We start from the raw sequence: 72,089 nt of genomic DNA on the forward strand, positions 1-72,089 counted from the left end.
TACGAACGTGTAATGGGAGAAAGCAGGCATTCAAGGAGACCGATTTTCATAAACAAAGAGTGCTGGAGAGTTGGGGGGAGGTGGAAGGGAGATGGAGAGAGAAATAGTCCCTCATATGCACTCCAATGTCAGCAAGGGAAGGATACATGCCATCCAATGAAAACAGGGTGAGACCAAAATGCTGCTTTGGTTTTACAGACGCACGCATGGGGATTTAAGCTATCGAATCAGGAGCTGAGAACCGAGACAGAAAAGGAAGCGATCCAATCATGTGCGCGGGCTGACCGAAGCCCACTCTACCCTTTATATTGTTTAAAATAGGTCTTTGGCTGCAACAGGCAGCTAAAGAAAAGCAAGAGCATCAGGAGGCCAGCCTCTGGCATTTCAGTGCTAAGATCCCAGTGGCATTGAGGCATATGTGCCATTTGTGTGCCATTTTCAACAGTGTAGGCAGCTTTCAGGCACAAAGATGTTCCTTCACCTGAATTTTTTTTGGCTGATTCCACACATCTCACAACATCTAAATTACCACCTGCAACCAGGAAAAGGGGCTATTTTATTTCCGATAATATAGAAAGAATGATTCATTTTCTTGATAAAATTAAAACAGATGTAACTGGGCCTATTTCTTTATTTGATTAGGTCTGTATGTATTTAGTAGTAGTATTTATATATTGCAGACGTAGCCAGAGGGCATCAGAAAACCTTGCATGCAACTGGAAAGGAAACATGTAAGATGCATTGATGGAAAGGATAAAAGTGGGGGTACATGGCTCTGTTAGGGAGATGCATTTTGAAGAGAGTTGTTTCAGGTTCTTGTGGAGGAGTAAGACTTTTGTGCATAGTCTTGCATGACCAAAGATAGAATTGCACGGTATGGGGGTCAGGAGCGGCTCCTCCATTAGGGTGGAGGAGCGCCCCCCCCCCCCACCATGCCAGCAGCGGCAGCTGCAAAACCTTTACAAGAAAATAATAATAAACAGTGTTTATTATTGTTTCCTTGTAAAGGGGTGGGGCCATGGGGTGACGAGTGTGAGTGCTGTGCGCATGATGGCCGGCCAAATACACATGCACAGTATGCTCTCTCCAGCCCAGCAACATAGGCTCCCGGTCTGCCTGGGAGATCTCTGGCTGGGCACTCCCAGCCAATCCTGACGCTGATCTGAGCAGCATCAGGACTGGCCGCAGGGCAGGCTGGGATCCTGTGCCTGCAGCATGCTAAGGAGACGGAGGAGCGGCGTCGGAGCACGGCGTTCAGGTAAGTTTATTATTTTTATTTTATTAATATTTCCACCCCCGCCTTCCACCCTGCTCCCCTCCCACGCACGTGCTGCCCTGACTCCTTTAACACCCACGAGCTGTAACTGATGAAGGCTAGGAAAGAGAAGGACTGTTTGGATTTTTTTTCTCATTTGAAGGCATGGATTTCCAGGATTACTTTTTTTTTCAGGTGTTTCTGTGGCCTCAAGGAGTTGACATTTATCATTCAGGTAGAGTTGTTGACCAACATATAATGTTTTATAGGTTAAGCAATCAATCATCAAGCCCATTCTAACTTCCAGGGGGAGCCAATGAAGTTGTCTTGGGTGGGAGTTATGTGATCAGATTTTCTGGATGTACAATGACTGTGGCTGTTTAATGCAGACTGCAAATGTTGCTAGTGCAGCACAGAAACTCGGGTGTAGAAATCTCAGCCGCACAACTGTATTTAGAAAAAGCAGATGGGGAGGTATCATTTGTGCTGTGAAGCGAAAGGTGCTTCATATTTCCAGAAGAAAAGTGCATCAGGTTTCACGGAAGTGCATCTATGGGCTGTCAAGTCATGAAGATGGCAATCATGGTGATTCAAATCTAGGACCCCTCTGAAATATTAATTAGTGGGGTTGTATATAAAGGGGATTGTTCTGGACAGCTTGTAATGAGCCCCCTAGGTAATAGAGACAGAGAGTATGTAAATAAGTAAAATAATATGTAACACAGTCAATTTAGTATAAATTGAACATCTCCAAATTATTTGCTTTCAGACCCTGTTCCCACTTTTTTTGTTGACACATGTTAAAGGATGGCAGCGGTCGTAGCAGTTCTTCCTGAAGCAAGGCCCTGTGAGAACTAAGCGAAGGTGCATGCATATTTAAGAAAAAGTCCTACAGTGTCAGTGGCTGCTTTCCTGCAAATGGCCATCTCTGACAATGAACATAACAATAGGTCAGGCACCTCTGGTATAGGCTAGATCTGTACCACCCCTGGCCAACAGGGGATAAAGGAGATGCAGAGAAATATTTGGGGAATGAAAAGACACCTGTGCTAGGTGATGGCTGTGTCTTTTTACTACAGGTGGGCATGGTCACTGGTTGCACACCCTGTGTGTACACGTTGAGTGCTTGTGAGATAAGCATGCTCAGATCTTGAGTGAACTACATCTTAAGGGTTTGATCTCCCTCCTACAAGAGCAGCCCAGTGGTTCAATTTCCAATGCATTAAGTCGGATTCACTAAGATTTGCTGTGACTCTTCGACTGCTCCTGATTTCCAGGAGTAAGCCAAGAGTACTACAAGAGATAGTCACACCTACTCATAGCATATCGTTTGTGAATTGGGGCCAATGTGACCTGATCATCCCACCTACAACACCTGCCATTACCCTTCCTATTTTTCTCACTGCCACAAAGTTACTGTGAACATTGGGTTACTGGTTGAGGAGTGGTGAAACCCTATTCAAGCAGCAACCACAATCCTTGTCAGGGTGTGGCACGAGCAAATCCCACATTAACCTGTGCGCGACCCTTTGGTAGCTTGGCACAGAGCAGCCAGGCTTAACTTAAAGGCAATGCGTAAAGTATTAATGCAGCAGTTCCAACAGTAAAAAAGGTGAAAGCACCACACAAGAAAAATCCCATACCAATTTAGAAAACTACAGTACATTTAAAATAAACAAACTAGTCAAAAACTACAAAAACCCAACCAGTATAACTGGAGATATGCAATTTTAAAGATTTCAGGAAATATAGCGCCACAAATTACAAAGGGCCATCTGTGGATATCTGGTCATGTGATACCGGAACAAAGTCAGAGGTTCATGCCAACCGTCATGGAGAGCAGGCTGACTACAAGGATCCAGTAAAGCCCGCTGCACAAGAGCACCTTAAATTCTGGTTGGGAAGCATTATGAGGTCCAGTGTTGGGAACATGACACGCAGTCATGGTGATGCATCGGTTCCCAGGAGCCCCGAAGCTGCCATGCAAGCTCCTGGGTCATCATTGGGGATCCAGTTGCTGAAGGCTTGTGATGTGAAGGTCTGCATCAAGGATGCATTGTGCGGTCAAAGTGATGCGTCAATTCTAAAGAACTGTGAGTCAAGAACCTGCGTTGTCATAGAGGCTGCGCTCAACAAGAGATTTGTGATGTGAGGGCCTGCATCAGTGAAACTTTGCATGGGGGCGGTTCCAATGTGGGCTGCGAGGTCGATGCAGAGTCCTTGCACTGGGAGAAGCCTAACAGCAGAGGCAAAGCATGGGTTCTAAAAGCAATGCATTGAGCAGCAAAATTGATGGCAGGTTCTGCAGGAGATGCACCACATCACGTATGAGGTGCATCAGTTCTGCTAAATCCACAGATAAGCTGACAGAGAACCATCAGGCCCACTTTGAAGGGTCCAGCGGTAAGATGGCTCTACTTGGTCAGGTAGGACCCAAAGATAGCAGAGACCAGGTGCTGGGTTCAAGCTGATTGGAGTCTTCTGTCCCTGAGGCTCTAGTCAAAGAGCCAGCCAACTAGAGTCACTCTGGTGTCCTGGGTTCAATAGATGCAGGTCCAGTCCTTCCCACCCAGGCAAAAGGCCAGCAGGTCAGCCCAGCATTCCTTCAGAGCAACAATACAACAGTCCTTCTTCCTGGCAGAGTATCCACAGGATCAGAAGTGTACTGAAGAGTTGATGTCTGGGGTCCAATATTTATACCTGGGACCTTCCTTGGAAGTGGGAGAAACTTCTAGAAGTTTCCCTTTGAAGTCTCAAGGCATTTTCTGGCTCCAGACTAACTACAAGGTGTATGTAGCCTTTTGTATGGAGACAGAACACAACCTACTCAAGTGTAAGTAGAGCTGTGCCTAGCTCCGCTCTCCCATCCTGCCAGTGATCACCCATCCAGGCACACCGAAGCTCTCTACTGTGTGTTGATGTCTTGGAGGAATACGCAAAGTCCAACCGTCAGCTACACCCAGCTACCGTCAGCTACACTCAGTCTTGTGACCCAGACAGACCCAGACAGACGTCCATCACTTGTTCGTTTTGCATTTGTCGCGCTAAGTGGGAAGGGTATGCCCATATGTGGGTCCCGTGCTCCCCAATTCAAGCTAGCCTGGCTGAGGAGGGTGGATACCCCAAAACCGGTCCCATGATGCTTGTTTCCAGTCCAGGGAAGACCTGGCCTGGCAGTTCGGGCTGAACTGTTCCAAGGGGGAACAGGGTCAAGACTGATTTGCATATGGCTGGGTCCAAACTGGAATGGCATGGGCTGGAAAAAGCGATGGATTTAGGCCAAGATCTCTGTACTGGGGGCGAATGTTTGACATTGTTCAGCATTCTGTCCATCACTTGTTCTTTTTGCACCAGTCAGACTGCAGACATTAAATAGCTAAGGCAGGAAAATGCCACTTTCTAAAAGTGGCATTTAAAAAATGTAATTTAAAATCTGACTTCAGTATATAAGGGATGATTTTTCATTACATTTCCATAGACACCAAACATTAAGTGAGTACCTGCTCCCATTTGGAAATTATCACTTAATAATGTGATATAGTAACTCTAATATTATCCTATGGAACAGGAAAACCTTGCACTAGTGAAAAATGAATTTAAGAGTTTTTTCTATACTAGGAGATGTAGAACTATCCCTCTGGGATGTGCACGGCCTGCCGTAACGATGACTTATATGTATCAAAAAGGAAGGCTTGGGCCTGGCAAAATGTTTATTGGCAATTTAAACTGTACACACAGGTTGAAATGGCAGGCTTGTAACATGTTTGAAAGAGATATTTAATTGGGTGGCATAATCAGTGCTGCAGGCCCACTAGTAACATTTGATTTGTAAGCCCTGGGCACAGGTAGTGCCAATTTATTAGGGAATCATCAATAAATGAAATGTGTCAATTGGGTATAACACAATTCTACCATGTTTTAAGGAGAGAGCACAAGTACTTTAGCACTGGTTAGCAGTGTGCATTTCATATGATTAAGTTCCCACCACCTTGCCTTTACTAATCCACATTCCAAAGAAAAAAGCATAGACAAAGCCCATAGGTCTGGATTAATGTGCTGATACCTGCACTGTTAGCTTATTAACCGGTTAAGTGCGGGAGTCAAATAAAAAAAAACTGTAACATTTAAAAAAAAAGAAAAATGGCGGGGTCGGCCCTCCGAACACGAGCCGACCTCTGAGGGATCAAAAAAGAATCTAGTTTTCCCTGGGGGGGGGGCGATCGGGCCCCCCCAGGTAATATAAATAAAAAAATAGAAAATGTTGGGGGTCAACCCCCATTGAAATGACTCCTGTCTTAGCAAAGACAGGAGTCATGCCCCCTTGCCCAATGGCCATGCCCAGGGGACTTCTGTCCCCTGGGCATGGCCATTGGGCATAGTGGCATGTAGGGGGGCACAAATCAGGCCCCCCTATGCCACAAAAAAAAAAAATACTTACCTGAACTTACCTTAAGTTCCCTGGGATGGGTCCCTCCATCCTTGGGCGTCCTCCTGGGGTGGGCAAGGGTGACAGGGGGGGTCCCTGGGGGCATGGGAGGGCACCTCTGGGCTCCTTCCGAGCCCACAGGTCCCTTAACGCCTGCCCTGACCAGGCACTAAAAAACGACGCAAAAGCGGCTGGACGTCATTTTTTTTGACCCGCCCACTCCCGTGCGTCATTTTTGCCCGGGAGTGTAAATACGGCGCACATGCCTCGGAGTCATTTTTTAGACGGGAACGCCCACCTTGCATATCATTAACGCAAAGTAGGTGTCCACGCAAAAAAATGACGCAAACTCCATGAACTTTTGGCGCTAGACGCTTCTAACGCCAGAGTATAAATATGGAGTTCGTTTTGCGTCGAATTTGCATTAAAAAAAACGACGCAATTCCGGCGCAAACAGAGTATAAATATGCCCCTTAGTGTCTCTCTCTCTATATCTATATATATACATATATATATATATATAGACACTAACTCTCTCTCTATGTAGATATATACATATATATTTATACATACATATATATATATATATATATATACATATATATATATGTATGTATAAATATATATGTATATATATATATATATGTTTATATATATATGTGTGTGTGTGTATATATATATATATATATATATACATATATATATATATATATATATATATATATATATATATATATATATTTATATATTTTTTTTCCTTTCTTTTTTTTTTTCCTTTCATGTGTTGTTTTCCGGGAGCCACAATTCGCCCCCCAGGGAATCCACACATATATACAAGTGAGATATATATATATATATATGTATGTCTTTTGTCTAGTGGCAGTTGCAATAAAATGGTTTATTGTCCTGCTGCAAAGGATATACATTTACATGTATTTAGCTGAGTGGATTAGTAAAGACAAGCGTTATCTGCGCTTTAAAACCAATTGTTATGCGAGGGGGTCTATGGAGATATGAGCAGCACTTTTGCTGGGTGGTACTGAGGGAATTAGAAGAGGAGGTAATGGGAGGCAGAGCACTAAAAATGACTGTTGCACTGGGTGCCACCAGCGCTAAAGGCTGTGATGAGGGGTATATGGTAAGGTGAAGTAATACATAATTTTTTGTTTTTTTCAGTGTTTTCAGAGAATCTGCTGAATTGGAGAAGAAGCGAAGGTAAGGTGATGACATTTCCTATTGGACACATCAAACATACCCACGAGCAATTTTGTGACTATCTGCCTTCTACTTAGGCTAGTAATTTAGAGGGACAGTTTAGCCAGTAGTAGAGATGGCGACTCGTTGGATGACTGCTGATCAAGCCCTAACTCGGGTTACGGAGGACAGTTCTGATGTAGGCTCAGAGACTGTGACAGCAGACTCTGAGACATCATCTGAGGGAGAGGACAATGGGGCAGAATCTGGGAGTGATTTTACAGTCGGCGGACACCCATCCAACAACACCTCTTCCAGTGAGTCTGAAGGAGACAATGACGACAGCCGTGCTGTCCCTTCGCAAGCACATTCTGTGCAGCGGGACAACATTGGGTTAGCTGAACCTAGAGAGCAGGTGTATGCGGCCGCCCCCCTGTTTAGTTCATCCCCAAATTCCACCTTTTACTGGTGACGCTGGATGTAAAGTCGATACAGCTAACTTTTTGCCAGTCGACTACATCCATCTGTTTTTGGATGTTGACTTCCTTCAGGAAATTGTGCAGCAAACAAATTTGCGAGCAGACCAATTTCTGAGGGAGCGTAGAGGCACTCTAGAGCCCCGTTCTAGGGCACGTCAGTGGACTCCCAGTTCGCTGGCGGAGTTGAAGATATTTTTGGGCCTTACGCTCAAAATGGGGTTAGTGTAGAAACCCTGTTAGGAAACTATTTTTCAACCCTCCCCAGAGTGGCACAAAGAAAACACAAACACCAGGCAAGGCTCCGGAACAGATGAAATGTGTCTTGAGGTACCAAGGTTTATTGGCATGCCAAGGCAGAAGGCAGATGCACATCCCTGTGTTACATCTTACAAGCTGGCATCTTCTGCCCTGAAGCATATAAGTCAGGCACTTATATATGTTAATAAGTGCTGTCACAGCACAACCCCAAAAGGGGACACAGTGCAAACATGGGCACGCACATACAGAAGAAATGCTGCACATACAAAACTAGAAGTCCATAGTGTAAAAATATACACAATGCACTGTGAGCATGAACACGTGAACAGACAACAGGTGGTCCCTAAAGGAAAGGGGGCAGGGTTGCTGACTGGCTGAACTAAAAGTGCGAGACCGAGCTAAACTTAACAACGTGGCTTGGAGAGGTTTGTTTGTACAACTGGCATAGGTGTCAGAGAGGTCAGTAGGGAAGTCTTACTGGGATTCAGATAATGGAGGAGAGAATTGGAACTAAAGTATCATATCTATAGGTACATACATGTGAATATATATTTTTCCCGACAATCTCTCTTTTTTGATAGTAATATCATACTTGATTGCAAAAATATATATATACATTGCAGAAGCATAGTAATAATGTATCAATAAAATACATATCTTCGGATGGCATTACACATTTTGTTTAAATGAAACACATATATTGTCATCTAGGTATACACCTATGAGGTATTTATTATTTAAACATAGACAAAATGATATGCTAGTATCCAATCTAAAGCATTCATGTGTTATGGGTCGATAGCCATTAAATCAAACATTTCTTTGTGTGCTTCCTCTACATCTTGTTGTATTGTAAGATATCTGTGGGCTAGCTCCTGCTCTGTAGGAGGAATAACTTTAACTGCAGAAATCGAATAGCTCCTTTTACTACAGAATTGCTGGAGCACAGCAAAAGTTATAGATATAGATATGAAGTCTTTCTGTTACTCAGTTCTAAGCTAATTTCTCTAATTGTCAGTGAAGCAATGGCACGCAGTGTGCTGTCCTCTGTTTCTCCTACTAGTCTGTAGTAGTCTTATTCAAGGGCGGTTTCACGGACCTGCCCTGCAGTGTCCTCTTCAGTCTATTTTTCTGCAGGTGTGACTATCACCTTTCTTCGAGACTACGTTGTGTGCTTCACTCAACTGCTTCAGTTGGTGTCACCTGACACTTGATGACGGACCCTCAGCGTGGCTCTTGGGAATGGTCTGGTCTGTCTCCCCTTTTTCTGGTATGCTGTGCTGCTCCACGGGTTGCATGTGCTCATCCGTTGTAGGCACGTCGGTCTTTGTTGTTGATGGTGCGAATCTGCACCTAGTGCCGTGAATCCACTCAGGACGTCCCTGTACCTTCACTGCCATCCGCGTCACCAGGAGTACGAGGTGTGGTCCAGTCCACCTAGAACTAAGAGAAACATCTTTTATTTTTCTCACCATGACTATGTCTCCAGCTTTAAAAGGATGTGTGGCTCTGAGGACGGATGGGGCAAGGCTTCCTTCACCTGGAGATGGTGATGCCTCAAGACTGATGACAATTTTATAGCATAGTCAGAAATGTTTTCATCTGTCCACAGCAGTGCTGCTTGAGATGCTGGGAGAGGCAACCTGAACCCCACAGACATAGGCCGCCCCATCAGTACGTCATGGGGGGACAAAAGGGTTGTCCTAGATGGAGTTGCCCTTATGGCATGCAGCACTAAAGGTAGAGCATCAGGCCATTTCAGGCCTGTTGCATCAGTTGTTTTTGCTAATCTATTTTTTTATAGTGGAGTTCATCCTCTCCACCTGTCCTGAACTTTGGGGGTGGTAAGGGGCATGCAGTTTCCACTCTATTCCCAAACATTCACACATCTTTTGCACCACTGCAGCCACAAATTCATCCCCTCTGTCGCTATTAATGCCTTGGGGGACCCCAAATCGGGGTATGATATCTTTCATCAAGCATCGCACCACAGTTGCCGCATCATTCTTCCTTCTGGGAAACGCCTCCACCCATTTTGAAAATTGATCCACACACACCAGCAAATATTTGAATCCATTCACTGGGGGCATATAGGCAAAGTCTATTTGGACATTGGTAAATGGCCCCTATGGTACTGGTAAGTGATCATGTGTAGCAGGGCACCGGCCTTTAGTATGTTGGGCACAGACAAGACATTGGGAGCAGAATTGTGCAGTAAAGGCTGTTATCCCTGGTGCAAACCATTCCTGTCTAATTAGCTCATTCATCCCCCCTTGTGCCATGTGAGTGGGTCCATGAGCAAGCCTTGCAAGGGGAAGGAACATACTACGTGGAGCCACAGGTCTCCCATCCTGGTGGACCCACAATCCCTCATCATTTTGCAAACACCCAGCATCAGTCCACACTCTTTCCTCAGCTAGTGCTGCAGACCATTGTGCTTCATTTACATCAGCTAGTAACAACTGTCTCTGAATAAGCTGAATTTTAGGAATGCTTTTTGCCATTAGGGGCACCATTTGTATTGGCTGTAACATGCTTTCTCTTGCTGCTGTGTCAGCCTTGGCGTTTCCTCTGGCTATCTTGGTGTTAGCCCCTGTATGTGCCTCGCATTTTATGACTGCTATGCTGTTGGGTAGTAGTATTGCTTTTAACAAGTTCTTTACCAAAAGGCCATTTTGAATGGGGTGCCCTACTACTGTTATGAAACCCCGATACTGCCACAGCTGGCCAAAATCGTGGACAACTCCAAAGGCATAACGTGAGTCAGTATAAATGTTAACAGTTTTCCCGTTGGCTAGGATGCATGCTCTTGTTACAGCATACAGCTCAGCTTGCTGGGCAGATGTGCCAGGTGGCAGAGCTGCAGTTTCAATTATGATGTCTACTGTTGTTATCGCATACCCTGCTCTGTAATAGGTGTCTGTTAGTCTGCTGGAGGAACCATCAGTGTACCACTCATACTCAGCCTTTTCTAAAAGTGTCTGTTGTAAATCTTGTCTGGGGGTGGTGCATGTTTCTACAACCTCAACACAATTATGGTCAGGGGTCTCATCAGAATCACCTATGGCAGGTAATAATGTTGCCAAATTAACAGGAGGCATTTTTTTAATGATAATATTAGTGTTAGACAACAACGTGACCTCATAACCTGTGTGCCTGGCTGCCGAAAAATGCTGTGTTGCTGCTGATGACAACAACAACTGTACCGAATGTGGCACATAAACAATACAAGGGTAGTCCATCACAATGGGAGCCGCCCTCTCCACCATCACAGAGGCTGCCGCCACTGCTCTCACAGGCTGGATGCCCAGTCACTGCCAAAGGCAAAGTCACAGAGTAATATGCCACAGGTCTTTTTCCAGAGCCATGCTGCTGTGTCAGTACACCATTTGCAAAACCATTTTGCTCTGACACATAGTGATGGAAGGGTAGTTTGTAATCAGGGAGCCCCAATGCTGGCGCAGTACACAATGTCCCTTTCAGTTTCTTGAAACATTCTGCAAGTTCATTAGTCCATACAATGTTGTTGGGTGCATCCTGTAGTGTGCATTTCCTCACGGAAGCATCATAGGATCTGTACTCAGGGATCCACTGGCGGCAGTAGTTCATTATCCCCAGGAAGGACATCATTCCTTTCTTGGTGGACGGTGCCTGCATGCTTTGAATCATTTTTATTCTGTCAGGTGATATGCAGCGTGTACCTTTGGATACCACATAACCAAGGTAAGTCACTTCTTTTTGGCAGCACTGAAATTTTGACAATGAGGCTTTGTGTCCTCTCTTCTGGAGGTGGTTCAGCAGAGCTACAGTGTCTTTTTCACAAGCCTCTAGTGATGGGGATGCCACAAGCAGATCATCAGCGTACTGCAAGATGACACTGTTGCCTTCCAGGTGTAGGCTGTCCAGGTCTCTCTTTACTGCCTGTGCATAGACTCTCTGTGAAGCCTTAGGCCAGTCTTGTGAAAGTGCACTGGGTATCATTTACTGTGAAGGTAAAGAGGTACTCACTCTCTGGATGGACCGTAATACTGAAAAACACACTTGCAAGACTTAACTGAAATGTACTCTGCTTCTGCAAGTATAGAAGATAATATAGTATTGGTGGCAGGCACAACAAATGCTAAGGGAACCACGTTGTAGTTTATCTGGTGTAAATCCTGTATGAATCTATATTGCCCAGTGTTGCCCTTGGGCAATGGAATTATTGGACTATTACAGGGGCTATTGGTCTTTTTAATGATACCCTCTTGTAAGACAGACTCAATCACAAGTTTTATTGACTCCTCTGCCTGAGGTGACAGTCTATACTGACGCACATACGGTAGTTCCGCATTTTCCCTAAGCGTTACTTTATGGGGAGGGTGTGTTTTTAATTATCCTGCCTAATTTTTGTGTTTGCCCAAACCTCTGAGTTCAGTTGTTCTAGGACCTTGTTTTCAGTCAGCTGTAAAGTCATAATCCTTTCAAGCTTGTCAAAAACTACAGCCCTGTCATTTCTGAGCTTACGTAACATTCAACACCATCCTTCTCCATCTCCCAACACTGTCACAACTCCCAAAGGGAATGTAAAATTCTTAGTTACCATGGGGCCCAAATTTGTAGGGTAGAATCCTGGTGCTACAGCTATAGACGTGTTGTTCTGAAGCTGGCCCTATAGGAATTTCTGTTCCTGTGGTCCTAGGTCAATGCTCACTGCTGCAGTTTGCGCTCTGTTAATCAATTCTAACCTGCGCTAGGTGCTTGTAAGTAAATCCCATTTCTTGAAAGCATATACTGTTGCAGAAAGTGTGGCAGATGAGGTATACCCCCAGCTAATTGGTGGGGCACATCTATATTGCAATTAAGAAATCAACCATTTTATCTCCTACCTTAGTTGGAAACATTGTATTCTCTTCAGATGTGTCAGATACCTCCATCATAAAGCACCGGGCTCATCGGTTTTCCACTGCATGGGTCATGTCTCTCTCTGCGTCATCCTATGTTCCTACTTGTTTTCTCTGGAAAGCGTTCCTCATGCAGTGCTGTTTGTTCTGTAAGCCTCTTGGCATGGGCAAGAGTAACACTGATCCCTACTCTAGTCTCCTTGCTGGTATCCTTGCCCTCCATCTTATCTATGCTTTGTCCCTTGGTAATGTTATTCAATTATGTAAGTCCTACCTTGCATATCTCCTACAAAGGTACTATTCCTCAAGAAAACAGCAAAAACTCTGCCCTGTCCTTAATAGAATCTGCAATTCTTCCTTTATTCAGTCTTGTTAGTTGCATAGTGATGGTCCCTCAAGGAAGTTACAATCCAGTGAGACACCGGCTCCTTCTTTCAGTTACGTTTTATTGACACTGAAAAATGCATCATAAGGGGGTCAATCAGTTTCATTCTTGGACCTAGAATGAACCTATGGTGTTTAATTTAGTTTCAAGAGGGCTGAATCAAAGCCAGAAATGTATTGCTACCACTCTGCAAATTCTTCCATTTATTAAATGTATTTAAATTACTAACGATGATATTCTAAAAACAGTTTACATGTATTCAGCATCAATTTGACCCTCTTTTTACTAAGCAGAAGGACTTTCTTTCATATATTAGCTCTTTTTACCTAGTATGTTCCTGGTTTGTATATTACTCGAAGTGGGTTCTCCTACCATGGAATAGTTAGAAAATGTAGGAAATTAAGTTATTCTTAACCTACTCTTCAAAATTAAAAGCATACATTATATATTTTTTCTTTGGTCTGTAGTACCTATTTAGAACAAGTTGCACTCCACCTCCCTACACAAAGCATCTGTTGCAAACCATAAGAAATAGAAGCAAAACTGCTGAAAAGAAGTAGCCAGTCCTCCAAACTAGCTCACCCTTTTCATTTTCTTTAATATTATTACAAGCGGTATATACTAAATGTACAAATTGCAATTAAAAATGTATATATACATATGTATCTCATATTTAAAATATAGTGATGACCTGCAGTCATGCTTTCACAGTCTAATGTAGACCCTTCAGCAGTTTGCCAAGCTATGCATGTGCATTTGTCCCTTTCAAATCATTTAGATAAAACCAGTTTAATCAGTGTAATGCTAAAAATCTGGTGTAAAATAGGACTGCCACAGTTGCCATTACTTATTTGCATAACTTTGAGGAAATAAAGCTACCCTTGAGTTTTTTTTGTTTTGTTTTGTTGGTAACAGCAGTGCAAGTCAGGGCTAATTACAGAAGCTTAGCATCTGACACTTAAACCTGCTGTCGTAAATTCACACCCCCTGTCCCTGCAGAGTTAACAACTGCTGTTTAGTGTTTTAGTGTTTGTCCTATGTGAGAGTCCCCTCAGAGCTCTGCACGGCCAGAAGCAGGACTGCTTAACATCCACATTTTCAGTCTTTGGAAAGGTAAGATTTAAACTATGCTGTTTTTGTATTTCTGTGCCATGCACTCTCTACCACCAATTAACATTAGTAGGGAAAAGTAACCTTCCAAATAAATGGCTCAAGAAAATTTAGAATGCCAGTATGCACATAGAAATCCTGTGCAAAAAGCAGTCCAGGAGCTGGGGTACTTGAAAAACAGTGCAGCCAGGAGGCCACGTTGAAACTAAAAGCTCACATTTTAATTTTGTCTCTAAGATACAGAAATATTGGCATTGTTAGAGTTCACAATTATCCTATTTTGTACTCAAGAAATTTACCTATTTAGACCCAGAAATCTGAGTGTATAATGTGAGAAAAATGACACAGAAAAGTAGCAGCACCTTAAAAGTGTGCTTGAAGCCATAGAAATGCAAAACATTAACTGCTTCTTAATAAGAGGTTATAACAGAATACTTACGAAAAAGATGATTTAAAATCATTATGTGGACAGAATAATGCAATTCTAATGATGTGCCTTAGCCTTTCTGTTGCCTTACATTGTAGTACACCATGAGAAGAAAGGGGTGCAAACATTTATGGGAATTAGTTACATAGCTCATATTTACAGTAGTGATATTATTCATAATAAACATCATGAAAATGCAAAAACGATTTTAGTAAAATTAATTTTAAGAATAATTTACATGTGTGTATGTTGAGCAAACATTGTGGTAGTTGGCCATATTCAGCCTTGGTCATTACTGAATAATGTTTTAAGGTCTTCAAGCTGTAGCTTCACACTGTAATAAGTGTTTATTCAGAATTTACATTTGAGGTTGATCTCTTTATTGCTGCAAACATGATCCCTTACTGAATCCTAGAAATGTTTATTTTATCCTTTAGAAATAAGTAATTATTTCCTATCCAACCACAAATATATTTGAAAGGTCTTTTTTTTTTTTTAAAGTAGTTTACCAAGTACTCAGTGCCAGTAAATTAAGTGCTACTAGTGGGCGGTAGTACTGGTTGTGCCACCCACAGATGTAGCCTTTCAAAACCTGTCTCAGGCCTGCCACTGCAGCCTGTAGGTGCAGTTTACTGCTACTTTGGCCTAGCATTTAAAACTTTTTGCCAATCCGTAAAAATCCCTTTTTGCTGCATATAAGTCTCCCCTAAGGTAGGCGCTAGGTTGGTGGGGCATGTACTTTTAAGTTTACATGTCCTGGTGGTGTCACGCACAAATTCGTTTTTTTTTTTTTTTTCTTTCTTTCACTACTGTGAGGTTTATTCCTCTTAAATTGAGTGCTCTTTTACTATTAAAGTTAGTTTTATCATCACTATGTTCTTAATGTCACTCCTAAAATGTAGATATTTGTCTGCTGTTACAGTTTTGTGTGCATGCAGCCTGTGTTTAATACCCAGGCTTTGTTACAGCTACACTCTGCTTTCCCTCTCTCTGTCCATATTAGCAAGCAAACTACTTTACATTTGTTAGACAGTCTGTGTCCTTCTTACCTTGCTCTATGGGGCTATCTGGTTAAAACATTTCTCGCCTGTCATCTTTTTAAACGTTGTAGTCTTTTTCAGCATCCTAGGGCTTACCACCATTATGTTTCCTTTAGACTTGCCGCAACCCATTGTGCCCTTCCCTCTCAATTTTACAATCTGGAAAAAATAAACACAATGGTTGTATCCTGCAAAAAAATTGTTAAACAGGGAAAAAAATTGTTATGCAGTGGTGGATAGACAGATAGATAGAGAAAACAGGAGCTTTTGACAATTTAGAGGCACAACATAAAACATTTTTCTTGTCTAATGCAGTGCTGCACTACTTTACATGGAATTCAAAAACATTGCAATGAAACATAGAGGCACATTTACACTTAAACAACACATAATTCAAATACAGCCATTGATCAATGACAGACTATTTGTTTGTGCACATTTCAAAATCATTTCCTGTGTTCCTGTGCCAGCTGATCAAATGCTTCCCAAGCTACACTCCAGGAGGGGTTTAATTAATTAATTTATTTATTTTCTCTCTGGGATTCCCGTTAAACAAAAACAAAATTCTCTTCTTTCTGTTCAGGATCTCCTGCGTGGAATTACAATTCGCCATACAAATTTGCCACTATCATTCAACGCAATGATACGGATAACTTTGTTACTCCTCAATCACCTATTTAGGAAAAAAATTATCTTCAGTCTGGCCAGGTTCTCCTGCGTGGAATTACAATTCGCCGTACGAATTTGCCACTATCATTTAACATAATGATACGGGTAACTTAGTTACTCCTCAGTCACCTATTAAATAGCCAGCTATATTTTTATTTACATAAATCCCCAGTTTAACTCTTAGCTAAGCGTTGAAAGGCCACAACAACAGGCATTTAATTAACTTACCGGTGGTGGCATTTCACACGTCCCACTTCTGACGCCATTTGTTAGGAAACTATTTTTCAACCCTCCCCAGAGTGGCACAAAGAAAACACAAACACCAGGCAAGGCTCCAGAACAGATGAAATGTGTCTTGAGGTACCAAGGTTTATTGGCATGCCAAGGCAGAAGGCAGATGCACATCCCTGTGTTACATCTTGCAAGCTGGCATCTTCTGCCCTGAAGCATATAAGTCAGGCACTTATATATGTTAATAAGTGTTGTTACAGCACAACCCCAAAAGGGGACACAGTGCAAACATGGGCACGCACATACAGAAGAAATGCTGCACATACAAAACTAGAAGTCCATAGTGTAAAAATATACATAATGCACTGTGAGCATGAACACGTGAACAGACAACAGGTGGTCCCTAAAGGAAAGGGGGCAGGGTTGCTGACTGGCTGAACTAAAAGTGCGAGACCGAGCTAAACCTAACAACGTGGCTTGGAGAGGTTTGTTTGTGCAACTGGCATAGGTGTCAGAGAGGTCAGTAGGGAAGTCTTTTTGGGCCAACTTTTGAGGTTTGCGAAGGATTCTGGGTAACAGAACCTGGAGCGAGCCCCACAAGTCACCCGATCTTAGATTCCCCTAGGTGTCTAGTTTTTAAAAATGCACAGGTTTGGTAGGTTTCCCTAGGTGGTGGCTGAGCTACAGGCCAAAATCCACAGCTAGGCATTTTGTAAAAAACAGCTCTGATTTCTTTTGGAAAATGTGATGTGTCCACGTTGTGTTTTGGGGCATTTCCTGTCGCAGGCACTAGGCCTATCCACACAAGTGAGGTACCATTTTTATCAGGAGACTTGGGGGAACACGGAATAGCAAAACAAGTGTTATTGCCCCTTTTCTTTCTCTACCTTTTTTACTTCCAAATGTAAAACAGTGGGTAAAAAAAGACGTCTATTTGAAAAGTGCCCTGTAATTCACATGCTAGGGTGGGGAGCCCAGAGTTCAGAGATGTGCAAATAACCACTGCTTCTCAACACCTTATCTTCTGCCCATTTTGGAAATACAAAGGTTTTCTTGATACCTATTTTTCACTCTTTATATTCCAGCACATTAATTGATGTATACCCAGTATAGAATGAAAACCCACTGCAGGGTGCAGCTCATTTATTGGCTCTGGGTACCTAGGGATCTTGATGAGTAAAACATAAAGACAAATGGCTGTTGTTTTCAGCTCAATTTCAATATGTTTTTATTTCAGCTTTTATTTTCTGTAGGAAAACCTTGTAGGATCTACACAAATGAACCCTTTCTGAATTCAGAATTTGTTTATTTTTCAAAAATATTCAGCTTTCCGGGATCCGGCATTGGTTTCACACCCATTTCTGGCACTAACTGAAGGAGGCTGAAAGCACAAAAAATAGTAAAAATGGGGTATGTCTCAGAAAAATGCCAAAATTGTGTTGAAAAATGAGGGTAAAAACCACAAGCCTTCTTCAACAGCCCTTGTTTCTTTTTTTTGTTTAAAAAACGAACTTTTTGCTCTATTTTGGCTAATTTCTTGGTCTCCTCCAGGGGAAACCACAAACTCTGGGTACCTTTAGAATCCCTAGGATGTTGGAAAAAAAGGACACATATTTGGTATGGATAGCTTATGCGCACAAAACGTTATGAAGGCCTAAGCGCGAACTACCCCAAATAGCCAAAAAAGGGCTCAGCACTGGGGGGGGTGGGGGGAAGGCCCAGCAGCTAAGAGGTTAAAGTAAAGGAGAATGCAGATAGATGTATAGTTGTAAAGTAGTTCCTCTACACTTCAATAAGATCCCCAGTGAACGCAGAAGGATGTACCCCAAGAGCCAATAGTACTAGTTGACACATGATTAATTCACTGGGCTGAGCCAAGAAGCGACTGACAAAATCTCAAGCTAATGTCTGAAAGCGGATGGTTGAAGTAAGTGAATCATTGAAAGACGTAGTTCCAAAGGCAACTCTACACATTTAAGCAATAGACATGTTTGACAGCTTTCCTGTCAATCCAGACATAAAAAAGAGGTGAGATTCATGTTCGGAAGGTTATCTTTGGCTAGCTATTAATATCAAAAAAGTGCATTTAATTGTACCAGAAGCATAAGGAAATGCATTGAACTAGCCCATGGTCTATGAAAGTACCTGATCACTTGAACCCCTACTAGGAACAGTTGACAAAAACTGCTGCTGAGTCTACCAGATATTTAGCTTGAATAGTAGAAGACCGCCAATCACTGATACTGGCGTTTGCAAAGTTACAGCAAGGACCATTGAGATGATGTGATTCTGTTGCCAAGGTGTTTTCTGCATTGTTAAGGAGCTGTTAAACTTCCCACATAATCCATCATCTGCTGCATAGTTATCAGATTTTAAAAAATCTAGTTATTAACGATCAAAGGTTACTAAACACTGCTACAGATGTTGTTGCTTAAGAGTAGCAGATCTTTTCGAAAAGTTAATTAGTCACCTTCCCATTTGCTGAATGCTGTATTTAGGTGGAACTGGTATTAATGGGGTATGTCCTTTGCCCACACATAGTTAACATTTGTAAATATGACAAAATAGTCAAAGTAATGCTGCCAAAAAATGTGCTGCATTATGCCACTTAATTAGCTTTTTCTTGTTGCATAATTTAGTCAACCCTGCCACATTATGTGGTCTTTAGCTGCAGCATAGTTCCAGTGACCCTGGTTATGGGCAACCTAAAATCTACTCACTGCAATGGTGAAAGAAACTGTTGCTGTGCAAGTCCCATCCCTACACGCCTCAAATGAATTTTTACTTGCCTGAACCTGAAGTGGATTTGCAGCTCCCTTTCCAATTACTAATTTAGGCAATGTGGTCAATGCACATTGGCTTGAACAACTTGAAATTTAAGGGCCGGATTTATCATTATTTAACGCAGCTCAATGGAGCAAGGGACATTGGATGGGATCTTCCACGCTCCACTCATGTAACACTTTCTGGGCGCAGAGTAATTGTTAATCTCCCCTTCTTGTTGTTGCCACTGGCACAGAGTGTCTGTGCATTGCAAAGACACTGGAAAAGAAAGCCTTCAGACCCCAAAAGTCAGACCTATCAGTATGTGCATTACACCCAAGGTAGTCAAACATCATCTTGACAGTACTAGTGTTAGAAATTTGATATTGTTGCTCCTTACAGACCTATAACCGTGCACAAAAAGCAGCAAAACCTTGCAGCAAGATAGCAAATAAACTTCACTTCCATACATTGAACATTGAATCATCATGCAGACATTTCTGACACTGACAGAGTAAGGACCAATAAAAGTGGTTGGTAGAACGTAAAGATCAGTTTATATGAAAATATATAAAAATGAAAGAAGAAATTAAGTTATAAAAACTTTCTTACACAATTCACCAAGATCAGGCTTTAAAAAGACATTTTGGGCAAGATGTATGAAAATGGAATTTTGCATTTCTTAAATAGCGACTTCTTAGAAATCCCTATTTAAGAAATGCCAAATGCAATGTACTAAAAGAACGATTTCAGTGGGGTGGAGTGATTCTCAGCATTACAGCATTACATAGATAGATGTGGTTGGGGGGGAGCTTGGACGTAGCGCGCCGGAGCTTGATGCGTTAGTATAGTGTTTGCTCCACTCTGCATCCTCGCTCCTGTACTGGCCTTGTTCTGACACAGGGGCCCTCTCAGGCCCTCCTAAGCCCCCCCAGGTCTCCATTGGACTTTTACCCCGTTCTGGAGTTTGCCGCCTGCCGATGCTCCTTGAGACGCTCACTTGGTAGCAGAGGGACTGTGGAGCGTGGAGCAGAGTGAAGCGGAGTGTGGCGTGAGCAGTGACGCAGCGGGGTACAATGAGGAAGACCCGAGCATTGAGCGTTTGAGCTATCAGAGTGGGCCTGGTGCTGGAGTTTTGTATCCTGTGGTGCCCTGGCTCCAACTCCTCTGCGTGTATGAAGTGGCATTATAGAACCCCAAGACAACACTCAGGCAAGTGGGGGCTGTGGGGCTGGCAGAAATCTTAGGCTGCAGGCAGCTCATGCTGGGCGAAGGCGGTTGGCATTAGGCCAGAGCGGCTTGCACAGGCTGAGCTGTCCTGCCCTGCCCCTATCCGCTCCCCATGACTCTTTAAGACTCTCTACTTCCCTTCATTCGCCTGACTTGCAGGTTGTGTTGGGGGACATCCTTTGGAGAGTTCTGCAGTGCGTTTGAGTCTCCTTCCCTCTTCGGCTAAGTCCATAGGGGGCTGGAGGGGTTGTAAGGCCTTTGAGGACCATGAGGTCTGGCAAAGCAAAAGGGAACTTGTTATTATTCAAAAACGCAAGAAGAGCCGACGGGGTGATATAGTGTACAATGCTATAGACCAGCTGTTGCTGGATCAAGGGGATGGGCTTCATCCTTCAAATTCAAGCCCCATTGCATGAGCGGCGTCCCAAACTTCTGCGCTCCATGTTTAACTGTTAAATACAGCGGCCTTGAAACCTTCGGGCCCTGTTGTAATTAAGGCCCAAGAGTCTGGCACTGCCCCGAGTTCGTCTATTTCCAGTGAGTCACCCTTGTTGGCATATTTTCAAAAACTCCTGTTGCTAAAAAGGTGGACACAGTGGCATTCAGTGCTCTGTGAGTCTGATTGCATCTCTGAAAACTGATGCACGGAGGCCACCGCAAAGGGGCCCAATCATTTGGAACACAAGCACAAGTACATTCCTCTATATTATGAACTAATTTTGTGGGTCTCCCTGGCCAGTAAGTAGGCCAGAGGTCGAGGAGATAACTATTGATGCATCGCCATCTATGGACAAAAATTAACTCCATTGGCGTTACAAGTGGTCAGCTGAAGCATGAAGGTTCACCAATAGTTATCTCAAGTGACCTTTCCTTTGATGCATTGAAGGTGGTTTCTTCCCCACTTGTGCCTTCGCGGCAGAATTCGGAAGTTTATCAAAGCCTTGTTCACCAGCAGGATAATAGTATGGACCTTATTACCAGCCCACCGGCTGCACAATGGACTCACACTGCGACTGGCAGCATATTACCCTTGCTTCCAACGAAATCACCGAGTGTGGCTGGTATGGGCAATTCTCGAATTGAATTTAATGGGAAAGAGCTGAATGATCAATTGCTTTTGGATTTTTCTTGCTTATGTACAGAATCTGTGGAGGGTTTAGAAACTCAGCCTAAGCCCTTGACCAGTGCTGTAGCAAATCCTTGTGGCCCGGTTTGGTCTCAGTTTTTGCAAACTTTATATTCCACTGTCTTGGCTTTAAACTATCACTCCAACAAACTGGATGTGCAAGTTGACCTGCTGAATACATTAGCCACCTATGTGGTGGGGATTGATTGCAAATTTGATCATTTAAAACAAATTAATCATCAGAGCGCAAGCAAGTGCTTATTTGGTCCAAGCGGCTTGTTGCTGCTCCCCGATTATAGAAAGTCCATCATCTCTTCCAACTTTTCTAAGTTCAGTCTAGTCTGAAATCAAGAGGTTTCCATCTCGTTTAGAGCTATTTGTCACCTCAGTGAATTTGGGGCAACATTCCAAATTTGCACAGAAAAAAATAAAAATATTGGACGATTACATCTTTCCTGTTAAGAGCTTAATAAATAACAAATGGAGCCAGCATGAAATTTTCGGAGTTCCTAAGCAAGGTACTATAGTCAGCTGAGACTGCCAAAAGGGTCATTCTTCTGGAGTTGAGCCTGTAGAGTCAGTTTGGTCCCCTTATCATCACTGTGTTCCACAGGCTGACTCATTAAAATGATCTTTTCAGTGCCTGATTCCCTGGCGCAGTCCACATTAAGTAAGAGGGAAAGGAAAAGGCTCCACAAACAGCGGAATAAAAGGTGGAGTCTCTCTTTAGCTGGAAATGTAAATAAATGTCAAACGTTAGTCCATCATGACTCACAAAAGCATAAGAAGTCGATAAATCTGATTTTTCCGACTGGTAAATTTCTGGCTTATCCGGGTGATCTGCAACCATCAAGTGAGTCTGTGCAAAGCTTACCGGCCAATACCCCAATCAGGGGAGATAGAATCACATCCAAAGAAGCATCTGGACCCTCCAAAAAAAGTCAAATTGATGGCTCTGCAATGTCAATTGCTTTAAGGGAGGGATAGTCATGTAAATACTCCAGAAACGGCAACAAACCACATCACGGCTAGTGAAATAATTAGTTGTGACATAGCAAGACTGAGAGTTAACATTTCTTCTGTGATGCCCCCTAAGATTAAAAACAGCTTGCCTCCCCCAGTAGATCCAATTTATCAAGATACTACCTCTTGTGTTGATTGCTTGGAATTGAGGCGAGAAGGATCTAGCGGTAATTCCAGGCCAGCGAGCCGGATTTATCCAAGGCCACCAACCTGTTATCTATTGCTTCTTCCTAAGTGCTTAACCACAAAGTTACTTTTTAATCCTGAATATCGTTTGACAGGCGCTTATGACATTTTAAATAGGGGGAACATTTTAGGACTATTCAAGTTTACTCTGGAGTTTGGTGGTATTGGATCTAGCGATATTGTCTGTATTGAATTCCTTCCTTTTAAGGGCTCCCAGACAGGGGAAGCCACTGTGGTGACACTAGTTTTAATTGCCCTTGCACAGTCAATTCTTGCTAGAGAAGATATATTTCATTCTTGGGGTATTACGATCAGCCCCTTCAAGAATCCTGGCTACCCTGTATTGCTGTCTGAATCATCAAGCCCAAAGGTCCTCCTTGAGTCGAAGCCATTTTCAATCTTGAAAGGTGCGCAGGGAAGTTCCATTACATACAGGTCCATAAGAAGGACCGAAGCTGACAACCCATTGGGGACAAACTGGAACAGGCTACCCATAGCCTTATTTTATGGACAGCCTGATTGAACTTCGCTGGAGGTGCTTTTTAAGCCAAAGTGCTAGTCTTTGACATTATGCTCTTGGAACATCAATGGGGTTGCTCAGAAGATTCAAACCGTGGATTTATTGTTGTTTTTAAACCGCCAAGAAATAATTGTTCTGCAGGAAACCTGGGCAGAGGCAAGCGGTCCACTCCCAGGGTTTTTGGAATTCTGGAAAGCTGCCTGCAGAGAGTATAAAAGTGGTTGTGCTAGGGGTGGGTTATCCATCAATGTTGCTGTCAAATTAAAAGGTCGTATCATGCCACTTATCCTGAAGGAGAACTGGGTACAGGCATTAAGATCAGTAATTGGCGACTACAGAGAACCCTCTTTTTGGTAAATGTCTGTATTAGTCCTGGAGCAAAGGAAAAAAGGGTAAGCTGAATCATTTGACACAGATCTTGGGTGACCTAGCTGGGGAATTTGTTTCAAGATACCTCTGAAGTTCTTGAGGGTCCCGATCTTTGTAATCATTTATTGGTACCTGAACAGTTGCAGCCAAGGAATTGCCCTTGCAGCTCCTTGGGTGCACGTGTGGTACTGCATTTAAACAGTATGGGATATAAAGTACTGCATGGCCGTTTGCCGCAAGACACTCCCCCAAGTTGCATGAGATCTGATGGGCAGATATGCTCTCTTTTGGATGATACCATCTGTAATGTGGAAATGTTTCCTTTCATTGAAAACTTTTTGATATCCACTCGGGCTGAGAGTGACCATTGCCCCCAGACCATGGTTATAAAATCCAGCTTTCATCACCATGCTGTGGCTTGGGTTGTTGGTGGTGGAGCGTGCATTGAGACTTTAAAGCGTATAAAGTGGAGCTCCACCATTAGTGGTGTAGTAATGGCTGAATGTGGCAACTACCTAGACGCTGAAGTGACTGGCAGTGTGTCTCCAACCAACTTATTGGCCAATTTTGTCTCCTCCTTATGGTTACGATTTCATCAACCTGCAAATAACTCTATTTCAATCGTGCAGCCTGCCACTGCGAGGGAGACTCAGAAGATAAAGAAACCCTGTAATAAAGCTGCTAGGGCATCCAGAAGGAGACTAGGCTTAAAGGTCTTATTGTCTATATTCAAGGAAATGCAGAAGGCTTATAGGAAGGCCATTTATGAGGAGAAACAGAGACGTTCTGACCTCTTTTGGGTAAAACTTGTAAGTGCCAATAAAGTCTCGAACTCAAGAAAATGTTGGTCCCTTATTAATAAATTGACAAATGCTCAAAGGGGGTTTCGCAGCTGTTAGAAATGGGGTCTTTAGTTGGCAGTCAGGTTGCCCCCTGTCCAAGCAAGGACCCTCACTCTAGTCAGGGTAAAGGAGAATCACCCTCAGTTAACCCCCCCTCATCCCCTTGGTAGCTTGACACAAGCAGGCAGGCTTAACTTCAGAAGCAATGTGTAAAGTATTTATACCAACATACACAGTTATTCAGTGAAAACACTACAAAATGACGCAACACAGGTTTAGAAAAATAGGGAATATTTATCTAAACAAAACAAGACCAAAGCGACAAAAATCCAACATACACAAGTTAAGTTATGAATTTTCAAAGAATAAGAGTCTTAAGTCCTTTAGAAAACAGTGAGAACTTTGTTAGCGTGCAAACGTACCTGGATAGCATCAAAATAACACTAGACGAGTGAGTGCGTCAGAAAAGGCCAGCGATGCGTCGATTTCTCACTCACAAACAAGACCGTGCGTCGTTCCTCCTCCGGTTGGGTCAGCGTGTGTCGTTTCTCCTCTCCCTCAAGAGAGCAATGCATCGGTCCAGACAGGCACCTGGGGTCCGGGCAGGCTTTGCGCTATTTTTCTGCACCCAGCGTTGAAAATCCGGTCGCACGGTGTCACAAGACCACGCTATGTGGGGTTTGCGTCTTTATCAGCCTCCGCTAGCGGGTGATGTGCGTCATTTCTCCCCCTGCGTTGTGTCGATCTTCCAGCCGCGATGCAGGTGGAGCTTTGATTTCAGCCTTGAAGCCGGCGACGTGTCGTTTATCAGCTGCGTCACGGAAGGTGAGTCAAAAAGTTTGCTGCACGGCGGTCTGTGCATGGATTGTCAGTCTTTGTCTGCCAGATTCACCTTTCAAGGGCCCAGGAACTGGATAGGGCACCACTTGGCAGGGCAGGAGTCTCAGCAGAGAGTCCAGGTGCTGGCAGGGGAAGTCTTTGATGGCCCTGAGACTTCAACAACAGGAGGCAAGCTCAGTTCAAGCCCTTGGAGATTCTTCAGAAGCAGAAATGCATGACAAAGTCCAGTCTTTGTCCCCTTTCACAGGCAGAAGCAGCAACTGCAGGATAGCTCCACAAAGCACAGTCACAGGCAGGGCAGCACTTCTCCTCAGCTCTTCTCCTTGGCAGAGGTTTCTCTTGATTCCAAAAGTGATCTAATTTTCAGGGGTTTTGGATGCTCTTCTTATACCCCTTTCTGCCTTTCAAGTATGCCTACTTCAAAGGAAAGTCTCTCTTGTTTGTGAGATCCTGCCTTGCCCAGGCCAGGCCAAAGACCCACAACAGGCGGTTGGAGACTGCATTGTGTGAGGGCCGGCATAGCCCTTTCAGGTGTAAGTGACCACTCCTCTCCTCCCTCCTAGCACAGATGGATCATCAGGATATGCAGGCTACACCCCAGCTCCCTTTGTGACACTGTCTAGTGTCAGGTGCAACCAGGCCAACTGTCAAACTGACCCAGACAGAGAATCCACAAACATGCAGAGTCACAGAATGGTTTAAGCAAGAAAATGCCTACTTTCAAAAAGTGGCATTTTCAAACACACAATCTCAAAACCAGCTTCACTAAAAGATGTATTTTTAAATTGTGAGTTCAGAGACCCCAAACTCCACATGTATATCTGCTCCCAAAGGGAATCTACACTTTAATCATATTTAAAGGAATCTCCTGTGTTAACCTATGAGAGAGATGGGCCTTGCAACAGTGAAAAACAAATTTGGCAGTATTTCACTGTCAGGACATATAAAACACATTAGTATATGTCCTACCTTAAACATACACTACACCCTGCCCATGGGGCTACCTAGGGCCTACCATAGGGGTGTCTTACATGTAAGAAAAGGAAAGGTTTAGGCCAGGCAAGTGGGTACAATTGCCAAGTCTTATTGGCAGTTAAAACTGCACACACAGACACTGCAGTGGCAGGTCTGAGCCATGTTTACAGGGCTACTTATGTGGGTGGCACAACCAGTGCTGCAGTACCACTAGTAGCATTTGATTTACACATTAAAGTTGGAGATGGCCTTTCCTTTTCAAGGAAAATCCCCACATCTCATGTTGTGAAGCAGGGGTGTGTACTTGTCCCCTTGCTATTCAATCTGTTCATTGCAGACGTGTCAATTCTCCTTGATGCTGTCAATTGTCACCCCCATAAGATTGGTGGCCTCCGGGTGAGTCATTTGCTTTAAGCTGATGATATGGCAATGTTTAGCTACACTACCGTAGGCTTGCAGAGGCTGCTTAACCAACTATTACTTTATACAGCTTTGAATAATTTGGAAGTAAATCTGTTAAAAACAAAGGTGGTTTCCTTTGCTAGGAAAAGGCTTTTGGGAAGCAGCTGGTACTATAACAGCAACAAACTCACTCCAGACTACCGTTATGAATATTTAGGGGTGCATCTTGATGCCAGGGGCAGCTTTTTTAAGCAGAGAAAGGAGGTTGAAGTAAAAGCAGTGACCCTGCAGGTGTCTCTTTCGAAATTAATTAAAACTCTCAGGGGGCCATATCTGTTACCATTGTTGGAAGTCATGAGAGCAAAGATTCGTCCCTCATTGACCTATGGCCAGAAAGTCATGCTGGGTAGAGACACTTGTTTGTTATATATGTTGGTCACTAAGGCCCATATTTATACTTTTTAGTGCCGCATTTGTGACGCTTTTTGTCGCAAAAGCGGCGCAAACTTACAAAATACATCTGTATTTTGTAAGTTTGTGCCGCATTTGCGTAAAAAAATGACGCAAATGCGCTGCTAAAAAAGTATAAATATGGAGCTAAGACTTATAAGAGGGTATTTCACTTGCCGAAGTCCCTGTGCAGGTTCGTCTTGAATTTGGCCTCTTAGACCAGCGGGCAGCATGTGTTGGCACCCTTCCGAAATTATGTCAGAAACTACGGAGGGCAAAAGCGGGCAGTCTGGAGTCATTTTTATGGCTCGAAATTAGTGCCACTGGGACAAAAAGGTCACACTCTCGCTTTTTGGATGAGTGCAAATGGTTATTGAGAGTAGAGGATCTTTGGGCTGATAATCCATCACAGTTGCTATTTAAAAGTGGTATTAAAAAGAGTGTTCAGCTATGGTCTTTCGACTCAGACAGAGCCCTTCTTGTTAAACGTAAACATGCTTGGGCAGTAATTAATACGTATCAGCCAGCTGCCCCAGTTTGATATCTCTCCCGCACTTATGGTATTTGTATGAAAAATAAATTTGTGGCCCTTAGGATGGGAGATTGGGCTTTTTTGAATCAGTTACCTAATTAGCTGCATCTCCTAGGGGATGGTGTAATGTGTAGGGTTGTGGCAGTTGGGCAGAATCTTTTGAGCAAGTGGTATGTTTGTGCCCAGCTTTGTGGAAGGAGCGTAGATCCTTGCTGCAGAATAACTGGAATGAACGAGGGGTCTGTTCCTGCAGGCCTTCATTGCATCTTTGGATCCAGAAAATATGATGTTGGATGTTTCGCTGACCAAATTTATTAATGTTGCTCAAATCAAGTTCACTAGGGGCACTGCGAGCAGTGACTAATGGCACACCAAAACTCTTTTCTGCTCTTGCTCCTTGGCTCCGTTTGAATTTTGCACATTTCTTGAGTTTTAGATTTTTATGGCTATTATCCTACTGATAGATTAATTAAAGTTTGCAAGCACTTGAAAGATTCATGTAGTTGCCTGCAGTACGTTTGTGTGCTTGAAAGTGAATGTGGTTACATCCCTTGGAGATGGTACATGGCAGGCATACTATCCCTTTAAGGACTCATGTAGTTGCTCTAGCAATTAAATGGGCAATATGTCCTTTTTCTCCTGATAACTGTAGTGTGGACTCTTCGTTATCATTGAAATTTATCTTTATGACACAAATGTTTTTTTTTTTTGCTGACGATCTTTCTGCTGCTCTTATGTGTGTAATTATCGCAATTGAGTATTTTATTGCATTCACTTTGTTTGGTATTAGTAGTGTGTTTTATTGGTAACTTTGGGTTCTTGATCTGTTTATGTGTCATGATGTGAGTGTTTTTTTCATACTTAGTGACCGATCGTCACTGGTTTTAAATTGTAATGGATTTTAATATCTGTACCATAAACTCTATTATTATTATTAAACTATCTTATTATTATTATTATTATTATTATTAATGCAATGTAATAAAAGAACGATTTCCTAATAGCAATTCTTACAAAGTAGGAATTGCTGTCAGGAAATCTCTATTAAGAAATCGCATTGCATTTCAGTCAATGGGCCAGGTTTGCATTCCAAAATAGCGATTTCTTTTTAAGAAATTGCTATTTCAGAAATGCAAAACCAAAGATTGCAAAGGGGAAAAGGCCCCCCTTGGTGCACCCCAAAAATAGGGGTGCATTTGTAGAGCACACATATGCCTAATGGGCATGTGTGTGGTCTATTGCAATTTAAAAAAGCACCTTGGGGTGCTTTTTAGGGTCGGGCCTGGGAGTGCATGCGCTTGTGCATGCGTCTCGTATGCAAGACGCTATTGTGTTCAGTAAAGAGCTCAGTGCCCGCCTGTCTCTCACCATTTGTTGGTTTGCGTGGCACTCTTCTTTACAGCCTCGTAATTCATCAAGGCATGTCTGGCATCATTTCCATTCCTCTGTGTGGAGCAGGGATCACGCACTAATTGATTTCAACTTAATTAGTGCCTGTCCGCTGCTCCCGATGTGATTGAGGTATTATTTTCCTCTAACTTCCAGTGCCCCACAAACATAAGGCTTGTGACTGGCAAAAACTTGCCCAGCAGGACAAACAAAATTGTAAAGTTTTATTTTTTAAAGTTAACTTTATTTTATTTTGTTAATTCGTCTTTTCTCAGTTTCCACTCATGTATTTTTTTTGTTTTTTGCTGGTGGGTGCTGTTGTCAAAAGATGACAATTAACTTGTTCGACCTATTGCATTGTAAATGCTTGTTTAAAATTGCACCTGGTTACCACCGACTTGAAGTCGATGGTAATCGCATCCCCTAAATGCCCAAGGCACATTTAGGAAATGCTTTGTACATCAGAATAGGAATCGCAAACAGGGAATCCCTATTTGCGATTTCCTATTCTGGGAATCGCAAATTACGATTTCTACAAGGTAGAAATCACAATTTACGATTTCTTAATGGCCTTTGTACAATAGAAAAGGCTTTTTGCATTTCGTAATGTCCTCAAATACTGATTTGGACTGTCAAAAAATGGAAAAGGGCTTTGTACATCTGGTCCATAACGTAATTCCTGTGGCTAAGCAACAGCAACTTGTTCAGATCAGCATTGGTGTGTGTACATTTCAAGAATATACCTTGGTATGGGACAGTACTACCTGAACCAAATACTCAGAATTCCCCCAGGTCATGTCTATGAAGCGGTCCAAAAGAAAACCCCATAGGATGTGGATAGAGCACACAAATGTGACACCACAGGAAGAACAGTGTTTAATTTGTGCTTGTTATTTCCGGTGCAGAGCACCAGCACTTATTTTTGAGGGCCGGCGCTTATATTTCTGCTTCAAGCATTTAGGGGCATATTTATACTCTGTTTGCGCCGAATGTGCGGCAAAAAGTTTGACGCACATTCGGCGCAAACCTTGCCCCAAAATTAAACTCTGACGCCCGACCCCGCAGACGTCAAAATTCCACTGTGTGCGTCATTTTTTGGATGCGGGAAACTGCCTTGCGTTAATGATATGCAAAGTAGGCAATCCCGCCCAAAAAATGACTTTAAGGCCTGTGCGCCTTATTTATACCCCAGTGTCATTTTGACGCACGGGGGTGGGCCTTAAAAAACGGCGCACAGCCTGATGTGCGCCGTTTTTTAACCCCTGGGTCAGGGCAGGCGTTAAGGGACCTGTGGGCTCGGAAGGAGTCCAGAGGTGCCCTTCCCTGCCCCCAGGGACACCCCCTGCCACCCTCACCCACCCCTGGAGGACACCCATGGATGGGGGGACCCATCCCAGGTAAGCACAGGTAAGTTGAGGTAAGTATTTTGTAATTTGGGCCCCCCTACATGCCACTGTGCCCAAGGATCATGCCCAGGGGACAGAAGTCCCCTGGGCATGGCCATTAGGCAAGGGGGCATAAGTCCTGTCTTTGCTAAGACAGGAGTCATTTCAATGGGGGTTGTGCATCAAAAAATGGCGCAAGTCCAGTTTGAGGCTTGATTTTTTACTCAGACCAGTACGCAGCGCCAGCTAACGTCATTCCTTAAATAAGGCGCCCGCATGGTGCATAGGAATGGCGTTAGCCGGCGGTAACATTTTGGCGGTAACATTTTTGACGCACAACTGCGTCGGCGCAGTTGTGCGTCAAAAAGTATAAATATGGCCCTTAGTGTGAGCGAAAGACACATATGGGAAAGGCGAAGGAAGTGTAAAATGAAAAAAGCGTCACAATGGGAGAAAGCAGAAAGCTGTAAGAGTGAGCTGAAAGGGCAGAGAGTGGCAGTAAATAGATTCAAGAGTCCCGCAATGGCTTCAGGATTACTCTGCCTCAGTATTCCGTGTTTGCACATTTAATTGTGGCAGCCATGTGTTTAAGACGAGTGCTTTGGGCACGGGCACGTTTTTATTTACAAATTAAGCACTGAGTAAGAATAATGCATGAGCTGCTGTTGTCTACCAAAAGGAAATCTTTTCAGCATCAGCCGAAATCACACAAGCACATGGCCACATGACATCAAGCATCCAGCACATTTTGGTGTCAAAATAGCACAGTTGAATTTTGGTTAAGAAAATACTCAATTTTGATATAAGCTTCTGTAGACAACCACACTTTTCACGGTTTTATGTTAACTCCGGTGTTCTACTTAGAGAAATCTACACTGATGCTGAAATTACTAGAATATTCATAATGATGAATTCAGGCTGCATTCTCTATGGTATGCCTAGAAACTCCCTGAAGGAAGCTAAACATTACAATAAATAAGTTAAATGTGGTCATTACGCTATGAGTAGGCTTGATTTACTCTTGCACTTCTCCTGGCTTACATTTTACCCCAACTGGCAATGGGGAGTGGCTAGTTTCCTCAGTTACATTAGAGCCCATTGCACCCTTGCACACTACTGCATATACTGTACGGCAAAGTAAAACAAGCATTTGCAATGTAATGGGTCTCACATTTGCTCGAGTTAGAGCTATTAACTTCGTAAATTTCTAACTGGACTTTTCTTGCCACATAAATTGAAAATGAAGAGTAAAACATTAGTTGACATTAGCAAGCTGATTCAAAGCGCCATGGCCGCCATAAGCATGAGCGTGGAGGAGAGACACAAAAAGAAAAAGAAGTTTGCTCGCGGTCAAACATATAGGCAATCGTGCAATTATCCATGTAACAGGGTCAGTCTGCAAGGCGTAACAAAACTGCCCCAAGGCGGGACAAACGTAAAGCATTTACCAATGATAACAAGAGATTTTTGAAAGGCGAGTCCACGAACGAGTGAAATCGCTGGGTGTGCGGTAGACGTGGTTAAAAGCCTACAATTCATGCAACTGGTCAAATCGCTTGAGCACTCGACCTATTTTTTTTTCAACAAACTAACAATTGTTGCTTGTTCTTCAGTTGTTATCAGTGACGCTTTCACACTTCACCACTCAGGGCCTCTGTACCCCAGCTGCTGCATCCTCACCCCGCTCTGTAGGGCTCTTTTTTCTAGAAATTTTTATTATTTCACAAACCAGGCCATGACAATAAGTACAAAATACACTTCTAATAAGAAAAATAATAAAACAGGGATTCAACAAAAAGGTTCACAAAAATCATCATGATAGTAGAAACAAAAACAATGCTTAGAATACATTTGATTAAACAAAATAAACAGATATGTAACACAAAAATAACTATTTCGTGGGTCCATATGTACCCAAGACAACAAATATCAAAACAGACGCTCCTGTAGGCTCTTACGTTTCCCAGTTCAGTGCATTTGTAACCCATCTGGGTTAGGTTTGTGGCTTGCATTTTTTGGACTTGTAGTCATTTTTAGGGGCGAGCGCAAAGCGCTCCATCCCTCTTTTAGTCTCTCTTTAGGGGGATTTTAACCACGCCCATGTTACATCAGTCACTTTCATTGGTTCGTGGACTTGCCATTTAAAATCCGCTTGTTTTCATCCGTGAAAGGCATGCATACGTCATGCCTGTTCCGGTGCTTAGCCCTCCTCGAGAGCACAGGTAAACTACTGGAAACATACGAGGCTCCATGTTTTCCGTATGGTTTCTGGACTACTTTTTCTCTTTATTTCGCAGCGCGACCGCACTCGTTTTTTCTTTTTTCTTCATTTAATGTGGCAAGAAAAGTCCGGTTAGGAGTTTACATCGCTAATAGCTCTAACTCGAGGTAATGCGAGACCCGTTGCCTTGCAAATGCTTGTTATCCTAATATAATGATAAGGACTACAGGCCCCAGAATGCTAAGCAAGGATCTGTACTGGATGGGTTACTCCTTTCTAGGTCACTTTCTTGTGTTCGTTAAACAAGACGGTGAGAGCTGAGCACATCGACTGAGTGCCAGAACTTCTTTGATTTGGGTTACAACCGAAGTAAGCAGCTGGTTTAGCTGAGAACAGAGTATGCATTGTTTTGATCGTGGAATGGAGCTTCGGTGCAATTGAGCCATCCTTGGTTTAATCGTTCTGAAATAACATTATTTCCGCTCAGGCTAGTCACAGTGCAATCCAAAGCCACGTGCTTTCCGTGTTTCAATGAACTGGTCTGTACTTCCATCTAGTGGTTGTTTATCCACTTCGCACTCACAGCCACTTCCAAGATGAAACGTATTAAGACAAAATATTAAATTAAACTACAGATAAGTGTTACACAAAGGTGGTGTTTTTCGGAAATATGCAGACGTAGGAATTAAAGTTTATAAAATAACTTCACAAAGTTTTTGCTAAACCTGTGCAATGCAAAAAGCGCGTGCAGCTATAGAAAATAAATTAATGATAGTGATTCGGTTGCACCATGTCCCTGCTCTGTCGACACCTGCACAACGTCTGCATGACGTGTCCGACTCCTACATTTTCATTGGCTGTTTAACCATTGGCTGTCAGTAAGTTCCGTGAACTTTGATATATTAGTAACAGTACAAGGTACGGTGGCCTTCTAAGAAAGTGCTCATGGACTGTCTTTGTGTGCCTGCGTTCCCTGCACAGTACCAGTCAGTGGTTAATTTGTGCCGGAGCATCTCATTAGGGTTGTGTAAACACCGCGAGATTCGTGCTTTCCGGTTTACACACAGAAGGTGCTGGCTATCCTTGCAGCAAGAACAATGGCGGGCGCCAGGCCGAGAGAATGGAAAAAGAGAGTATGAGGCTCATTTGCGAGCCCCTAGTGCCACCGTAGCGTCAATTTTTGTGACGCTCTGGTGGCGCTGTGCACTGCGCTATATGTACAATGCGGTGTTAAGCCTCTTTTTGTGGCTTAACGCCACTTTCTTAATACGGCCCCTTCACATGCAGCACTTTGCCTGGAAGGGGCGTGCAATGGGTGGTGCTGTGGGCGTTCCACCATGACACTCATTGCATTTTGTCGCTGCCCCAGATTTATGAGGTTTTGTAAACCTGAGGCAGCACCAAAATCTAACGCACCGCAGGGGTGGCGTTAGCATGGAACAACGAGGAGAAATGCTGTCATTTCTCCTTTTTTTTTGCTCTATCTATGTGTGCTGCAGGATGCAGCACACATAGAAATAGCAAACCACCATTGAAGATTGTTTTTGTGCAGGAAGGTGTCCCTTGCTGTACAAAAACTATTTCCCCCACAACGCAGCCATCCTTCCACCATAGAGCAAGGATGGCTGAGTTGGTGCTTGGCAGCAAATTTAGCGCTGGCACAGGGGGAAACACAGGGGTTCGCCGTATTCTTGTTAAAACAGAGCATCCCTGTGTTTTGAAAATGACAGAGCACAGCGCTGCCAATTTTTTATTTCGCAGTTTTGTTATTCATGTATCGTTTGAGTCTTGATGCGTGTACACTGAGAACTGAGTTGCCACTAGGTGTCGGTGTGAGTTTTCGAAGTAGATGGGCAATGCAGGTCGCTGCAGCCCTTGCAGTACAGGAGGCCCCCAATGTTCAGGGGGGGCCCTTTCAACTCAAGGCTATTAGCCTCTCTGAGATAAGGGAGTCTCAAGGGGTCCTCATCCTCTTTGAAGGCAGTGGGTGATACTACTGATGGAAGTGGGTGCTGCCTGGGGGAAGTGGGTGGTGATCTCCTAAGAATAAAGTTTGGCACCTGCACTTTTTTTTGTTTTTGAAAATTAAACTCTAGCAGGCATCCTAGCTGGGCTGGGACGTAACAGAGGATAACGAAGGCTGCCTGAGTCACTAATAGCCCGGAAATGTCCAATATGCTCCAAAACCTGTGCCTCCATCCAGGTTACCACCATTTGTGAAGCATCAATGCGGCGGTGTGGAGTTTACTCACTGCTTGGGAAGAAAGAGTCAGTCTTCCTTAAGCAATAGTCCATGTGTATCTTTCTATCTTTCCAACCAGAAGGTTTTAATTAGGCCCAGGCAAAATTTAAATTCTGCCATCATGAATTTATGATTGTGCTTGTTGCTTGGAACCCCAAAATTACACCATTATGCTACGTTGTGTAATTATGCAGCTGCTCGCAGGAAAATTATGCAGGAGTGCGTGAATAACCAGAAGGTGAGTGGCTGTTGTTTGCAGCAGTTGCATTCTTTGTGCTATTTTTTAGCATTAAATGTATCATTGCATCCAAAGTTAATGCAAGAACTCATTTTGTGCACAATTATTTTGCATAATTTCATGTAATATTCACGAAATTTAAAGTAATTATGTAAAAGAAATTGTGGGAATTTTTCACACCTCGAATTTTAATCAAACACAGTGCCTTGCATGCTCAGACCCAAATGCCTGTAGTTGGGCAAGGAAGGAAACTACAGGGAATGTTTATCATGGTTTTGCATCACCTTTGCGCCATGCAAGGTGGCGTGCAAGGGTGCCACACAAGGGGGGCGCATGGGCGCCACGCAAGGGAGGCGCAAGGGCTAAGCAAAACTACGAATGACATTTACGAAGCAATGCAAGGTCACTTTCCATGGCCCTATGTGGCTTGGTAAATGTAGAGTAAAGCAACACAGTGCAAGTTGCCGCCTTGCATTACTCTGCCCCACAGAGACATTCCATGGAGAGTGGATTTTGGCACATTCCCAGATTTACCATTAGTGGAAGCATAACAGGGAAAAATATGCTTATTTCTCCTCGCTTTCCCTCTTTCTACATATGCTGCATTCATCAGCACACATAGAAAGAGGAAAAAGACTCAGGGCCATATTTATACTTTTTGACGCAAAACTGCGCTAACGCAGTTTAGCGCCAAAAAAATTAGCGCCGGCTAACGCCATTCTGAAGCGCCATGCGGGCGCCGTATTTATTGAATGGCGTTAGCCGGCATTAGCCGACCAGCGCTACCTGGTGTGCGTGAAAAAAAACCACGTACACCAGGCAGCGCCGGCGTAGGGAAAAATGACGTTTGGGCGTCCAAAAATGGGGCAAGTCAGGCTGAGGCAAAAAAATCGTCTTAACCCGATTTGCGCCATTTTTTTACGACGCCCATCCCCCATTGCAATGACTCCTGTCTTAGCAAAGACAGGAGTCATGCCCCCTTGCCCAATGGGCATGCCCAGGGGACTTCTGTCCCCTGGGCATGGTCATTGGGCATAGTGGCATGTAGGGGGGCACAAATCAGGCCCCCCTATGCCAAAAATAAAATTAAAAAAAATACTTACCACAACTTACCTTTTCTTCCCTGGGATGGGTCCCTCCATCCTTGGGTGTCCTCCTGGGGTGGGCAAGGGTGGCAGGGGGTGTCCCTGGGGGCTTGGGAGGGCACCTCTGGGCTCATTCTGAGCCCACAGGTCCCTTAACGCCTGCCCTGACCCAGGCGCTAAAATCCGGCGCAAATGCGGGTTTTTTAGTCCCGCCCACTCCCGGGAGTCATTTTTGCCCGGGAGTATAAATCCGACGAAATAGCATCGGAGTCATTTTTTAAGACGGGAACGCCTACCTTGCATATCATTAACGCAAGGAAGGTGTTCACGCAAAAAAATGACGCTAATTCCATGCACTTTGGCGCTAGACGCGTCTAACGCCAAAGTATAAATATGGAGTTAGTTTTGCGTCGAATTTGCGTCGAAAAAAACGACGCAAATTCGGCGCAAACGGAGTATAAATATGCCCCTCAGTTTTTTTTGGTGCAGGAAGGTGTCCCTTCATGCCCAAAAGCAATCTTGCCTGCATTGATGCTAGGCAGCAGTTTGTGCATCAGTGCAGACAGAGAGCAGGATAATGTTAAATATGGTGTATTCCTGCCCTCTCTCTTTCATGCAGCACATCAAGATGGTTTGCTGCATTGCAATGCATGAATAGTTGATAAAAACACCCCTACAAGTCACAAAATGAGAATTGTTGGTGGCTAAATAGCACAGACTTTCTGAAGGCATCGCAGACATCATGAAGGCATCATGCATTTTACTGCACTGTTAACAAGGCCATGTAGAGGGCGTACTCACATGTTTATGAAAGTAGGAGATAGTGATGAGCACTTGGACACTTTGTCGAGGTTGTGTATAGTGAGCTTAAATCTCCTGATTTTGATGATAATTTGGCTGTATCTGTTACACAAATAAGGACCAATTTTTGGATCTGTGATCCACTTTCATTGTTTGCTTGTGGTCAGAAGGATATTGTAGTCAATGCTGTCAAAGGGGCAGAGAGTTCCAGGAAGCTTGGTACTGCTTTCATCAGTGACAGACAATAATCTAGCATGGTAAACATGCAAGATTTGGTTCCTCTGGTCAGGATTCCTACAGCCCTGATTTATACTTTTTTTTGCACCGCATTAGCCTCATGGTTTGATGCAAAAGCGGAGCAAACTCACAAAATACAATCGTATTTTGTAAGTTTACGGCACTTTTGCGTCAAAAAATGATGCTAATGCGGCGCAAAAAAAGTATAAATTAGGGCCTAAATGTGTTGTTTCTGTGAGAGGTCCAAGTGGCTTGCATTTTTAAAATGCCTGGTGTAGTAAAGTTGGGGATGGGCCACTCTCCATGTAAATGTTAACCAAGGGCGATGGAGTTGGCAAAGCCACTCTTTTACCATGCAGGGTGGTCTGTAGGCACCCGCGCAATGTGTCAGGTTTATGTGATTGTGAGATTTAAAAATTTGCCTTAGCATAACTGTAATTGTTGCACCCACCTTTCTGGTCACACTAACTAGGCCTTCAAGTTGTGCCTGTATATTAAGTGTAAAGCCACACTTGAAGTCCTGGCTCATGAAGCGAGACATTTCTGATGCTTGCTCAGTGGCAAAAGATTACATATTCTCATCACATAATCCCCATCAATGTAATGCATAGGAAAAGCTACCCATTTATGTTTTGTCTCTGTTCGTGCAAGTCATGCTCATTTGGGGTGCAGTGGCACCCCCCCTCACCCATTTCTGCGTCTCAGAGATGGCTTTTATTTTTACTAATAATTATGTTCAGACTTGCAATTGGTGTGGGTAGAATTTAATTCAAATTAATCAATGCTGTCCATGATTTCTTCCATGTTGTAGTGGGAGAAGGACACATGGTTTGTGGGTTATCCCTGCACACCTGATCGAAGAATCAGAGCTTGCTGACAAAAGTCATAAATGTAAAGTGCACCACTGATAAGAAATTAGACTCTGTGATCTGCCCTCTCACCTTTGCCAGACCTCTATCTACTGACCCCTCTGAACTAATTAAGCAATGCAATGATGTAAAAGCCATCATAGTTATTCTATTTGCTCGAGCACAAATACCCAAAAAAGTAACTGTTGCAAAATCCCCTATGTGCAGTAACCAGCCTGGACTGAACATTACAAACAATATATTCTTTATTTGCACATCTGGATAAGTTCAGAAAACATCATATTCAGACGCTCGTTACAAATATGTAGCCATAGCAATCAATCCATTGTTTATTTTGGAATAAAATCCTTAAAAAAACAGCAAAGTAGATATATAAAAACATAAAAACAGACATTTCAATTTTTACAATAAAACTATAAAATCAGATTTCATCAATGCACATCAAAAGATGTTAACATAGCAATACTTTATCTTAAAACACACCTATGGTTATGGTCAATAAAACTAAAGGTCTGATTTAGGTCTTGGCGGAGGGGAATACTCTGTCGCAAACGTGACGGATATCCCGTCCACCTAATTACAATCCCATGATATCCTATGGCGATTGTAAAAAGCGGACGGGATATCCATCACGTTTGTAACGGACTATTCCCTCCGTCACGAATCAGGCCCTACATAATGAAGTAGAATTTGTGAGGTGGAAGATGGTTGTCAATAATTGTGAGAAGGATTTCTCCTGGATTATCCATAAAGAAGTCTTACATTTTGCCACGTCTCTACATGTTCTAAGCAATCTTAGAGCTTCTAAGTGCTTTCTGACCCCTGACTTTTGACAAATTGGTAAAATCAATTTTCTTCCCAGGGATTGTATGCTTCACAGAAGACAAGCAAATGCGGTGCTGTTTCAGGAGCTTTCCCACATGCCGAACAACAGTCATTCCTGTTATTTGAGCAATCCCATTTCAGGCAAAGCACCATTAACGGCAAGATTCCATGCCTAAAATTGACATAAAGCTGTTTAGACACAGAAGTTGCTATATTGTCAAAAAAAAGGCAGGGAAGCACTTATGGTCCAGAAATTTATCTGATAGTGATCCATGCTTACATTTATGCAATTCTTCTTCCCATAAGAAACAATAAAATCTATCTTTGAGGACTGATCTTGTAACCAATTTTGTCTCAATCGTGCTTTCCAAAGCTCTCCCAACCCAAGTGGCCTGGTAGTTGTGACAACATTGAAGTTCTTCCATTGCTAATCTACATAGGTCTATCTCTGGTGTATCATGGTATCTGCACCATTAAAGCATGGGTCTCAATTTTGAAACATATGCAAGAGGGAGATGGACCAAATCAATAAATAGAGGAATAAGAGGTGAGCTCTGAGGGAGACTAACAAGGGACTTTAGGAATTTATTTTCTATTATTGAAAGACTCGTTGCCTTGTGATTCCCCCAGAGTTCTGTCCCATGAAGTGCAGAACTCAGCACTTTAGACCGGTAGATTTCCAGGCCAGGGCTCACAGTTTGATTTATTTTTTCATGACCAGCTCTCAAGTTGTCCCTGCGTGATTTATAGGGATTAAGGGTCGTGTATTTAGTTTTTGAGGCATTTAGCTCCATCCCACATTCTTTGCAGAATTCCATAACGTGGTCTACCAAGACCTGCAATGATGCTGGCATCATGCAGATCAGGGGCCTCTCATCAAGGAATAATAATTTTTAGAGGATCACTGCCGGGGATGTCAAGGAATTAAACTAAATGTGATGCTGGATTTTCAATGCTGTCCCATAGATTAATCTCATTACTTCTTCCTTGTCTCGGATAAGCTCTATGCCCAGGAAGTGGAGATTCGTATCCGTCCATTGTAGGGGAAAATCCAGACTGAACTGGGACGTGTTTGCAGTCAGTGGGTATATGTGCGATTTTCCCCAGTTTATTTGCATATCGGACATGTGACCAAATCTTATAAATTCCAGTAGCACGGGGTTTAAGCTCTCTGCTGGGTTTATGAGGTATAGTGTTACGTCGTCTGCATATAATGAGATTGGTATATGTGTGCTAGGTGTACGGATCACAAATTTATTATGGTGCGGACAAAATGTGGCCGCTAGGGGCTCCATCGTAAGCGCGAAGAGCAGAGGCAATAGGGGGCATCCCTGCCTGGTCCCTCTTGCTATGTGGAAGGACATTGAACGGATGCCATTTATCTGCACACTTGCTAATGGGTTGGAATAGAGCAATGCAATCTAGGCCCCAAAAGCGGGTGGGAAACCCATACGTCGCAAGATGATCATTAAAGAATCCCACTCAAGGGAGTCAAAGGCCTTTGTGGCATCTAAGAATATTGCTGCTGTGGGGATTTCGGCATTTATGCTTTGTTGTAGTGCAAAGAATGTGCGTAGGTTATGCAGCGTGGATCTGCCTGGGACGAATCCCGATTGATCCGGCCTGGTCAGGAATTTCATTAATAGCCTTAATCGATTGGCTAGCACTTTTGGCAGGATCTTTATATCACAGTTGATGAGCGATAGTGGATGGTAGGACTCATAGCTGGAGGCTGTTTTGTTTGGTTTTAGTAGTGTAATTAGAAGGGCCTCTCTCATAGAGGGTGGGAGTAGCCCCTCCTGTTTGGCCTCAGTATAGACCTCTTTTAGCCATGGAACGAGAATAGCTGCATAGGTTTTATAGAAGTCGGCTGGTATGCCATCAGGGCCAGGGGCTTTGCTTGGGTGCAGCTGCATTATGGCTTCACATATCTCACTGTGTTCGAGTTCAGCCGCAAGAAATTCCCGCTGTGATTCGCTGAGCTAAGCTAGCACCACATCTTCTAAATAGCTGGCTGTATCGGAGGGTGTTGCCCTAGTCAAGGGACAGAATTGCTCATATTATGTCACAAATGCCTTACGTATTGCAGGGGTGTCCCTGAGTATGCGGTCTGGAGGGTCACATATCTCCAATATGGTGTTGTCTGAGCATGTTACGCGAATGGTAGTGGCTAGTGCCGTGCCTGATCTCTCCTCCTCTCCATAAGAATGTGCCTGTGCGTATTTACCCCTGAATAGGACCTCTCGCTCTGCCGTCTTCTGATAGTCTGTTAATGCCACCCGTAGGCAGTATGTGAAGTAGCCAATGCAGTTTCTAGATCTTTGATTTCTGTTTCTATGCGAGCTTGGGCAGACCGGATATTGCGTAGTATTCCAACGCCCTTTCCATTATCTCCCTCCTGAGTTCCTCACAAAAGGGGTCATCCAATAGAATACTTGGGGACAGCTGCCATTTAATAAGTGGGAAAGTAGTGTTGGGTAGTTCAAGCTTAAGAGTGACTGGAGAGTGATCTGAATATGTGCGGGTCATGTGTGTGGTTTCTCTAATCCAGGGTTCCATAGATTGGGATATGAACCAGTAGTCCAACCTAGACCAGCTGGAGTGTATGTAGAGTAAAAAGTGCCCACCCTTATTTGTGGGTGCATCCTGCGCCAACAATCCACCACCCCGTGTGCAGCTATGTCTGCGCTCAAACGCTCCGCAGCTCTGTTTCGGAAGGGTGCCACACCAGTCCCTTTATTCATGAGGAGAGTCGAGGACCAGGTGAAAGTCTCCCCCCCAGAGTAGATATGTCAAACCTATATCCACCACATGGTTCCAGATAGTATCAAAGAATTTGGGGTCATCCACGTTTGGCCTGTAGCAGTTAACTATTGTGATGGACTGCTGCACTATCCTGCCCAAAAGAATAGTGTATCTTCCCTGTGGATCATTTCTAACACCCTGAGGTATGTTTGGGATGCCTTTGCATATTAAAATTGCGGTTCCACAGGAATCGGAGGAATAGGTGGTGTATTGTCGATATGAAGACCAACGTGTCGCAAATGAGACCTGTTACCCAGTCGTGAAGTGGGTCTCCTGTAGCAGTGCCAAGTGCGTGTTGTGTCTCTCTAAGTATGCTAGTATGTGTCTTTACTTGCGTGGATTGCCCAACACCTGTACGTTCCATGTAAGGCAGTTTAGTATATGGCCAGTTTTAGTTGGCTGGTTTTCCGCCCTGTGTTCCAACATCTAGTGATGTGTATGTGGGCTGGTCGTTGTCTGGGGGGTCACAGTGAGTATACAGTCAATAATGCCTCATGTGTGTAGGTATGGTGTCTGGATGTGCAGTCTTGGGTAACTTTTACACTTCGCCTCCCTCCCACATTGACAGCCCAATTCCATCAGGTATGACCCTCCCCTTGAAATCCCAAACCATAGCTACCAACTTTAACCATTGAACCTCAAAGGGTACTGGGGTTTTTCCCAATGAGGGTCAGCCAGAGGGCCGCCCGGGAACCTCCCATAGAAGAGAGGGTGCCCGGACATTTTGTAGTGGGCCCAGGAGAGAACAATGTTAACGAGCCATCTAATATCTCCGGTGTGTTGTGGATCACCTGACCTCCCTCTCGAGATAAACTTTTTGGGTGTTAAGAGGCTGCAACACGGGAGGTGCAACGACTCCCCCCCTCGGCTCCCTTCAGGGGCGCCGTCTGTCTCTGTCCTAGTGGCTCGCGGTCTCAGCCCCCACGAGCTCAGTCTTGATCTGAGAAAGCAGAGGATGATTCCGGTCCAAAGTGGGCGTGGCGCTGCGGTGATTTCCTCTCTCGGTTGCATTTTAAATATTCACTGGCCTGTTGCAGAGTGGCAAAAAATAGGTCTTTTCCCTTATGCATGATCTTCAGGCGAGCTGGATACAGAATTGCATAGGGGACATTCGCTTGTCTACTTTTCTGCTTAACTTTGGTGTATTTTTTCCAAGCTTCCTGCACTGCCATCGTAAAGTCCGGGTAGATCGATATCTCATTACCTTCAAATTTCAGGGGGTGCTGTTCACAAGCCATTCTTAAGTGCAGTGTCCCTGTAGGTCAGCAGGCGCATGCTTTTCGGACGGGGTGGCGCCCCCGGTGGTGGCCTCATCATCAGGGCTCTGTGCACTCTTTCCACCACCAAGATCTTGGAAAATGCCTCCCCTCCAAACAGTGTGATAAGTAAGTGTTCCACATACTGCTCCATGCACCCAGTTTCTGTGGATTCCGGGATGCCCACTATTCGCAAGTTGTTCCTCCTGGGCCTTGCTTCCAGGTCTTCATTTTTGGTCGCAATGATTTTTAGAACATTGTCCGTTTGTAATAGTTGTTCACTTCTAGCATGCACTGTGCCTTCGACCTTTGAGATACACTGTTCAACCTCAGACAAGCGTCCGGCGTGCCTCTCCAGTTTGTTGGTGAGCAAGTCCAACTGGGCATTCATATTATCCATCTTACTGTCTTTTGAGGAGAGGCTGGATTGCATTGTGAGCAGAAGAGCTTTCATTTTTCCCATTTCTGAGGTCTCTCCCAGTGTTGGTTGATTATGCGTTTATTGTCGGGCTGCAACCTGGTTGATTTTTTGTCCGAACTGTAATTTTGTTTGCTTGGCGTCTGATTTCCCCATCCCCACTGACATCAAAGCCGGGGCCCCTGTCCGTGTCTTTGCCGTAGCCCGGGGGGGGATCCCGGTCTTTGTGAAGGGGCCATCATGTCAGCCAGGACCAAGCCTCAGCTCTCCTCTCCGCTCTGGCATCTCAACTCTCTAGCACAAGGTCTCCTCCACTATTGTCTTTGGCCCCAGCAGGTAGTCCTTAGGCCCACGCTCCCGCCTTCCTCAGAGGGGGGTCCACCAGCCCTGTATCCTGTATACGCACAGGGCTGGGGTTCCAAACCGCATGTCCGCCGTTCGGTAGTAGAGCCCTTCAGCTCAGGCCACGTGCGGCAGCGCCCCTAGCAAGCGGCACCACCACCAGCCTTAGCCCCAGCTGCGCCACTCAGCCAGAATTGCCACAGCCCTCTCCAGTCGCCTCTCAGGGCTCGGCACGCTGTTTTCTCACCTCTCGCTCGCTGGCCCCGCTTCTCACGTAGCTCTACTGGTGGAAAATCGGGAGCACCCTACATCTCTCTATGTGGGTCATGCCACGGCCCGCTGCTTTGCTCCTTCTGGCTGCACTACTGCACAGAGTAGGATCTTCAAGTTCGCTCCTGGATGGGAGCTCCCCCCTCGACCGCTCCAACCTCAGCGCCTCCTCCTCCCTCGCTGGGAAGCAGCTGTGCGGATCTCCTCCAGGCCAGACCTCTCTGCGGTTCCCGCAGCACAGGTGACTCGAGTTCTCACCACCGTCAGTTCTTCAGAGCTCTGATGGCCCCGCTGGTGGCCTCTCTGTTCACTGCAGGTAAGGTTTCCTTGCACCCCAGCCCTCCAGAAGCCCGAGTGGCTGGGTGTGCACTGTTCTCCCCCGCCACTCTGAGTAGGCCCTTCCGTCCCTTAGCGAGCCCTTTTAGCAGCATGGGTCGTTGTTCGCTGTTGCGCAAATCTTTTGGCCATCTGTGTTTCTCTGCTGTTATCCACCCTTACTGAGGAATAATGTGGGTGGCATTTTGTTTCCAATGGGGAGGATGATGACAGATTATGTGTCCGGGCTGCGAGAGCCTCACAGGAGTGCTGCCATCTTGCTCGCCGGCTCTCTAACGCCACCCATCCTACACATCTTACCACATCTTGTACCCAGGGGTGGCTGGTAGTGTTCTCTTCTTCTAGAGACCCCTTCAGTCTCTTTTGTGCCCAGGCTATTAAATCGGTATGACAGGCGCAATGCAAAATATACCTTTTGCATATCAGTGTAGACTGGTAGTGAAAAATATTATGAAGAGCTTGGTGATGGGTAGGATGCCAAAGCAGTGGTTCCCTGACGGAGGGGAAAATAATGTTTTCCCCTTGCCACTCCAGGGTGGGAGAGTTAAAGATCAAAGATCATGTGACCAGGACACCTTCTGTTCTCCACTATTGAAGATCACTGAGCGGAGAGTTTTGGGGTTGACTGTGTTGTACCAGTACAGCAGCATTTATCACATTTTTTAGTCTAGTTTCAATTTCGACTTACTTACATCATCATTTCTTACAGAGAAGCTGACATTATCTTGTAAGACATTAAGATTAACAGCACTATTATTAATTGCACAGCTAGACAGTACCTAACCTGTCACCAGCTATCTATTTACAATGCAATGCTCTTATATTACTACAAAAACATTCCATGCGGGAAGTGAATTTAAATTCTGAGCTGGGTTGAAGATACTTAATTAAACAAATTCCCTGCATCCCACGGGTGAAAGTCATAGTTAGCTATTATTTCACTGTAATTTTCAGCTGTCCATTTTACTTGTGAATGCACTTCTCTCTGGATGCGGGCCACGCTGAGAAGGAGCAGTTCAAGGTAGCACGGTAGTATTAGCAGGGTCATTCCAGTTGTGGCAAAGAACAGCTGTGCTGCCAAGCTGCATGCAAGCCCTATCTCATGCAACTATTTTCCTTTGTTGAAGGTGGTATGGGGCTGAAAAACACTTTCTTCTTACAGGGAAACATCCTCCTTAGCATGAAGCGGCAAATGCTCCTCAGCATGTAGTTTCAAATTTGCTTCTTTTTCAGGCAAGAGGTTGCACCCTCACATTTTCTTCACCTTTCAGCTGAAGCACATGTAGTTTTACAGCTGGATGCATTCCTCCATGATGGGTAGTCTTGGAATGTAACCACTGTATTGGTGGTGAGTAGTATCAGGAAGGCACCCGTACACTGAGGCAGTAATGATATCTTTCATCCGATTTACTCTCACTTGTACCTAGACCCCTGCTGAAGTTGATGACAGAGCTGAGTGAGTTCCGTGGTCAAGGCCCTTGATACCTGTGAATGGAAGGTCTTTACACAATTTATTAAAGCACAGCAAAAATCCAAAGCAATGTCATCAGTCAAATGTATATCTAATGCATATTGGAGTACCAGTGGTGAGACAGGGAGTCTCATTGTTCTGCATATTAGGACCTCCTGTAAGCTAAAGCCTTTTTCCTATTTGCAGTAGCTTACATCCCCATGTGGGCAATGTGCCATACAATCTGAAGTCAATGTCCTCACAGATCTTTGCAAGTTTGTTTTTAAGCATCCCATTATTTCTTTCGACCTTCCTTGCTGACTGGGCGTGATAGGCACAGTGGAATTTCTGTTTTATTTGGAAGGCCTCGCAAATGTCACACATTTTTCGGGCATTGAAATGAATAACATTATTACTGCTGCAGACGACTACAATGCCAAACCAACGGATAAACAGCATATGTACAAAGCATTTTTGTAGCTCGATCGGGCTGTTTATTCCCACAAAAATTGTTTACATAAGTTCAAAGCACAAATTATGATTCAGTCACACATTACCAAATTGCAATTTGTGTTTGTAATTTGGTATTTGGAAGGGGCATGTTTTGGGCAACCCTACCAAGTCTCAAATCTGAATGGGATGCATTAATGTTTTGCAAATTCCAGTTGCAAAATAGAAATACTTTACAGATTCCTTAAAGGAGGTAGTAACCCATTTGCAAATGTGGAGGGGTCCCAATAGCGCCCAATCCTCTTTTGACAAAAGAAAAAAAAAATATAGGAGCAGCCACTAGTTCAGCGGACCACTGCCTTCTCTTGAAAAATCAAACTTTATTGTTTCATTTTTTAAATATTTAAACACAACCAATTTTCCTTTAAGGAAAATGGGATGGATTTTTTTTTTAATGCTTTTTTAAAAAGTCATCACAGACATGGTGGTCTGCTGACCCCAGCAGGCCACCATCCCTGCTATAGCTATCATTCCTAATGGGTCGCAAACTGAGACCTACCTCATTTAATATTCATGAAGCAGATCGATTTGCAACCCATTAGGAATCAATATCTAATATCTGTAAGTTTTCTTACATTAGGAATTGTAATTTCCTAATTGCAATTCACAATTAGGAAATCACAACTTCTAAATTGAGTACATGTGGCCCAAAGTGTTTTAGCAGAACCTATTCAGAAGTGGGCCGTGAATTCCACGTGTATGTTTACAAGTGGGCAGCATAGTGGTCAATGAGCAGCCTCAGTAGTTCTGGCTGTCTTCCCTACCTTGATGGCTTGACGTATGGCACAGATGTTACAATACTGCCGTGTCATTGGGGAACACTTGGGGTGAACCAATCATTTATACATCAACCGTTCCCCCCTTGCTGACATGCACTATTCCATGAAGCACATGAACAAAGTATGAGATTAGGACACCTGCCGCTACCAAGCGACCATCTTGGGAATACCATACGTGGTCCAGAGGAAACCTATATTCCCTCCACCTCCACAGCTGTTTCTCCCCTTCTGATGCATTATCTAGTACCTTAACAACCTCTTGCAAGGTTGCCTCTGGGGATTCATAATAGAGGTGAAGAGGAAGCTTTGGAGTAGCCTGGAGGTGTAAGAGAAATGCAGCTCTAGCTGATGAACCAGCCAGGACATTTCCATGAGTAACTTCACCATAGGCAGGCTGGTAGGCTGCACACTTTTTGACAGCAATTTCATAGGGGAGTTGAGGGGCATCTAACAGGGAGGCTAGGCAACATGGGGGCCCACTGCCCCAAGGAACTCACCTTTCGGGTGTGGAGTAACTGAGTGACAGGCCTATCTTTTTATGTGCAGAGTTCTCTGCCTGACTGCGAATCTCTGTTGTCATAAAGTTATTCTTAAATTGCAGTTTTGTGAATATGAAAAAAGAGTAAACTTACACGAACGTATATGTTTACCTTTGTGAACCAAGCCTTAAGTCTTTATCATTTTTCTTTTTCATTGTCATGATTCAAGTCTTTGTTTAATTTTTGTTTTGACCTTCACATATTATTTTATTTTTTGCCTGGGAGCATTTAAGACTAAACACCCAAAACTCATGGAGATTCTTAGACATCTCTTCATACCAGTCAAGATAAGCATCCCTTTGATTTTCAAACGTTCCCTTTTTCCTTGCTTCCAAAACTCACCTGAAGTGCACTATATATCCAAATCAAATATTGCCTCTACTGAAAATAATTTGGAGGGTTTTGTTGTGCACCAGTGCAATTTAACCAAATACTTGCATGTTCTGTGCCCATATTGCACATGCATATAGACTCAAATCTAAGTAGAAGCTACGCAAGGTAGCAAGTGAAGTTACTGCATTGCGTTGTGTGAACAGGAGCGAGCAGAACAGAGCCATATATACCACGATTTGGCACGGTTTCGCTCTCTCCCAGTGCTGGCGCACTTTAGGCAGCCATGTGCCAACACAGACACTGTTGCGCCATGGTGCAAGGATATCTGCTTTGTCTGAAGCATAGTTTTTGTACTGGAAGGCACTCCTTCCCGTACAGAAACCACGCTTTAATGCTTTTTCCACTTTGCATGTGTGCTGTACAACGCAGCACACACGCTAAGTGGGGAAAAAAGGAGGAGAAATTAAAACAGTTCACCTCCTTACGCCTGCCTCGAGGGGGCACATCATTGTGGTGCAAACCCATGTTTGCTGATTTTAGTAAGTATGGGTTTGCGTCATAATACATGAGTGGACACAAGGACGCCCAAGCTCCACCCATGTGACGCCTACCTGACACAGGGTAACTATGTGGCTGTGCATGGCTTCTTTGCATTAGGCTGTGCCAAACCAGTGATGCAACCCCAACTGAAAATATTAGTACATCTGGGCATGGGTATCACTCTGGACTAGAAGCATGAACATGGTTCATTGCAGGAAGGGAAGAAAGAAAGAAAACAACAATACGAGAGCAGAAGGGATAAATACAAATAATCTCAGTTGAGTCACCATTTCACTGAGTCCCCTCACTTTCAAGGAACTCAACTTTGTAAGAACCTTGGGGCAGCTGAAATCGGCGCTCAGACCTGGTCATTGGTCATATCCTCAATGTATGCCTTATGCGCCCACATCAGAGCTTAGAATTCATAGTTGGCACATTGTATCTAATGCTCTCTCATTGCATCATCTATACTCTTTGTATCGTACATCAGACTGTCCCTTAGGACTCCTAGAAATCAGAACCTAGTGGTTAGAACCTGGCACTTTACACATGGCAATTTAAACACAGTGCTTGCACTTTGATTCGAAACCTTTAGAATATAAATAGTAGTTGCACTCTGATTTTTCCACCTATCAGTGTTTTCTGGGTATAGCACACACCAAAATTCAAAATGTTGCTTCAGTGCTTATTTTTTGGAATGGCTGAATTAAACTGCATACTAAAGGTTGTCTCTCTGAATGCCAATGGCCTAAATAATAGGAAGAAGAGGGATGCAACAGAAGTGTGGGTTAAAGCAGAGAATCCTTCTGTAGTTTTGCTACAAGAGACCCATATTACAGCTAAGAAGGTCCCAGAATTGTCAATGCTTAATAACTGGGCAGATTATAGAGGATTTTCAACTGCTCAAGTCGCACACAGGGGCACAGCACTCTTCTGTACCAGAGAACTAGGGGTGCATGTGCTAGATTTTGTTAGCAACAAAAATCGTCGCTGGTGTTGGATGAATTGCTCTATGTATTCTAGGAGACTTCATTTGTGAGCATTTAAGCCCAGATGGAAGATAACCCTGGCCTTACGAGGAACTCTTTCAGTCTCTAATACAAGTCCCCAGGGAAGTTATTATTGGTGGGGATTTTAATTTTCTCCAAGACCCATGTATGGATTTCAAAGTAAAAGGGAAAAAGCAGTTGAAAATGACAGTCGCAAGAGTTTTTCAGACTTATTTAAGCATATTGACACTTGGCGATCCCTGGAGGGAGGCTTTTCCATCTAAGGTAGAATATACATGCTTCTCCCGTCAATTTTGCAGCTCATCTCGGATTGACTTTTTCCTATTAACAAAAACCATAGCTTTTAAGGGTCAGCGGACGCTGCATAGTGTTTTTTCAGATCATGCATTTCTTGTTCTTGAGGTTGCGTTGGAGAGTGATGCGCCCTGACCTAGAAGGTGTATTTTTTTAATAAGCAGCATCTTCAAGAGGAAGGCTGGGTTCAGATTTGCAAAGAGGAGATCAGAGATTTCGGAGTATTGTATGCAACTCTCTGAAAGCATATATAGAAGAGGGATTGTGATAGCATGGGATGCTGCTAACAGTTGCAGTATTAGACAACAGAAGCAGACCCTAGAAAAGAAGGTGCAGGAGAGTTAAGCATCATTCAAGACCAAATAAGAAAATTTTAGATCAGGCCAAGCAGGCTTCTAGCAATCTGTTCGTTAGTAAATGTGAAATTACATATCAGGCCTATAGGCAGAAAGTTTATGAGGAAAGCAATTTTACAGGTACATTTTTGGCATGGCAAGCATGCGAGCAGGCTGCCAGCAATAGGATTTCTGCACTGAATTGCCCGCTCTCTGGGATAAAATACACGGAACGTGACAAGTTGAGGGAAATTATGCTTGAACATCATAGACGAATATACAGTCAGAATCAAATGGTTGACAGTGAAGCATTAGGGAAATTCATAACTGAGCTCACTATCACCACTCTCTCTAAGAAAGATAAGGAAAGTACCTCCTGTCCTTTTACCAAGGTTGAACTGGTGGAGGTGGTGAAAATCCTTCCGAATGGAAAGGTATGAGGTCCAGATGGCCTACGGCGGAAATTTTAAAAACCTTTGATGTTTTAGCAGATAATTTTTTACTGTTTGCCAATTCAATGTTGCAGGGGGCCACTATCCCAACATTATTCCGTGCAGGAAATATAGTTAGCTTCCTATAAAGAGAAAAAGATAGTGAAGATCCAAATTCATAACGTCCCATCACACTTTTGAATTCTGACTATAAGATCATCATGAAACTTTTGACTAACTGCTTTAACCCGGTAGCGGCCAAATTGATCCATCATAATCAAAATGGGTTTTTTAGCCGAGGATTTAGATTATTTCTCTGTTAATAGTATCCCTGCTGTCATCCTTTTATTGGATGTAGAAAAAGCCTTCGATCTTGTGGTCTGGGAAATGCTATTTGATATCTTAGCAAAATTTTGAGTCACCCCCCAAATCATGGGATTTGTGCAAAGGATGTATCAGAGCGCAGAAGCCAATATTATAATAAACTCTGTAGATGCGGGTAAATTACAAGTTTGCTGAGGCACTGGCAGGGGTGCCCTCTCTTGCCAATATTGTTTGCCTTTTTATCAAACCTTTAGATATTTCTATTAGACAGCATGCTGCGATTCTGCCCTCCTATTAAGCAGATGGGGAAGAATAAACTATATGCCGACTATATTATTTTATTCCCTGATAAAAATAGGAGCTCGTAAGAAAAAGTATTTGAGATCTTTTCACAGTTTTAGCAAGTGGAGGGATACAAGATCAATAGGAAAAAAACATATAATTCTATGTGGATGTAGGCCGGACAAGCTACTAGCTGAATTGGTTCCTTGTGTCAGTACCCAACCAAAAGATACCTAGGGGTTAGATTTTCTTCAAACATTGAAGATTTATATGATCTTAATTTTGCCTCTTTGCTTACCAAAGTTCAGACTATGGTATAACATTGAGGATCGCTCCCTTTGACTATTTTATGGAGGGTTGGGCTAGTTAAAATGTCGATACTGCTATTATTCAACTTTTTATTCTCAACCATTCCACGTGTTTTAACCCCTCCATTTTTTTAAAAGTAGAATCCATGCTTACATCTTTTATTTGGCAAAATAAAACTGCCCTCATCCCACTGATCACTTTATACGTGGTACCGGACAAGGGGGGCCTGGCACTTCCTAATATGAAAGACTACTACTTTGCATAGTTTGCATAATATATGGCTAGATTCAATGCAAAGCTGCAACACAGGGGTTTATTCCAGCAGGTCTTTTTGGATTTGATTTATAAGAATTATGGTGTACTTGATGTGGCAAAAATAAAGAGAACCCCAAAGAAAGTTTGTTATAATATCCTTAGGTGGTTCTTTAGGAAGAGGGCTGATCTTTATCACAGGTATTCTATACCTTATATAAACACTTTCACTGCTTCTCAGAATTGGTAATGGAATCAGGCATCCGGTTAGATTCGGATGTGCTAAGAAAATGAGAGCAAGCTGGATTATGGAAAGTTGGTGACTTTGTAGCTGGCGATAAGTGGAAAAGCTTGTCAGAAATCGGGGCAGTGGTGCAGGGGGATTTCCTGCTTTTAGGGTACTATAAAACTATAGTTAATATTTTTATCGATCTTGATTGATGGTGATACCTCTGGCTATAAGCGGGCGGGCAAATGGAAAAGGCTTCTCATGGAGGCGAAGGGCTCGGATCCCTGTTTAAAGCAATCAGAAAATGGGAGAAGTATGAAGGTTTAGAATTAACCGAAAAAATGTGGGAAGAAACTAACTGGTTGAACTGCAATGTGCTAAGAGGAGCCAATTGGCGTAAAATGCTAGATTTGAATAAATGGCTGCTCTATCGAACCCCGCAATTTCTAGCACAGGTTAATCCTAACGAGTCCGGGCTATGCTTTTGATGTAAAGCGGCGGTCGTTGCAAATTGGACTCATGTTATAGGTGGATGTGGCCTTATTCAAGAATTTTGGGACAATGCAGTTAGGTATCTTGAGATAGCACTACAGATAAAAATAGTTCCAAGTGTTTGGTTGCTAGTGCTGGGCTATGACCCTTCAGGGAAGTGGGATTCCAAATTTACTAAATTGTTATATATAGCTATGGCAGCGGCTAGATCGCTCTTACTACAGAAGTGGCTTACTTCGTTTATCCCTACTTTAGAAGAATGGGGTGTTAAAATCCAACAAGTAAGGAAACAAGAGCGGCTGTATGGATTGAGATATGGAGGGACCAAGCGATTCTTCAAAATTTGGAGGAAGTTTATGGAGGAACCATAGCATAATAAAAGAAGTTGATAGGTTTGGTCGGAAGAACTGCTCAACACGCTCACTATGGCTAGGATTGCAAAAATTACCATGTTTTTGCTGTTATAAGGTGTGATCCCACAATGAAATATGATTATTTGAAATTTGCTAGGCTCCGGATGTCTTGTGGTTTGTGCAATGTGAAATTATTAATATATATGATTTTTGGCATCAGATGTCAATAAAAAATTAATAATACAAAAAAACATATGTAAGTATGTCTGAGTGGTAAATGTGGAATGGATCCGGAGAGTGCCTGGAAAAAGGGCATCCTTATTACTAAACAGGAGGGGTTTTAGGATGGATTAGGGAGTTGTTCATGGGGGGATATGTAGTCAAGCACAAAAGAGTAATCACATAGCTATTCACAAACCACACCTCTAAAGTTACTGCAGTTAAAAAGGAACCCAAACAGTAGTGCATTACTACAGCTCAGAGGTAGATGAAGTCCCTTACCATATATGGCCAACCACTGGAGCTAAAAACACTCCCACAATGTTTGTATGTCAAAAATGTATATAAATTAATTTTATATATTTATGTTAAATGTAGAACAAACAAAAAAATGCTTGAGCACAATAATGTAATTTTGAATTAAATCTATAATTACTTTAAGTATACTAAATTGAATATAAATTATTTTTGAAGTTAAAAATAATATTTAGTCACTATTTTTTGAAGTCTGAAATAAATTCTCACCAACACTAAAAATAAAATTCTGCATTTATAATTATTAAAATGATGTGTAGAAATAATTATAAGAAGTTTAATTTGGTTTTATTAACAGTAATGTTATTTTAATTTATAAATGGAAAACAGTTGTTAAAATATTTCATATAGAAACAATACGAATATATTAATTTTTTGATTTTCTTAACATTAAATAATATTTATTATTTATATTTGTAATTATTTTGACTAATTCAATTTAATTTAGCATTATTTGTATGGGCTTTTTTAGGTCCCTACCGCCATTATTTTCTATTGGACAGTGTTGCAGTACCGGTGATTGCCATGTGTGGTGCTGGACTTACTACTGTTTCTTTTTTTTTATAGTAATATCGTACACTCGTAAACTTGGCTCACCATTGTGGAGTGTTTATGTGCAGGAAGGGATACCTTCCTGCACTTAAGCAATCACTCCTCTCAAAGTAGACAACCTTGCACTATGGTGCAAGGGTGCCTGCGTTGGTGCAGGCAGCTGAATTTAGCGCTGGTGCAGGAGGAAACGCAGGGGTGCACCGTATTCTTGTAAATATGGCTCATCCCTGTGTTTCAAAACTGGCGCAGCCCGGTACTGCTACTTTTGGCGCAGCACCATGCTGCGCCAGTTTCTGGTAGATCTGGCCCCTAGTGTAGAGGAAAGAAGCACTGGTCAGGAGGTAATGGGACAGAACTCTACATCTGCGCATACCTTTTTTTTCTCTTCATCATGGGCACCTTTGTGTTTTTGTTTATATTTCATACTCTAAGTAAAACAGAATACAATCTTGACACTAAACTATTGATATTCTTGCAGCCGAGAGCAAGTTTTCTTCATCTGACACTAGTTTCTCCATGAGATCTTCTAATGTAATGCAGGATGGCCCTAATGACCTATTCTCCAAATTGAGGGGCATATTTATACTCCATTTGTGCCACATTTGCATCATTTTTTAATGCAAATTCAGCACACACTTAACTCAATATTTATATTTTGACTTTAGACACGTCAACCGCCAAAATATTGGCGTTTGCACCATTTTTTAGATGCGTGAACCTACCTTACGTCAATGAGATGCAAGGTAGGTGTTCCTAACTAAAAAATGGTCTATCCCCATAGCTCCATATTTATCCCCCCATGTGCTAAAATGACGCGTGGGTGGGGGAGGGGCCAAATAATGGTGCTAAGCTTGCTTTGCACCATTATTTAACATCTGGTTCAGACCAGGCGTTAGTAGACCTGTGGACCCATTTCCATGGTTCAACACCATGGAATGGGTCCACAGGTGCCCTCCCCAAGCCCCAGGAACCCCCCCCCACCCCCACCCCCACCAGAGGGACACCGGAGGATGGGGGACCCCATCCCACGTAAGTATTGGTAAGTTTTTTCAATTTTTTTTATTAAAGTGCCTTCAGGGGCCCTAATAAGGGGCCCCCTGCATGGCACTGGGTGCAACGGCCATGCCCAGGGGACACTTGTCCCCTGTGCTGGCCATTGGGGTGGTGGGCATGACTCCTGTCTTTTATAAGACAGGAGTCATGTTTTTGGTGGTTGTGTGCCAGGAAATGGCGTTAGTCTGGTTAGAGGCATTTTTTTTGCCACAAACCAGGCTAGTGCCACTTTCTGGCGCACAACTCCCTCCTTCCCTACCGCCACCCACACCTGGCTAGCGTCTTCTTCTAAAATGCTAGCCCAAGTTTAGCCCCGTGTCTGGCACTGTGGAATGGCGCAAGCCGGCGCTATACTTTTTGCTGCAAAACTGCACTTGCGCAGTTTTGTGGCAAAAAGTATAAGTCTGGGCCTTAATAACTCACTCAGGCTTTAAACAAACTTTCAACACTACAAATGTCAAATGCACATATTTGCAGATACTTACAAATGCATTTACAAAGGAGTTTTGACACGGAGAGCCGGAGTGAAAAATCAATGACCAAAGGTCTGTTTATTTTTGCTGCAGCAAAGAGGACAGGTTTACCACTGGCATCCCAGGCCCGAAGTAAAGTGTGCTGACATAAAGCGTTTAACAGTGATATTTATACTCATACATCAAAGGATACATAAAATGTGTAACTAATGATATACGTCATACAGATATTTTTAAGGAGTTAATCAGTATCCACACACTTGTTCCATTCCCAGTCTTGTCCTTGCCTCCCTTCTGCAGCTGCCTGACTCCCCACATTCTTGAGACCCTTCAAAGGATTACGTTGTTCAAAGGTATAGATATCAGCCTTTCCCTCCCCAAAATACCACAGCCGAGGTCAGTTAGTTATTTGAACACACAATTATAATGAATACAGTGCCCCAGTTAGGGAAAGAAACCAGCTGCAAGCCCATGGCGTGGAACCAGGCTTATTTTACCTAAACAAATATACATAAGATAACATATGTGATAGACAGTGCGTTCAGAGACAACAAAAGCTCAAACTTACACGTGTAAAAGAAACGAAGCAATTCAAAATGAATTCTAACAATCGACCCTTTTTGAGTTTTTTTTCTTCTGAACATAATAAACGTTTGAATAGTTCTAAATTTCCTCATATATGTTGAATTTTACTCCCACTTCATTGAAATTTGCATTCATGGGGACATAAACAACCGATGGGTATGAGCAACCAGTATCTGCAGTGAGGACAGTGGGGTCAATAGCCATTAGGGAAGTTATCTCTTCTCTCTGCATCATAGCTCGATTGGTTTCTAGTATTTTCACTGGCGGAAGTTTACACAATTTTAAACAGGAACAGAGAGCAGGTAAGCACTGCACTAATAAACAACTTAATACAATAGCTATTATTATAAAAAGTATGTCTTTAAACAACCAGCCCCACCCCCCAAACCAAGACCATAACCATGATAAACTCCAATCGCCTCCTTCATATTGGCCCCCCTTTTCAAATACCTGTACTGCTTCTTTTATTTTCCCAATATCCAATTCTATCTCGGATGACTTGTTGACGAAATAACAGCACTTTTGCTGGTACTGATGTTGGATTAAAACACATACTCCTCCTTGTTGTACTGTAATCAAGTCTAGGGCAAGCCGATTTTGTATCGCCAATTGGGCTGCAGAGTTTATCTCTACCTGTATACTTCCTATGGCCTCTCTGGTGGCATTAAATGCAATGGCTAATTCAGCTGACATATTCATCATTGCCAGTTGCAAATCGAAAATTCCAAATCCGGGAATAAGAACATGTAATACTTGAAATACCCAGTTCTTTCGCTCCTCCAGTATGGGTGTCCCTCGTTTGTACCTATGTGCAAAACTCCCCATGTTAAGGGGCTGGGAAGATGATATATTTGATATCACAGTAATGTTGGGTGCCAAATATGCCAGTGAACATATCCCTTCCCAGTTTAGAGGCAGTACTTTATATGCAGTTCTTCCACATACGAAGTACATGCCTCCCTGGATTTGTGAATTTATAATGCTGTATTTTATTCGAGGCAATCCTACACCCTCTGGGGTGTCATGCTCAGAATTATTGCAATATTTGTAATCTTCCCAGATTGTATTTAGCAATGATACATTTGCCCAGGGTGCAACATATGAACATCTAGCCGTCCAGAGGGGGCCAAGGAAAACCCGGGACAATATTACAGGTGAATTTTTCCCATTTCTATCTTGTTCTCTGGAGGGATCATATAACAATCCTTCTGGATCTACTAGAATCTCATTTTCTCCCACAGTCAGGTTCCAATAATTCACAGTGTAATTTTGATGAGTCCCATTAATTAACGCTGTCCAATTTCTGTCTATTTTCTCCTCTCCTTCAAGATCCCAATTCCCTGTTTTTATATCAAATAACAAAGTGTAAACACACTGTTCAGGAGGGATCTTTCCCATGTATTTTGCCTCTGGGTTTTGCCCATAAAAATAGGTACCAAAACATATGGGAAACATTTTAAGTGTGGCATTCTCTCCAGGCATCGGGGAGAGCTTGTATTCTGCCTGGGTATTAGGGAGCACCGCACACCTAGGGTACCATTGATATTCTTGTTGGTCACATCTCCAAGTGGTATTTGGTACAAGACACACTTCCCCTCTTTCATATTCGCTTGGTGATACTGGTACTTCATAAAGGCCTATAGGATCCTCGGGGTGTCTAGACAAGTGCCGGCAAATCCAACAGTCAGTGAGACTTAATGTCTCCGCTAATTTTCCATGAACCTTTATTAATGGATGTAAGGTAGGATTTTGCAACAATGATGCAACACCACTGGACATTATACATATTAACATAAGGGTCACTAGGTACTTCATTATGGTTTTTGTAGAAATAGTTATAAGGCCACTCTTCCCTATTCTCTAGAGGGATATTTGTCCTGCCAAATGGATATATCTTCATAATTTTATTGTGCTCTTCTCCTTGGTCCTACAACTTTTCTATGATACCGTTTTACTCGTCTCAACCGCCTACGCGTGTTCAAAAATATACTCACACAATTACCAAATATGTAAATGCAAAATATTGATATCACTATACTAATAATCATATACGTATAGATACAAATAAGTAAATTTTTCCTTCAATGTTCACACCCACTAGGGTTCAGCACCGCCGTGCTTTACACTCTAGCAGTTAGGCTGCACTGGTTGGTCCAGGACAATAGAGGTTGGCTTGATCCTAGGTCCCTTAGCTTCTCCTTTTCAAGTTTTAACTCCTGGTGAGTCTCAACTCCCAGTGAGTAAGTCGCAATACTTCAAAGTTAGTCTTCAGTATAGTTTGTCAGTTTCGTTCAGTGTCTCAGCAAAATGAGGGCGGAGGCCAGCAATTTTCAACCAGATTAGTGATGTGCTTGGGTATTAAACAGAAAAAGGGCACCTTTCTTTTTTTTTTTACCGCTGGGACTACAAACCGCACCAACCCTAATGGCTGGCCGCTTCCGTAGAACTGGTACTTGGTTTTTTTTTTTTTTTTTTTCTTTCTCGCCAGTCACAGAACTGTTAACTCCATTTACCCACTGATTGAATAGCGTTGCACAAGCTGCATCCCACTATACTTGTGTTCTCGTTGAGACAATTGTTCTGACCAATGTTCTGGTGTCGTTGCACAGGCTAGTCACCCGTGTTCATGCTGGAATTTTAGTCATCACAGTCATTTACAACCTCGTCGCCCAAAGTGTGCGTAACAACAGTGAGGATAGCTCGTTTTAATGCTGGTACATCAATGGCATCGGAAATGCCGGTGGCGGTGAAAGCGGGGAACTGTATTTCACAAAGGCAGGCGTGCCGTATTCTGCTGAGCAAAGGATTCCTTGGCCATTCAGAAGAGACCTCAGTTTGCAATTCCAAGCTAGGAGCTATCAGGGTGATGTAAATGTAGCTTTTCGTAGGGGTCACCACCTTACGCACCTTCAAAATTCTGTTCATTTGGATGGGTGAGGACGCAGGTTGTATCGATGAGTTTGTTGATCTTCAAACAGCAACTCTTCGTCACTGGGCTGCTGTGTCACCGCAGGAGCAGAAATAGCACTTGAAACCTGTGGAGGTGTTTCCTGTCTCCCTACTTCGCTGTAATCAGGAGACAATGGTAATTCTGCTGTTAGAGTACTCTGTAGTGGAATTGGTGCACGCTTACAGTGGCTAGCATGTATCCAGTTTTTCCTTCCTTCCACTTTCACCGCTGTCTGTGTTGCAAGCAGTACCTGGGCTGGCCCCCGCCACCTGGGCTGAAGACTGTTGGTTCTTTGAAAATTCTTTGTCATAAGCCAATCCCCTGGCTTAAAAGGGTGACCAGGGCCTTCAAGAGGAGTCGGTAGGCTGGCCTTGACCTGTTGGTGGATCAAACGCAAATCTTTAGTCAATTGTTTACAGTAATCTACAAACAAAGGATATTGCACTTCAGAAAGCTTCTTTGGTCGTGGTACCCCCCAGATATTGGCTGGCCTCCCCATGACAACTTCATAGGGGGATAATCGTGACTTGCTACTGGCAGTCATCCTGATGGACATTAATGCTAGGGGCAAAGCATCTGGCCATTTTAAGTTGGTCTCAGCACAAATCTTAGCTATTTTGCTCTTCAAGGTGTAATTATACCTTTCTACAAGGCCCGCTGATTGTGGGTGATTTGCAGCATGAAATCGATGTTTGATGTTAAGGGCGGTACAGACCTTCTCCATTACCTCATTAGAAAAATGACTGCCATTGTCACTCCAGACTAATCGTGGCAAGGCGTATCTAGGAAAATATTCTTTTAGTAATATTTTGGCGGTAGAGAGAGCACCATTGTCTTTTAATGGGTAGGCCTCTATCCATTTTGAAAACATGCATACTACCACTAACACGTATTTCAGTTTGTTACACGGTTCCATGTGGATAAAATCCATCTGTATAGCTTCAAAAGGGAGATCAGGAGGGGCAAAGTGACCAGGGGGCGTAGGGGTCCCTTTTCCTGCATTGTGCACTGCACACACCATACAACTTTTAACCAGGTTATTAGCAGCTTTGGATATCAGAGGATTACTCCAAACATGGTCCAAAGTTGTCTTGATGCCTTGGGCACTGATGTGTGCAGGACTGTGGGCCATAGTAACCATAGCGTGTACATAGCAATTAGGTAACATCCATCTTCTTCTGTCTGTGTCATCTGTGTAACAACCCTCACTGTCTAGTCTACCGTTCTTCTCCCACTGTTCCCTTTCCTCTGCTGTTGCTTCTGCTTGAATATCTCTCACACACTGCATGGTATTTTCTAATACTTCGTACTGGGGCTCTCCCTTGATGCTACTCTCAACATATGCATTGTCAAATGGTGCTCGTGCTGTTGCTTTCGCTGTAGCATCTGCAAAAGCATTTCCTCGTCCTATATCATCAGTAATTTTTTTGTGGGCACTACACTTAATGATTGCGACCTGACGGGGCAGACTGAGAGCAGTCAAAAGTGTCACAATCAAGTTGCCATGCTGGATGGTAGTGCCATGTGACGTGATAAAGCCTCTATTCGCCCAGAGTCGCCCAAAATTATGAGCTACTCCAAACGCATATTGGCTATCAGTGTAGATGTTAACACTAAGATGTTCGCTTATTTCACAAGCTCTGGTGAGGGCAATTAATTCTGCAGCCTGTGCCGAATTTTGCGGGATTCTATGAGATTCAACCACTGTTTTGACTGTGGTGACGGCATAGGCTGCAGTGGTCGTACCATCTGGTAACTTGAAGCAAGACCCATCTACAAACAGCTCTCCCTGTGGGTCAGATAGGGGAGTGTCTGTCAAGTCTACCCGTCCCTTAGTTTCTTCCTCAGTGGCAAAAATGCAATTATGATCAAATTCCACATTGTCCTGAGGGAGGGGTAGTAACGTAGCTGGGTTCAAGACATTGCACCGCTTCAAAGTAATATTTGGACTGAACAATGTTAATTCGTAACCCGTTAGACGAGCACTGGTGAGGTGCTGCGTCTGTGTCTTGTTTAACAAAATATCAACGGCATGAGGAACCATCACAGTGAGCGGATTGCCACCAACAAACCCTTCACTTTGTTTCACCGCAGCTGCTGCAGAAGCCACTCCTCTAAGACAAGTAGGCAAAGCTTGCGCCACAGTGTCCAAGGTGGAAGAGAAGTATGCACAAGGGCGTTGTCTCCCACCTTGGGCCTGTGTCAAAACAGACAATGTACAGCCATGCTTTTCATGCACAAATAAAACAAATGGTTTGCTGTAATCCGGATTACCCAATACAGGAGCAGAGCACATCGCCTTTTTTAATTCTTGAAAAGCCTCCTCACATTTGTCAGTCCAAGGTACAGGAGAGGGCACATCTGAAAGTGTCAGAGCAGTCAATGGTTTTGCTATAAGTGAAAAATTTGGAATCCACTGTCTGCAAAAAGATGTAAATCCCAAAAATGCTCGGACTTCAGAAGGGGTGCGTGGTGCAGTCATTGTATGAACCAATTTAATTCTGTCTGGATGTAATCTCCTTCCCTCCTTAGAGAGGAGGTGTCCTAGATAGGTGACCTCCTCTCTACAATACTGCAATTTTGGAAGGGACACCTTATGGCCCAGAGGTGCTAAATGATGTAATAATGCAACAGTATCAGTCTTACATTGTGTCATGGAATCTGAGGCAATTAAAATATCATCAATGTACTGCAACAACGCAGAGCCTGTAGGTGGATCGAATTGGTCTAATTGACGTTTAAGACATTGACTATATATGCTCGGGGACTCAACAAAGCCCTGTGGAATTCTTGTCATCGCGAATGATCTACCAAAAATCGCAAAGCTAAACAAATATTGAGATTCTTCGGCAATTGGAATGCTAAAGAAAGCATTCTTCAAATCGATTACGGTGAAAAAACACGCAGAGGGTGGGATCATGGTGAAAAGACTATTCATGTCTGGGACCACGGGAAACTGGGGAATTACTATTTTATTAATTTCTCGGAGATCAATAACTAATCGATATACTGTGTTATCAGTAAATGATTGCTCACCATCTAATCTATTAGCATCATTTCGTTTCTTTACAACAGGAAGGATTGGACTGTTACATGGGCTGCTCACTATTTCCTTTATGACACCTGCATGCACAAGATCAGATATGACTGCCTTGAGCCCTTTTTCGCTTGATTTAGGTAATTTGTATTGAGGAACACGAGGTAACCGGGCACCTGGTTTGATTTTTATTACAATAGGGTCGATATCCATAATGCCTACATCATTCTTGCCTTTGGCCCATAAGCGAGGGTCTATTTCCTGTAGCTCTGGGGGTAAGTCGTATTCCTGTGAGAACATGCACCGAGTTGGGGAAACACTATCCATAGTTACATAGACACCATCCATTGAACAGTGAATAACTGCATTTAATTTCTTTAACAAATCTAATGCAAACAAGTTTTCATTGCAACCTGATGTTAAAGAGAGTGGCGTGTGTACTGTAAATGGGCCTACAGTTACTCTCATAGGTGTTGAGATGGGGCTCACCACGGGGATTCCAGAAATCCCAATTGATGTGGTATGAAGCCCAGACAGGGGAGCCCCGGGGACTGCAGAATGTGCAATAGATGTTCTGGTGGCACCAGTATCTAGAAGAAACTTATGGCCCTCTCCTTCGATTTTTACATCAATGTAGGGACCATTTTGATCTACAGGAATACTTACTCGCCCCTGGCCCTGTCTGTGGCTGTCCTAATAATTGTAGGATTCAGAAAAGAAATCATCAGCATAATATTGTCGTTCAAATGCATTGTCAAAAATATTAGTGTTACGCGGGACCTGATTCTCATTCTGCGAATTCTGATCAGTTCTACCTCTTCCTCGTCCTCGTGCATTACCTGCCGCGTTCCCTCTATGAAGTGACATACTTTGCCTTCCTTCCAGTAATGGGCAAGTATCACGCCAATGTCCATCCTGCTTACAGTAGGCACATTGGTTGATATTTAATCGGCGGTCTTGGGGTGGTGCAGATGTACCTCGGCCTCGACCCCTTCCCCGTCCCCTTGGTGGGCCACCCCTTTGCTGAGGGGTTGCATCCCGCTGAGGGTATGCCTGCTGTAATAATGCCTTTTTCTTCAATTCTTTTACTGACTTCTCATTCTTTTCTAATTCTTCCTTGTACCTGCTCTCATAGTATTGCGCCATCTGCAAAATCTCTGCCTGTCCCTTCGTCATCCACGAACTCTCTGTTGCTTTTAATTTTTGTGATATTTCAGGTAGAAGGCCATTAACAAAGCGTTCTACAAATAGTGTGACACCTGTTACGGTGGCGAGGTCTTGACCGCTAAAATCTATGAACGCTTGTTCAATTCGAGTAAAATAATCTGGGACATCTTCACCTATTTTCTGTTTATAAGTGGCAAGCTTTCCCCAATCCACAGTCTGAAGAGGTATAACAGTTTCTAACTTAGTCAATATCCGATTAGGTAAATCTAAAATATCCTGATGCGGCAGGGTTCCTGGTGCCCTTTGTGCTTCATGTGCTTCTAAACCCCCCCATGTATTTCCCAAAGTAGGTGCATCATCTACTCTTCTAATTTTATGCCAAACTTCAGGACCCAATAAAACACCAAAAAAATAGTCAATGTCTTTGAGAGTCATGGTTGTGGTGGAAATGGCAGTTCTAAGGTCCCGATAGAATCCAGCTGGATTCTTTCGAGGGTCTGGCAAGTCTTTCTTTATAGCCATTACCTCCTCCCTTTTCCATGGTATATGAACAAATTGGGCCACCGGCACGGGAGCTGGCTGTCCGGCGGCAGCTGCTGCTGCGACTGCAGCTGCAGTGGGCATATCAGGGTGCACTTCCCTCATTGGGTACCCCTTGTCATATCTATTTAGAACATCTTCCCTGGCTATGACACAAATGCGTACTCCCTCATTTATGCTGCTACTATCAAGAATACAAGCCCTACTGTCCCGCCATAATTGGTTTAATTCTTGTTCATAAGGGAGAGGGGTAGAATCTGTAATGCAAGACTTCCAATCCCTCTCCAATTTTTCAATCATATACAACAGTGCTAATTGCTGTCCAAAATGTGACATCTGTTGTATTGTGTCCATAATATCGGTGTGGGTGTAAATAAGATGTGACATCCAGTTATCTGACTGATCCTTGATAACCCGTTTTTCCCAATCCCCAATAGTGGAGCGGGTACCAGGGGGCGAAATCGACTTCATAGGTGTGCTCCATATGGGTGAAAGTGAGTGAGTGGCTGTGCACCGTCGGCGTTGTCCATTTGGGGTATTAGGGGCAGGGGACATTATTGGTAACCTTGCAGTGTTGGCTGGTAGTGGTGGGGCAGGTGGCGGAGGGATTAGGACTTGGGCTATGTGGGTGGCTTGAGCTAGAGGCTGTGGTGGCTGTGGCACATGCTGCTGTAGTGGTGCACCTGGATTTCCCAAATTGTGCCCTTGCCCTTGCTGCTGTTGCTGTGCCCCCATGATAGGTTGGGCTACTGCAGGGGGTGTGTAAGGTGGAGGTGCAGTAGGGCTATTATCTAATAGCTGTAGCATTACCTCATCTTCCTCTAATGCATGTTTGGGTTCTGTTGGCTTTGATACATAACTTCCCTCCACCTGGGCCCTATGGACTCTATCTTCAGACTCAATTCTTTTCTGGGTTTGGGAATGGTGGTACAGGGCGGCTTTCTGCATGATGGTTCTCCGGTTCTCCTTCTCTAACAGTTTATCTGACTTCGTTTTTCTTTTGGTGGCCTCAATTTCCCATTTTCTGTATACTTCAAACATATGTTGTCTAGCCTTTTTATGAAACAAACATTCCTGTAGGTAGGTTAGTTTCTTTAAATCAAAAGACCCATCCTCCGGCCACTGGAGGTCAGGACAATGTCTAGTATATTTGCGCCATATACTATTATACAAATTATTCTCTAAACCATAATCCTTTAACATGTCCCACCCTGGTGTTCCCTCTTTTGGAATGGGTTGCTTTTTATCTAAACGTGGCACATGATTTCGGCGAAAACAAAGACATAACCCTTGCCAACATTTCTTATTTCCCATATCTAACCTTTTAATTTGTTCAAAATGCAACACGCACCAAATTTCAAAATGCAACCTGCACCGAAAAAAAAAACCCTTTTTCAAATGTGCACGAAAGAAAACCTTTTCAAATATTTACCAACTTACAAATTGCTCCAGGCCTGGGCAAATTACTCAAACAAGAAAAACACATGTAATACAAATTGTCAAATGGTACCTTGTACAAATGCAAATTTACCAAGAACTAATCATTCCCAAAAATGATAAGTTATCCAAAAACAATTATTCTCTCAAATGCAAGTTAAAGCAGCCAAATAGCCAGCGAGGAACAGTCTTACCTGACTATCTGCTTTTTCCTGGATTTCTCTCCGGCCGCCCGTGTCAGACTAATCCGTCAAGATAAACACCGATGTTTCAGGGACTTCGCTGGGACATCATGAGAAAACGGGGGGAAACCTGCCCGGTGGATAAGATGCAGCTGCTTCAGAAACTAAGTCTTTGTGCAGGGGCCCCTGGAATCTACACCTCCGGAACGGCGTCCCCCCACTGGCAGCACGTCTCGTGACAGAGCTACTGAAGATATCCACTGGAAGGTCCCTGTTCGGGCGCCAAATTGTCAAATGCACATATTTGCAGATACTTACAAATGCATTTACAAAGGAGTTTTGACACGGAGAGCCGGAGTGAAAAATCAATGACCAAAGGTCTGTTTATTTTTGCTGCAGCAAAGAGGACAGGTTTACCACTGGCATCCCAGGCCCGAAGTAAAGTGTGCTGACATAAAGCGTTTAACAGTGATATTTATACTCATACATCAAAGGATACATAAAATGTGTAACTAATGATATACGTCATACAGATATTTTTAAGGAGTTAATCAGTATCCACACACTTGTTCCATTCCCAGTCTTGTCCTTGCCTCCCTTCTGCAGCTGCCTGACTCCCCACATTCTTGAGACCCTTCAAAGGATTACGTTGTTCAAAGGTATAGATATCAGCCTTTCCCTCCCCAAAATACCACAGCCGAGGTCAGTTAGTTATTTGAACACACAATTATAATGAATACAGTGCCCCAGTTAGGGAAAGAAACCAGCTGCAAGCCCATGGCGTGGAACCAGGCTTATTTTACCTAAACAAATATACATAAGATAACATATGTGATAGACAGTGCGTTCAGAGACAACAAAAGCTCAAACTTACACGTGTAAAAGAAACGAAGCAATTCAAAATGAATTCTAACACAAAGTAAAATAAAATCATCCAGGAAAAAATTATTCCTCCTTTTAAAAGAAACTTACCTCGATTAAACTAGAGGTGTGACAGATTGAACCCAAGTAGAGCAAATCATATGTCCCTTGTTTATAAATGATTTTTGTAAATAAATCCAAAGAGTACTACAACGAAATTAGAAAGCTGACCAAGCTTATTTCTCCCAGAATTTAAGAAGTGCTGCCAGCATCTCCAAAAAAATGGAAACTTGTAAAGGTACTTCAGCCTCCGGAATGTAGTTGATCTCATATCTTTCGTGCATCTAGCTTCTGCAAACATCCGTCATCCTTTCTCACCGGAAAGATTGAAAAAATGTATTTGTGTAAGATCACTGATTATGTTTTTTCTGAACTTTTAGAAATATTCTGCAAGGGTAATTTTTGCATTTTGTTGTTTATGTCTGGCATAATTTTCTCATTGTTTCTATTTTGCTGTCCTGTTGAATTCACCTTTACATTGTTGTGCAGCATTACTGGTAGTGTATTAAGGCCCATGAATAGCCCCAATCAGATTCAAGACTGTTAGAACTCCATAGTCTACATGCTGCAATGCCCGTGTGAGCAGTACGAGTCTGATAATGATTATGTATGACAAAGGAGAAGGGATGCAGCTACCAAAGCTATAACTGTTAGCTATGGAAGTTGACAAATGAGGGCTTGTAAAGTGCCTGATCCAAATGCTAATCCAAATGCTATCTTCACACCAGCACCTGTATAACTCGCCCACACCTGCAGCTCACATTAGGTCTTCACTCCAGGAGATCTTGTAAAGAGCTTGATCCACGTCTGGGAAGTCACAGCCCGCACCATGAACCTTGGTGAATGGTGTAAGGAGAAACCTAATGATGAAGCATGACACCTACGAGTGGGTGAACATTTTCGTCTTGAACAAAGGAAATGGTTGCAATCACTAGAAACAGGCACAAACAATCCATCCACTGTGATTGTTTTAGAGGCCAGAGCCATCCTTAGAGTCTTAAATACATATATGCAGGAGTCTTACAACTGAGGAAGATTCTCTAGAAACGAAGGATATTTTAAGCACTGGGATCACAGATTATATTATTTTAAATTGAAGGGATAAATTCTCAAGTGATGGTCCTGGGAACCAACAAGGGATTTCATGCTGAATATATTACACTACTTTTATTATTTTCACAATCCTGAAATTAGACTATATCAATTACATTGAAGCAAAAGGTCAGGATGCTGTGGTCAGACTCAACAACTGAGTAAAGCAGCCCTGTACTTTTACATTTACGGAGATGGGGAAAGGTTACAGGTAAGGAAGGGATTATGTTGCACTGCATATGCCTGTGACCAGAGAGAATTTCAGAACAAAGCAGGCAACGTGTTTTTTGACAGCCTACTGTCTTTGCTAGTGTTTTCAAAAATGTATTGTTTCTTAGATGGTCACCTGTGCTTGCACACATAGAGATGCACAGGGGGCTTTCATCAAATGTTTTTGTAATCATGTTTTAGAAAGACATTGAAAGATGGCTGGCCATGCATGCATATGCACAGAAAGATAGAAAGCATTCAAAGAAAAGAATTCAAAGATGGCTGTCCTTCCTATTCTGAAATGGGTTAAAAGACTATTGAATGATAGATGCCCTTGTGTACACACACACAATGGCAGCTATCTTGGAATTATTTGAAGACCATTTCCAAACATGGCAGCTGTAAGCAGTGCACCGGTGGGATGCAGCACAGTACAGGCGACAGCAAGGGCCCGGTGTACGTCTGTGGGGAGGTGCTCCCCCTCACAAAGTTTAAGTATACTATATATATATTTCTATACAATAGAAAGGTCTTGGCTAATTCCTGACTTAAAAAAAGGATACAACCTTCTGGTTTGTGCAAAGCAGTGGCTATGTCTGTAGTTTAATTATGAATACAGCAGAAGAGATAGTTTGTTCTAAGAATGCAAAGTATGGTTAGAGAGCTGCTTTAAATAGCCAAAAATACCTGTTCTAGTTAAGACCAGCAAAAGGGCTTTATTTCTAGCTAGCAGTCTCTCTATCCTTCCAACGGGCCTCATAGTTTTATGTTGGCTGTCTGATTGCGTACAGATACTTGCTTTTTGGTCAGATTACACTTTCCCCTGTTCTGTTTGTTGCACTACACTTTCGGGGTCATTATGAGTTTGGTGGTTGGAAACATCTAAGAACCAAACGCCTGACGAGGAGATCGCCACAGTGCTGACAGACTCCCCACTGGACCCATTACAACTTTCCTACTGGGCTGATGGGTGGGAACCAAGGTTCCCACCCGTCAGCCCAGTAGGGAGGTGTGGCAGCATTGTTCCCAGCTCATAAATGAGCCGGCAGTAATGCTGCTGCATGCAGGGTGCACCAGCACCCTTGAAATGTGCACTGTCTGCACATTCTCCGGTAAGACAGCCATGAAAAGGCTGGCAGAGAACAAGGTTATACTCATCAGGGTGGCACTGACTTCAGCGCTGCCCTGGCTGATCACAACCAAGACCACTGTCATCCCATTGGGGACAGAGATTCTGGCAGTGATGGCGATCCCTTGGCGGTCGGACTGCCAGGGTCATAATGAGTTGGTCGGACAACCACAGCCACGGTGGCCCGACAGCCAACGCAAGTCTAGTAACTGTGAGACCGCCAGACCCGTAATCAGGCCCTTAGTTGGTAACTGTGTGATTGGTTCCCACATTTTGCTACGAACAAGAGATGTATTCTGGTATTACTCCAGACTTATTATTGCCTTCTCTGTGTCAGGTATTTAGATAAGACACCACATTTGACAGTCAGGATATGTACCAATGGAATGGAAGATGAGCTAGTGGAGACTACAGTAATGGAGGACATTAACTTCCAGGGACGGTTCTGAAAAACGCTGCCCCAGATACCTGAGGACTGATAGTTGACTTCCAGGACAGAGAGGGCAGAGCCGTATAAAATGTTAGTGGATGCTGAAGACTCTGTCTGACAAAATTGGATTATACCTGCTGGTAGAAAGGTGCGAAACTCATCTTTGGCTTTCAGGCCAGTTTCCAGGTTTGCCTCGTGGCTAGTTACTGCAATGTCTCCACCCACACCAGGTAAGCTGCATCACAGTTTTGTCATCATACTTACCTGATATCGTACTCCCCTTACATTACTCAGTGCTCACTGTCTTCTGTTTTTGTCTCCTGACCATGATTCGCAGTGTACCTCTCCACCGCTGTAAGATTAAGTAGTCTAGAAAGTCCAATCCAGGTCTTCTAACAGCCATACTACAAGTAGCAAACTATTGCTAACACTAATTCCCAACTAATTCCCAATTCCCTCTTCCTCATTTCGAAACATGTACTTTCTACTCTCCTGGAGTATGATACAGGGACTGGGGCTACATTTAGGGGGAGAAGATGGGATTTACTATCCTTTCAAGGGTCATGAAACACGTGTAAACCTGAAATAACTCAGGAGTACTGCAGCCTTACACCTGAAATTCAGTAGTAATTTAGGAGTCATCCAGGAGTACACCTAGTTTACTCCTCAAAATCCATAGTAAGCCTAGTGGACTACAAAAGCAAGTTACAGCAAAATCATTGTGTCTGGCAAGAAGTGCCTTCTAGAGGATCTAGGCTGTAACATCCTACATCATTCACCAATAGCCAGTGTTATTCCCTGGTGTCATTTCTTATTCAGCTCATTATGTTGTGTAATTAAGATTGAACATTGATACTGGCTAACTTGGTCGCAGCCATGTAAGTAAGACTCCTGGCATGGTTCTAGTTAGATATCTGGCAATATGGTGCTAGATTTAAAATATATCCACTTGACAGGTATAGTAAAAACACACTACAGAGGAACATGAATATGTTCTTCTCAATACATCTTAAGGGACTAGTGCTAAATGTCTTTTAGTTGTAGTGTTGCAGCATGCCGAAAAAGCTAAATAAAATAATAACAATAAAACTTCCAAAAGATAACATAAGATGCTCCCTACTTCCTCTCCAAATATAAACTATTTATGTAGACCTAAAACACCCCTACTCATGTAACTTGCTCACAGTGCTAGATTAAGGCAGAATTCTATTTAAAGTGCTCCGCTGCCCAATTGGCTGTGACCACCTTATACTAGGGATATAAAATACCAAATAGCTTTTCATGGAGATTATTTTCGAGGAAAAGAAAACATGAGGAGGAAATTGTTAATTGTTTACCAGAGACAATTATTTTACACTTTGCCAACTGCAACGTTATTGATTATAATATACTCGACAGATTTTATCCTTATATTATAGCCACATTGCACACTGCTGAGTGCTCTACAGGTTGTTAGAGATCCTGAACCTTAGGTATAAGCTTTTGCCACAGGTGAGGGCATGTAACAAGGGAAAGGGCATTGAACAACCTGTCTAGTCCGAGGCAGAAGGACTATAAGGCTAGTACAGCATTCCACCCACTGAGGGTCAGAATGCTTTAAATTAAAAAGGAAGAAGCAGACAAACATTGGAATGTTGGAGCAGAAGGCTTATACCAGCCATTAGTAGCCCTGAGCCACTACATGGTCTTCAGTGGAGCTCCCAGTATTCCATTGTTCTAACATTTCTTAAAAACATTTGGTAAATTTGACCAAAGCACATGGATATTAATACTCCATTCTTTCTTTGGTGAAGATTATATTTGTCTGACCCCATGAATAATCTTAGAAAATGCAGCCCTGTTCTGATCAATAAAGTTGAAATATGATGTACAATTCATTTCAGTACTCATAAGAAACTATAGGGCATATTTAAGATCCCATAGCCCCACCTCAGCATCACCATAGCGTCATTTTCTTTACACTGAGGTGGCATTAAAGATGCTTTTTTCACGTGGCATATTTAGAAAGTGGCGCAATGCAAGCCAGGCATAATGTATGCAAGGGGCGTTCCAGCAGTAGGAGGCCGGCAAAAATGGTGCAGTGAAACTTAACAGATTTCACTTTGCCATTTTTTATGTCATTTTTAACGCCTGTGCAGAGCAGGCGTTAAAATGACGCACCCATAGAAACCTATGGGCATCCTTGCACTTTGCTGCACCAGTGTAATTTTTTTTTAATGCTAGTGTAGCAAAGCGTCACAATAGAATCAAACATTTTGACACTATTGTACTAACAACCGCCATGGTGCACTGTATCATAAATATGGTGCATCCATGGTGTCGTCAGGTGACGGTAGGCGGGGTGCAGAAAAAGTGGCGCATCAGGTCTGATGCACCACTTTTTCTTAAATATGGGCCTATATATTCATCTTTTCATAACAATAGCAGTTAATCTCAAGTCTATGAATTTTTGATTGGAGAGCAAGAGAAATCATGTTCTCTACTTAAGTTTTAGATTCAGAGCTAATACTATCATTTCAAAATGATTGTACTCATGAAAACACCAAAACATACACAAATTCCAAAGAACTTAAAACCACAAGGCAGCTGGAACTGTAAGCAAGATCTTACACAGAAATCAAAGTTGTGATTTTAGAGCACGTAGTAGGGCCAGGTGAATAAAGTCACTGCTTTCTTCTACAAATCGTACGCCCATATACTCGGAGCTATTAAAGGGCATAATTAGATGTGGAAGTAGACGAGTAAATGACATGCCATGTAAGTCGAATCAAAGAATGCTTCAGGGATTTGGGGGAGATATAATGAATGGAACGGAACTGAGTGTAAAAGTAAATTCAGAGATGTCCTCTCGCACTTGAATGTTAGATCTGATCTTTAGATGTCCCTTGGTGCTTTACTCGTGAGCCTCCCATTCTCTATACTCCAGATCCAAAACACTTTTTGGGTAATTGAGAGTCCTACAAATCTTTAAATAAGCAAGCATAGAAATATATATTTTACA

General features: G+C 43.2%; 2 long non-coding RNA genes across 2 annotated transcripts; both read right to left on the reverse strand.

The window, feature by feature from the left end:
- Positions 1-7,670: 7,670 nt before the first annotated feature.
- On the reverse strand, positions 7,671-16,548 carry LOC138262181 (uncharacterized). Its single transcript, XR_011199207.1, has 2 exons — positions 15,467-16,548; positions 7,671-9,055 (listed from the first exon to the last, which is right to left on the reverse strand). It is a non-coding gene; the product is annotated as an uncharacterized lncRNA (long non-coding RNA).
- Positions 16,549-55,460: 38,912 nt separating this feature from the next.
- LOC138262182 (uncharacterized) lies at positions 55,461-66,213 on the reverse strand. The gene is made up of 2 exons (XR_011199208.1): positions 65,319-66,213; positions 55,461-59,319 (listed from the first exon to the last, which is right to left on the reverse strand). It is a non-coding gene; the product is annotated as an uncharacterized lncRNA (long non-coding RNA).
- Positions 66,214-72,089: the final 5,876 nt, after the last annotated feature.

This window comes from Pleurodeles waltl, chromosome 10 (assembly GCF_031143425.1).
Source record: "Pleurodeles waltl isolate 20211129_DDA chromosome 10, aPleWal1.hap1.20221129, whole genome shotgun sequence".
NCBI classification, from domain to species: Eukaryota; Metazoa; Chordata; class Amphibia; order Caudata; family Salamandridae; genus Pleurodeles; species Pleurodeles waltl.